Below are 72,089 nucleotides of genomic sequence, written 5' to 3' on the forward strand. Positions count from 1 at the left end.
CGTGTCCGGTTAGGTTAGGATTTGTTACCGCCCCGCTCTCAGAGTAATTTATTTCACCTTGTCCCTGTTAGGTTAGGACTTCTCCCTCCCACAGAGTAATTCCGCCAGGTAAAACTATCAAAGTGAAATTCCTAGTTTGCTCGCTTTATGCAGTCAATGCAGACCCAGCTCCCAGACCCAACTTTGAGAATAGATTAATGGCGATAATTTTTTTGACGCGCAATAATATTCTCGCGTTAACGCAGCACGTTAACGCCGATAACGGCCCAGCATTAATTTTTTTACAATGGGTTGAATCTAGAGTTGCAACAAGCTCCATCCTATTCATCATTTTTGGTTTGTGATCTGCTTGTCTTAAATGACGTTAAACTCACCAACATTGCAGCTGCAGTCCAAGCTTGAATTATCCTCTTTCAATCTGCCGAGCTTGTTTTTCATAAAAATCCCCCGTAGACATGTTATGAGCTACTTTCTGCCCAAAATATTCCAAGAGTGACATTCCGAGCCAGCCATTTTGTATTTTTGCAACGTGCCGTAAAACAAGATGTGAGGGGGAGCGCTTGTTTAATAGAATCTTACCTGCGCAGGTAAGACACCCAAAGAAGAGGCCGACGCAGTGCGACGCCCCATCACGCACAGCCTTCTATTAAACAAGCGCTCCCCCTCACATCTTGTTTTACGGCACGTTGCAAAAATACAAAATGGCTGGCTCGGAATGTCACTCTTGGAATATTTTGGACAGAAAGTAGCTCATAACATGTCTACGGGGGATTTTTATGAAAAACAGGCTCGGCAGATTGAAAGAGGATAATTCAAGCTTGGACTGCAGCTGCAATGTTGGTGAGTTTAATGTCATTTAAGACAAGCAGATCACAAACCAAAAATTATGAATAGGAAGTGGATGGAGCTTGTTGCAACTCTAGATTCAACCCATTGTAAAAAAAATCTAGAGTTGCAAATTGCGGCTACCCGAGCCTGAGGACTTGGACCGGGGGAGGAGAGTCTGAGTCATGACGAGAATAATAATGTTACGACTGAGGCTGAAGTGATTGAAAAAGAAGCAGGTAGGCGGCCTAATGTTAGTGAAGTTGTCGCTGATCATAATTATGTAGAAGCTGTTGTGTGTGCATACGCAGTGCAATGTATGTTGGTGTGTGTGTTACAGTGTTTGTTTTTGGCTGCTGCTGTGCCATGCTCTGCCTCTTTGTCTGCGTGCGAAAGAGTAACTATCAGTTTGCATTATGTATAGGCTATTTGATGATTATGCGTAAAGCCATGCTCAGTGGGAGTATGGTGCTCCATGGCTGACTGGATGAAGTCAGCAGGCAGTTGTTGTTGTTGTTGACCGTTGTTTTGTTCCCTCTGTGGAGTAGGCTATGAAGCTGTAGTATTAATGAGTACAAGTAGATGATTTAATTGATTATAGATAAGTGAGCACTATGATATTAAAATGGTCTGAGCTGTGATTGTGCCGTACTGCGCAAAATGGAGCCGACTGGCGGCCACTGGCCTATAAATTCATATCATGCCTGTTGAAATATAAACATCTAAAATGGTAATAATTAGCAAAGGTTATTATTAACTGTCACGGGGCAACCCGTGCCCTATATACAAACACACATGAAACTGTTTCCTATAACATGCAAGGACTATTGTTTTAACCTTTATTGAAATTGTAATCACTGATTGGTTAGTTGTCTCTCCTGCACTGCTGGTGGCATTTCCCTTGATGAGGAAGGGGCCAAGTGCTATGCAGGAGAGGGGTGTTTCTCTTGATGCTTTGAGTATTTGTCATTGAGTGTTCATTCTGTTTTATACTTGTTTACTTGTAACACATTATTTAGAATGTTTAGGTTACTTGTATTCAAGGTGTTCTGTGTCCTGTGGTAGGATCCACTCCTATTTAAGGGAGGCTGCAGGGACAGAGAAGTTAGTTGGATGTGAGCATTGACACTGATAACATCCCTGAGGGAGAGCTACAGGGCCCTGTGTGATCAGGGTACAGCTTGAAGAGAGCTCTCATCCTGTTTGGGTTTTGTTAAGGAGTGTTGCCTAAGTATTTATTTATCTTTTTGTCCTTTATTTCGTTGCCAGTATTACAGTTTGCTATTGATAATTATTGCACTGAACAATTTTGTACGACTGGACTTTTGGTGGAGGAGTTTGGGGAGAATAAACGCCCTTAACTACCATTCCTGACTGTTCTTGGAGCCTTGGCCGTTCGGGCAACTTTACATTAACGAAAAACATCTAATACTATTTTAAATTGGTCTAGTAAGTTAGTATCTAATCAGAAGCAGCAACCATGCAGAGCCTACCAATCAGATTAAATAGGCTAACTAAGCCTAAAACGTTTGACAAGCAATATTCAAAATACAACTAACTAACACTGATATGTTTAATTTTATATACATTTAGAACACTATTTGCACTTTTATTTAAACCGTAAAACTATATGTCCAAACGTAATGGGAAATGTCAACATTTTTGCTTTTTGAATTTGATATAATGACGTCATAGGGCCGGTGACCATCACATATTATGCCAGGGCCGATTTTCTTAGCCAGTCCGTGCCTGTTTCGAACCAAGCTTGCCTGATGGGCTTAAGTTTGTTCCATTATGCACGAGTGCAGGTATGTCTCTCGCCTTCTACTTAAAAAAAATTATCCCACGATCTTGCAACCCATTTTTTTTTCACCCAGTGTCAATTATCTAATGTAATCCTGGGCGCTACACTTCCTCTGCCAACCTGGGGGGGGGCAGCCGACTGACCTCATGCTTCCTTATATGCATGAGGAGTCCAAGCTGCTTCTTTTCACCTGACAGGGGGGGAGTTTCCCCGGACGGACTTAGTGCGTGGAAGGAACACGTTATTCTGACCAGTTCCTTTCCCCTCCATCAGGCGCCCCGGCTGGCCAGGGGGAGGTATAGTTTAGAGACCAGGATTAATGCATGTTTTTTGTGAGGGTACCTTACCTAGGGGACACGGGGAGAACAAGCAAACTCCACACAGAAAGGCCCTTTCGCCGACCCCGCCTCGGGTATGGGCACTGGGGCCGTGTTCTCTCCTCCGTATCATCAGTGTCCCCCTGTCTCTCGCCTTCTTTCACGAAGGACGATAGCACAGAACTGTCAAAACTCGGGCTTGACCCCTAATTAATTATAGGCCAATGCAAATAGCTCCTCTGTAGCCCACAATAAGTGTAGTTTATAACCAGGAAGACGTCCTGAGGGCGAGAAGTGACCACGGTCACGTGCACGCTACTGCACGCACCCGCCTGGGTGACGGCAGACTGCTGGGCGAGCACTGATGCTTTGGCATGGGTGGTCAGATCAACATATGGAATGAATTCTGTAGTGGCCATAATAGCGTGTCTTGAGTGTGCAGGGTTTGATGAGGTCAGATCAACATATGGAATGTCAGAACAGGTCAGAAACATATATGGAGATCTAAGGGTGGCAGTGGGGGCAGTGTCTTGAGTGTACAGGGTTTGATGAGGCCTGGCCATATATGGAGCGTGTCTTGAGTGAACAGGGTATGATGAGGTCAGATCAACATATGGAATGTCAGAACAGGTCAGCTCCATATATGGAGATATATTGGTGGCAGCAGGGGGCAATGTCTTGAGTGTACAGGGTTTCATGAGGGCCCAGGTAGGGCCGGGCCTTAATTTTCGGGCCTGTTGAGAACTTTTGGGTGGGCCCGTCTAGAGTTTGAATGGACTGGTATCAGTCAAAAGGGAGACATCGAGGAGGAAGGACTAGGACTTTTTAGTTAAAACGAGCAACTTATCGATCAGGCTTATCGAGCCGGATTCTTATCAAGCCTACTATCGAGCATTTTATTTTGTGGAAAGACGGGAGACAATAAATTGAACATTCTGAACAGAACCAGTATCCTTTACTATAGGGCCTCTAAAGAGATCATTTATTTATAGATCATTGTCACTTTGGAATAACCTGCCTCGAAACATCTGTTGCATTTACAGTAAATTAACATCTAAAATTCCATTTGATACAGTGAAGTGTGTGTTTTGTTTTTTCCGCTCTCACTTGTAATTTTAGCAATTTCTATTTGCTTTTATTCGAACTAATGTGTGTTGAATACTGACTTTTTAACAATTGTAATTGTATGTGTACTGGAATGTTTATTCTTATGTGGACCCCAGGAAGACTAGCTGGTTGCTAAGCTAATGGGGATCCTTAATAAAAAATCAAATCAAATTCAGTATAGGCTTACTTTTCTAACAGATGGAAGGCAATTGACCTTTTTACCATTAAAATAACTAGAATTCGACCGGCCGCGGTCTTACTATAGCGCCACGTCACGCCATCCAGATGACCACTGTACTGTACTGTACTGTACTGTACTGTACTGTACTGTACTGTACTGTACTGTACTGTACTGTACTGTACTGTACTGTACTGTACTGTACTGTACTGTCGGCGTTGACCACCGTATGTCGGGGTTGTCCACCGGGCACCGGCCAATAAGAGACCACCATTCTTGATGACGTAAGGTACGTTTGGTGATTGGCTGGTAGGTATGTACAGTATGTACAGTAGGTATGTGGGTCGGGGTAAGAATGGTGGTCCCTTATTGGCTGTTGATGGTGACATAACTAAGGTACGTTTTAAGGTTGGTATAAGGTCAATAACGGGTGTAAAGGATTTAGAACAGCAGTTGTAATAGACATTAGTTAGTAGCAGTATTTGCGCGCTCTGCTTGCGCACAAGTAGTCATGTACAGTACAGTATGGCCTACTTGTGTGCAAGCCGCAAGTTGGCACCTCGACAGAGTGCATTTCTAGTTGTACTCTGTCCTCTACACTGAGCCATCCCAGCCTGGCAAAATGTGCAGGGTTTAAAGGAGTTGTATATGTAAGGCCAAGCAATAGCCTGACCAGTTTGTTTTGTACTCTGGAGCCTTGTTTGGCCTTTGTGGTGCTATACCATGAGGTGCATCCATATTCGAAGTGACATTGGATTAGTTCTCCTGCTAGAGTCCTCAGTGTATTCTTACTGACCAGTGAGGAGATCCTGTACAACAATCTTGTTCTTTGTTTGACTTTTTTGATTACTTTAAGATTCGTCTCTAAAATGCAACCCAGGTAGATACTATATCCTCTTTTCTTGTGATCAGATCACATTGTCACTGACTTTTAGTGTGAAGCCTTTGGCTTTGCAGAGGTTTGTTTTTGACCCAAAGAGAAGTTCAGAGCTGAGGGCCTTTTCAACCTGCAATTTGTCCTTGTCCAAGACCAGCAGAGCCAAGTCATTCACGAACAAAAACAAATTGCAATCACAAGTTGATGTCATGTCGTTTACATGTTAGAAACAAACAGTGAAACTGCCTCCCCCTGGCCAGACGGGGCGCCTGATAGAGGGGAAAGGAACTGGTTGGAATAACGTCAGGATCACATTAGATGATTGACACAGGGGTGAAAAATGGGTTACAAAATCGTGGGATAAAATAAATAAATATATATATATATAAAAAAGAAACAGACAGTGAATGTAAAAGGTTTGACGTGGTCGCTCAAATAGAGAAGGCATGTGTCAGTGGAATGGGATGTTCTGAAGCCAGATTGGATTTTTTTTCCCCAGCAAGATACAACCTGTTCAACTGGTTCAGAGAACCTTTCGTTTCTAGTTAATTAATTTACTCAGCAGATTGCTTTCTAATTAGAACATGTTTTAATCATGAAAGTTGTATTTATCAGTACTACTCATCAGTTTGTTCGGAACTTGCTTGTATCGCATTACCAAGCAGATATACTATCATTTAGCATTTTATCTTAATTGCTTTTGTGACTTCTTGTTCCAGTATTTGTATAAAATACAGTGTAATAAACAATTATTTAATCTCCCCCAGAGTAGAGTTTTTCACAATGCCTGTACATCTGTGTGACAATAAACACCTTGAACCTATTGAACCTTGAGCGGATCGATTAATTTAAAATAATTATAGCAAGACCAGATTTTTAGAAAATCATGTAATCATTTATTGTTTGAGTGATGGTAAAGATTTAGATCGATCACTGCATCATGTTGTCCATGATGCGCCTCATGCTCATGAACCTCATGCCGCTCATTCCCATCTGACTGAAGTTCCTGTACTCGCCGGGCCTCATGTAATGGTGCCTGCCTCTGTAGTGGGGCTGCTCGTACATCAGCCAGTGGCCGTCCATCACGTTGCAGGACTGGCAGTTGCTCATCTGGTAACGGTCCATGATGGAGTCACAGTCATCACTCAGCTCGTGGTTCATTCCACCGAAGTTCTCCCTCTCGTAGATCTTCATCCTGAACTGGCCCCTGTGCTGTTTGAAGACAACGGAAACAGACATGAATACCCTAACGACAAATTATCTCACTGCAATGTTATTTTTCTTTGCACCTTGTATCTTGTAATTATGATAGCAGCTGTTTTATACATACCATGGGGATCATACGGCAGGACCTGATGCCACCATTCCATCCCCACATGCTCATGTAGTCGGCATAATCTCCCCTCCTCATGAAGTACTGGTTTCCCATGTAGTTGGGGCGGTCGTAGGCCATGAAGGAGCCGCTCTCCACCCTGCAGGAGTGGCACCTGCTCAGGTAGGAGGAGAAGTCGGAGCAGTCGCTCATGCACTCATAGGAACGACCCTGGAAGTTCCTGTCCTCGTAGAAGATGACCTGAAAATATATATTAGGTAATGTCAAATAGATCAAATCAAAATATACAGTATATTCATGACTTGTTAAGCACTAATCAATCAATGTTAATCTTTTATGTTCCGTATTTATTTCCTCCTGACCTGTACTACATCATTTTTCTTACCTTTCCCATGTTGATGGTTGTGGTGTTTTCTCAGAGCTCTCAGAGAACTGTTGGTGAACTGATGCTCTACCTGCTTTAGCCCTTTACTTTTATACCTGACCAGGCCCAAAGACCGTGTGCCCCCCTATTGTTTAAATTCCTGACCCAGCAACATGCTACATACTGTATAGAAGCGTATAGACTGTTTAGGTGCTTGCTCACTATATACTGTATATCTAACACAGTCAAATTCCCTCAAAGACTTTCTGGATAGAATGTTTCACTGACAAGAATAGAATTGAGAGAAAGCTCATTTTGCTGAAAATGTTGTATTTTATTTGTAGTTCTTATTATATTGATATTATATTTATCTTTTGGATTAGTACACATATAGATTATCTCTGTGTGCATGTGAGTATGCGTGAATAATTGTTTTTATTTTATTATTGTTGTTTTTAATCCCACCCAAATCTATCCATTCAATTGCCATAGTTAGTCAAAGCCACAGGCTCTTGTGAGGGGCTATAAAAGTAGATATTAAAATGTATGGGAGGGGTTAATGGGTTAAATATAATAGATATCTCCAATTGTAATTTTAAGAGCTAGAAATTATACTTTTGGCAGTGAGTTTTGTGGACATACTTGTAAAAAGTATTGGATTTATTATAAAAAGAACATCATCATATCATCATTTATTTATTTAAAATCTTTGAAAACACATTTTTCAATGGTGCTATACAACACAAGCAATGTAGTCAGAAAAAGGTGTGTGTGTGTGTGTGTGTGTGTGTGTGTGTGTGTGTGTGTGTGTGTGTGTGTGTGTGTGTGTGTGTGTGAGAGAGAGAGAACATAGCAGCACAAATTTAAATAATATGACATGGAACTAATTAAACGATAATCATATACAAAACATCACATCAATGAAACAAAAAGAAAATGCAGAATTAGCCATTAATGAATGGAACTGGAATTAACGTGGACAATTCATAAAGAGTCTGAAGCATGATCCAAACACGTGGAGCATATAGTAGCAAAAGGCAGATCATGGCTTATGCAGAAACACATTCCTTGAACATTCAGGGTGAGCCGTGCTTGGGAGTGGGTACAGTATACCAACATTTCAACAAAGCATGACTGACAGAGACTTTATGGCTCTATAAATGTATTAAAACAAATCCTGATCCCTCCTGACTGCTAGACCAGGTAGGTACAGTAGGCCAGTTCTTTGTACAGTATACAGTGGTGTGCATAGGTTAGCTTACAGAACGGCCTGTTATAGCGCCACCATGAGGCAGAATTTCATCTTTTTTACCTATAACTGCACCGATCTGCGTGAAATGTTGCATGCACACTCCCTAGAGGCCAATGACAAACCTTTGACCTGAATTGTTAACATTTAAAGCGCTACCAGGAGCCCGACTTTTGTGAAACACATTTTTTGATATTAGGCTACTTGTTACACAGTATTGCTATAGTCATGTGCTCAAAACGAATCTGTCCGATATTTGATACTCAAATCATGAACGCAGCGTGCAATTTACGTGAAATCATTCACGCACTTTCTTACTAGGCTGAGGAATATATCCCACCCTTTTCAAGTTGGCCTTTTATAGCGCCACCAACAGATGGATTTTTACAAAACACATTTTTGGAACAAAATGCCTCAAATCATCCAATTGCCATCAAAGGCCTAAGAAGTAATGGCACACTTTTCACATTGCCCTATTATAGCGCCACCAGGAGGCCACAACCAGAAATGGCCTTTTGGAGACCTGTGCCCCGAGGCTTTTTCGTTTTTTTTGTCAGGTGAAACCTGACTGATGAGAGCCCTTGAAATGTAGACCACATCGTCATCAGCTAGTGTTACTGACGTGGTGACGAGATTGGCTGCTTCTATAGCCAATGGGACGGCAAGCAACGGCAAAGCTACGTCTGGGCAATGGGAAGGGGAGCCTTGATTATAGACCAGACCTAACCTCGCCTCACCAGGCTTTCCACCTCGGAGGAAAGCCTGGTCTCCAAAAGTGGTTCCAAAAGTGCCGTGTGAAGCGGTCTGGAAAGGATGATATCGTTACGTCATGTTGTAGTATTGTTTTGTAGTCATCATCAGGCAGGAACAATCAAACGGAACTTCCTTTTCCCTCAAACCGGAAGAATAACCATAAAAGCTTTCGTAGCCTGTAGCTTTTATTGAGAAAAATCGGTTTGAGGGAAAAGGAAGTTCCAGAAGATTGATGACTACAAAACAATACAACAACATGACGTAGCGTTATCATCTGCTCAAGACCGGCTCATGAACCCCAAATGGAATGGTGTCCAGGCTAGACCAGACCGCAAAAGAACAAGGAGCACTTAGAGGCAGGCTTGCGGCCGTCTGGAGTGACAGGCTGCCAGCCAGGCAAGCAGTCAGGCAAGCAGTCAGGCAGGCAGTCAGGCAGGCAGGCACCGCTGTTAAGAACACAAGTGATGCGTTTTTAACATAATAGAGTTGTTACTTTGTATTTTAACGCGAGGCCCTCGTATGAATGACATTACACAAGCGATCCGTAACATATCAGAGTGGACTAAAGGCCTATTCATAGTCTGGATTTTCGGTGGTGAGGTGACCACTGCTCCGGTGGTGAGCTGACCACCGGAGCTGAAATAACGTTGAGCGGTGGTGAGTAAAAACAGAGAGAAGGGCTGGAGCAGTGGCGGTGGTTTGCTCTTCACCGCGGCTCGTGACGTCATGTTATAGTTCGGTGGTCACCTAACCACCGAAAATCCAGACTATGTATGAGCCTTGAGTAGAGTTGTTCCGGCATTAACGCGAATGGAAACGCCAAAATGATTTCTTGATTTCCTCGTAGGAGAAGCATTGGAACTTGGAAGTGACATTACACATCTCGTTCGTATTTTGCCTTAGCACGTTCATTAATTAGAAAGGTTGTTTTATTCTTTATTCTATTTGTGAGGTTGTAACACACAAACATGCACGTTACACAACGGAGACAAGAACACAACAGAGACAGCGCTTCTTTTTTTTCCTTAGTCAGACTAATATCATAATTAGTCTGATTAAGGAAAAATAGAAGCACTAAGAAACTGATAATCGCAGCCCTACGTGTCAGTGTGTGCATAGCTGTGTCCATGCTCCATTATCTCAATGCTGTTCTCTCAGCATCCCTATTCTCCCCAGGGCCTTGTCCACACTGGGGATCAGCTTGTCATGAAACTCCCACAGCCTGGTGTCGATTCGCATGTGCTCTTTGGACACGCACACCTGACTGTAACTGGGTGGTATGGTGTGTGTGATCAAGCAACCCCGGACGTGCACAACCAAACCCATGTCTGGAGGGACCTTGAATGTCTCTCCGAAGTTCTTCAGCACTCCGTGCACGGATGTCTGCTGCACCATTCTTGGCCGAACTATCATCTTGTTTGCCTTATCATCTCTGTCCCTTTCATATAATCTATAGATGTGCTCCAGAATATTTATTCCTGGCACCCCTTCCCACTGGGGCAGGTGGAACTTTGCGCCGGGGTCCACGTGGTCAGTTGGAAATAAGTGCATCTGAAAGAGGAACACCCCCGCGTTCGGGTTCTGCTGCTGGAGCTGGCTCACCAGAGAGATTAGGCTGTTTTGACCGTACGGCACAATTATCTCATCTATGTCGTGCAACAGGACATAGCGCGAGCGGTCCATGTATCTGTAGATACATTCGTTGAGTGTGGTCAGCTGGCCATAGTAGTGCAGGTCCCCCGGTCCATGCCCGCGATACTGCCATCCCCTCGACGGTGTGAGGTGCTTGTCCACGGGCCAGGGAACCACCTCTACGAAGCCCTCCTGGCTGTAACTGCGCAGCAAGCGGTCGAGGTCTGGACCGCAGCTGGTGTTGTAGACCACCACCCTGTTCACGCCCAGCAGCCGGTACATCTCCAGGGCCTGTGTGAACTGAAGGACGTTGTTGTAGTCCCCGTACAAGGTGGAGATGCACACGGTGAGGTCGAACTGGGGCTCTATCGCCTCTGTCCCGCCGCTCTCCAGGTTACCTACAGTGGCGGAGAGGATCAAAGTATACATTTACTTGGGTTTTTGGACTTTCGCTCCATTACATTTCAAAGATTAATAGTATGTAATATTATATAGTATACATTTAACTCCACCACATTTGGATTAGAAAAGGTGCATGCTTAAAGGAGCATTCAGTCATTTGGGTGATTTGAAAAAAAAAAAACCTGGTCCGCCCCGGTAACAAGATGTGCACATGCACGCACTACAGTGGGGAGACACGCGACAGGCCAACAGCACACACACCAAGGCCCGCCCCCGCTCGATCATGATTGGCCAACAACACATTCTCTGCCATGCTAGCGCCTGAGTGGGAAGGACCAGCAAAAAATAGGACAGAGACTTATCTGATTGTGATGGGAAAGCCCACCTGATGAGCAGGATTATGTGTATTTATTTTAATATCATCATTTAAAAGTACATGGTGTATTATTTAATGATGATATTAAAATAAATCATGTTTAACTTGTGTGGCAGTTGCTACATAGACCCCCCCCCTCCAGCCAGCGGCATCTAGGGTTTGGTACAAACACATAGCATTTAATAAATTAATATTTACCACCAACACATAATCCTGCTCATCAGGTGGGCTTTCCCATCACAATCAGATAAGTCTCTGTCCTATTTTTTGCTGGTCCTTCCCACTCAGGCGCTAGCATGGCAGATAATGTGTTGTTGGCCTGGTGAGAGAGGACGCGACCTGACCCGACTAGGTCTCCCTGCTGAAAGTGGCCTACTTTCCTGCGGGCATTCTGGCCTAGCTTGTCTAGCCTGGTGCACCCCCACTCTCCCCCTGACCTCCTCCGACCACTTCTTCTTCCTCTTCGTTTGGAGTATGCCTATATACCTTACATTGGATTACGTGCGCTTCTGGGATGGATTAAGTTTCTTTTATCAGAATTACTTTGCTTTGGAGGGAGTTTACGTTCGGGAAGGAACTCTGGGGGCAACAGACTTTGTTTGGAAACAACCACGGAACTATAAGAAACAATAAGCACGGGCGTGCGTGAGACACGGACACTCGTTTTCATTCATTCACTCATTCATTGCATTCACCTCTGTTTGTATAACTGTTGATTCCTTGTTTTGATTTGAGATAAACGGTTAACGTGAGCTTTGCTTCTGACTGTATTTACTGCTTGCTTATTTAGGTTATTGTCATTGCATTCCACTTTATCAGTTGTATCCTATAGGAGATCATTCACAACCTGTGATTTAAATAATTCGTAGAAGTGATAGAGATATCTGACCGTTACACCCTGAACTGCAGAGAATGATTGAAGCATCAGAAGCCTGGTGGCCATCTCTGGTATTGCAGGACTTCCACAAAACTCTTAATATCTCTGAATCTACATTGCTCTGCATGGTTTTGATCAGAACGGCAATGTCTATAATTTCTGACTTCATCATACTGTACATCTCGTTTTGAATATAAACGCTTCTAAAGAGATATCAGATGAGGTAGCGTGAGGTAGTAATGGAACATTATAACTCCCGGTTTTGGGAGGAAATGGAAGGCGGGGCTTTTCAGAGTAAAATATGCCCATCTGCTTGGCACTCTAGTGCCTTTTAGTCTGACAAACTCTGGCAACATCATGAGTGTTAAATCATACTTTAAGTTGAGCAACACCTTACCTACAGGGAGAAAGATCTGCCACTGCAGCGCTTCCATTCTATCCGAATGAGTCGACAGGGTGACATGGGTCACTGCGCATCCCGCAGGGATCCAACACATGACTTCCATAGTCTCAAAAGGAAAACCGAAAGCATCCATGTGTACAAAGCTAGCTGGAGTGCTGGGGATGGAAAGGGTACCGCTACAGCAGAAAACGCAGTGAAGGTTCATCATGGAATCGCTCCTGAATATACCAATGATGCGCACATCCCAACCTTTCACCCTGCGGTCCATGTAGGCAGAAACCAGCAGGTGCTTGGTGTTATTCAGAGGGGTGATGCTCTGGTTAGAGGTAAGGCACATGGTTTGGATGAGGATCACATGTGGGATCTTTGGATTCAGATTCAGGACGAGTATGTACATGAAGAGGCCGGCAATAAACAAGAGGAGGATGAACGACAGTTTTCGTTTATCCATTATTTAGTAGAAATCAATCAATCAATCCAAACTCAAGACTTGTATGTTTACAGTTGTTAAAGATGAAAGGCTTTGCAGTTCTGACACGTTTAAAGAGGTCTCCTCAGTGCCGTCCTCTTCTGAATAATACAGTATTTTTTTCGGTGTTGTGCTTGTGCTTGTCTGTCTGTCCACGGTTAATCTTCCAAACCGTAGGACCGGTCAGAAGATATGTTGACCTACCTCAAACTTGTCCTGGTTGTGAGATTTCTGAAATTGGAAAATATCAAACTCACTGTCAGTGGATCTGTTGAGAACTTGTATAAACATTTAGGTTGCTTTGAGGACGAATAGGACATAAATGTCTGTCCAAAACTCACACAAATTGGTAGGCCTATACAGTATTTATATCTGGAGTCATGGTATGGTTTGGGCCTTACATTGTGACATGCCCTTAAAACCACACCAAAGGTTGGGTCTGGACAAAAGTTTTTATTTTAAGATCAACCACACCAATACAACTCTTCCTTGCAACTCAATGAGTTGCATTGGTGTGGTTTATCCCAACCCGACCCTTTGGTGTGGTTTGGTTTTAAATGTTTTGTTGCAAGGCTTACAGTAGGAGATGCGACTTGTTGCAAGGATAAGTTGCAACTAATCACAACTCCTTGCAATAACAGTTTTATCATTGGCGCGGTTTGGGCGTAAGGACCAAACCACACAAATGATTCGCCATGCAACTCCTTGGAACCAAACGGTTGAGAGTAGTTGCATGAAACCATTATCCCCAATGGCAGTTGCAAGGAGTTACATTGGTGTGGCATATGTCCTTAAAACGGTTTTGTTCCAAGGAGTTGCATTGGTGCGGTTTGGGCCTAGTAGTGGCATCAATTGATCCAATTGCATCAATGTGCAGACTTTCTCTTCCAGATGGACGTCTAATACAGTGGGATGGCAGCAAATGTGGGATGGCAGCAAATCACATGGCAGTGTGAACTGTCAGCGTGAACTAGGTCATCTAGATGCAGACAAAACCCAGTTCTAGATGGGGAGTCCTCTTTGCGTCACGCCATAAAAAAAAAAGACAACTCCATACTTTTGAAGTATCTGATCTGTTCAGGACACGGCCGTCGATGATGAATGAAGCAGTCGGACAGGTCGCAAAGTTAAAATAACAAGAGTCCATTTATTTGATATAAGAGATTAACAAGATGTTCAAAAACAAAAAGGAGAAGGGTAGGAAAGCTGGGTAGGACTGAGTACTAAGGACCGAGGAAAGTACTGAAGAACTCTGCCTGAGTCTCACACATTATATACTGTTTGTATCCAGGCCTTGTCCAATGGAGTGCCTGGATCTTAAACTCCATATATGTGAAATGCATGACATAAATACATGTAAGAATAGATCATATGGGTGTGTGTGTGTGTGTGCCAAGATCTCAAACTCCGTATATGCACCTGATATTTGCGTCATTAGCTGGTATGCGTGTCACCCTGGGAAATCTTATTTTTAGCATTGTTTATAGAATAACTCAAATCACAGCTTTGCTGTGATGCGATGGATTATGGGCGGGTGTTAACAGATTAATAGAGGATACGTGTGTGTGTGTGGGTGTGTGTGTGTGTGTGTGTGTGTGTGTGTGTGTGTGTGTATGTGTGTGTGTGTGTGTGTGTGTGTGTGGGGTGTGTGGGTTTGTGGGTGTGTGTGTGTGTGTGTATCAAAAGACTACGTCCTATTACACTGTTTTGGAAGCAAAGATACTGAGACATTTAACAAGGTGTTGCATTTTCCCCATGTTTCTGTTGTGAGTGCTGGCCTGGCCTGCCTGTGAGTCTGTCTGTCTTTCCGTGTGTGTGTGTGTGTGTGTGTGTGTGTGTGTGTGTGTGTGTGTGTGTGTGTGTGTGTGTGTGTGTTCGTGTGTGTGGGGTGTGTGGGTGTGTGTGTGTGTGGGGTGTGTGGGTGTGTGTGTGTGTGTGTGTGTGTGTGTGTGTGTGTGTGTGTGGGGGGGGTGTGTGTGTGTATATGCGGGTGCACTTCAATGCTCTTTTCGAGAATAAATAATAGGTTTCAATCAATGAGTAAATTGTACACAAAAATGCTTACCTTACTTAGTAGAGAACAGGATAATATGAGCCAGCGGGTAAGTTGAAATATCCCCTATAAAACTATAAAACTGTGTCATGCACTTGCGTGGGTCTTTCAGTACCTTCATAGAGGGTAGGTTTGTTTCCCTGCCCAAGGTTGTGTGTGCCCAAGGTTGGCTGGCCGTATGTCAGTTGATAGATACTATCAATGATAAGGGCTATCATTGTAATTTGAAGTTTGATATCGAATTGATTTGGACTGTGGAGTTAATAATTACCCATGACCTACCAGGCTAGTGCTGGAGACATCACGCAACTGTACAAAAGTAGGCTATTGACATTAAAATCTACAAGTAACATGTAACTAATGGATAAACAACTGAGATTGTGCTTAAAAAAAGTGCTTAAACAAAACAAATAATTAGCATACAAAAATAGAAATATAATTATATATAATTGAATCTGATGAATATGCTTTCTGTTAATTAAAGAGTTGTAGAGATGGGGAGACATTGTTACCCTACTATAGCTGAGTAGCCTACATTTAATATTAAAACTGTGTAGAGAAAAGTCCTTATATGCACACATGGGGACAGGCAACCAGTGTGAATAATGAGAGAAAAGAGGTCCCACACACAGTCTTCACTGATATATGAGTTACAACGTTTCGGTCTCGCAACCAGGTATCTGGTTACAACAGCAACGGTTAATCGTTTTTTGTTGCTGTGTAACAACATATCTATTTATAGATGAACTCACTGAGGTGAAGACCAATAGAGGAAGTATGAGTAACTCAATATTTACTAAGGCCTACTGATGGATAAATTTAAATAGGATCCATCTTTAATAATGATAGCTCTGAAAGGACTGTATAATTTGTAAAGACATACTGTAAATTCTATAACTTCAAATAACCCAGCAGGGAGCAATTAAATACCGTGCTGTATTTACCTTAAAAATGAGTGAGTAGCCCTTTAAATGACCATCACTGTACCAAAAAGAGAAACATACCTTAAAAAATGATTTGGAGGCAGGATGAAATAAGTTTCGGAGAGAGCTTAAGGTTTAACAATTATTTTAGTCGGTATAAAGTCAATTTACATAGAGAATGTGCTACATGGTTCAGAATATATTTACATCAATATAATTTAGAATAATCAATTGTTGATTCCAAAAAGAACCCGAAGCTGAACTGAACTGAACTCCCCTTCACAGTATTTGTTCCAGGCTAAATACTGCAGATCCCGTCAGATTTGTTGATATAATGTTCATTGGCTGGAGATGTTTCATGTCCGCAATGTCAGATGACAAAACCAGTGTTGGCTGTCCCTCATTAGTCCAACGCCTAGATGATGAGGATGGCGTAGCGACGCAGAGTTCATCTTCCTTGGTTCAGTCATTGATGCCCATTGAGGCCTGGAGAGCGGCAGCGCCTAGGCAGGCGTTGCGAGGCAACCTGTAGATAACTTCTTTCCCTGTACCAAGTTACTAGGCCAACTGGCCAAGGTCAGACTCCCAAGGTCAAACTAGACTGATAACACAGCAGCTGCATGTTGAATTAAAAACAGCGCCTACACGCCCTACAGTATTGAAAGTTTGTATAGCTGGAGGCAGACCCCATGGAGACTGAATAAGGAACATGGTGACTGAATAAGGAGTCAACAAGATATTAAATGGGACAGATGAAAGCATATTTTGACCATAAACATGGATGACATGACATTATGATGATAAGGAGAACAACAGGCAGTAGGTTAAGAGTAAAATGATGAATAAGGTGACAATATCAATGACCCGGCCTGGCTCATAGTTCAGGAGAAGGAGAATATGACCACTGGACATTAGTTTGTATACAAATAAGACCCTTTTTATCTATCACCTACTATCTATTATCTTAAGTACAATAAGGTTTTGTTGTGCGATAACAGCTGAAAATTACATGTTTGTGCATTAGTGCTGCTGGGGTTGTGCAATAACAAGAAGTCATGTGTGTTTTTGTTTTATCTTGTACAGTATGTTGTTTTGTGATATGATGCACTGATTGGTTGGCACTTTTAATTTCGTTGTACACGTTGCAATGACAAATAAAGATCTATCTATCACACCTTCACAACAGATTGATGTATAGCTGATGCATGAGACTTGTTTACTGATGCAAGCTCGCAATGCATTCCCAATGGGAGTCACATGGTTTGACGCAACATTTTTGTTGTATGAGGGGGAGTGCACTGGACAGACTCACAATTCAATTCATACACAGTATACAATACAATATCTCTGTATTCCAATATTCCAGTAATCATTGCCGCCATAGTGTGTTTATTTCAGTAGCAGGGGCCTCCCAGTCTCTCCACCTCCACCAGGGCTGGTTCTAAGGGGACAGGGGTGTACTGTGCAGACCCCACCCAAATGTGCGTGACGGTGTGTCCTGCCCAGTGCCCATCCAATCAAAGGTTATGGAGAATATTTATTTGTAGCCAATATAAAACATACCACAAAATATCAGTACCATTTATCAGTTCTGATTGGGTGGACAGAATTTTTAGAGAAATTGAACCCATCTGAACACGGTTTGCCATAAGTGCTGTTAACCGACAGGAAGTGGCGTGCACATAAGACACTAGGTGGTGCTAGAGCACCTGCCCTTTTGCCCCCTGGACAGCAATGTGCCCTTTTGAATGTTTGTTTTTTGTTAATTTTATTTTTGTTTTGTATAGTGTACAGTATGTGGCCCATGGTGACATTGATCAATTCTGGATTAAAAGCTTCCAATATATTACTTATCTATAAATCTCACACACTATTAAGGCAACGGTGGTTCCACACGCTGCACAAGGTGCCCTTTTTTTCTTCACTTGAGCACCTGCCCCTCTAAATGTCTGTGCACGCCACTGCCAACAGGGTGTGGATGGAAATTGGGTTACTGTTGGTCAAAGAAAGAGAAGATAGATAGATAATCTGAGATGATAGCATAGTTTTCTATGCATTTCAGGGGATTATTACGCTATGCGGTGCGTGCGGGATGCCCCCCCATATATTCGTCCTGCCCACCCTATAGTGGGCCAGGCTACAGCCGGCCCTGCTGGGTGGTGTGTGATAATCCGGTTGAATTATTACTTTGGTACAGCGACTGTGGCGGCGGGCCCAGGAGAGCAATAACGCGACACGAGACAGTATCACGCTAAAGGTTCACAAAGTTTATTACACAAATAGAAACATATATAGTGCTGGATCATCACGTGACAATAAGATATTTATTAACAGTGTCACGTTATCAGTCTGTTGTATACTTTTATTATGTAGTCTTGTCCTAGTGTTTCCTGTTTTCCCTAGTTACTAGTTGTCTTGTCTCACCTCCCTGTGATTACTAGTTTTCTCCACCTGTGTCCTGTTAGTCTCCCAGCCAATCCCAGTGTTGATTGTTGTTCTGTTGCACCTGTGTCTAGTCTTTATAAACCTCCCTGTGTTCAGTGTTCCCTTGTCAGATTATAAATCATTGTTACTGTGTTTGTCCTGCTACACTTTACTGTGAGTTTATGTTAATAAATATATTGGACTGCATCCTGCTTGGTTCTGCTTCTGGGTCCCCACCTGACACACCGTGACAAACAGTTTGCAGAATTACTGTACATTTCCAGCACAAACTCAATACAGAGACTTAACTGTGAGTGGACGACCCAATTAAGCATTACACTTGTTTACAAGAGGGTCCACCATGTTCAATTCATCAAAACAATTAGACGTACAAATAGTCACTTCTATAGTCAAAGAACAGAACAGGAATTCATCATAAAGGAAGCGAAAAGAAACATATACAGTGAGGGGAAAAAGGGGGAGATTCAGATTTTACGGGGCCAGTTTCGAATTGCAGCCGTCTGTAGGTGCCCTTTGAGAGCGGTTTTGAAGGAGTCAATGGTCACATGTCTTAATGACTGTTGGTAGGGCGTTCCACATTTTGGTGGCATAGGAGCGAAAATAATTTAGTCCCTTGTTTGTGCCGAATCTGGGTTGTACATGGTTTGTTGCACTCCCTTGTGGGTGTGGACTTTGTTAACATTGAGGAAATATTTAGACAGGTACATGGGTATCTTGGTGGTGTATTGAATCTTGTGGACCAGACCCATTTTGCAAGATGCTGTACTCTGTCGTCGACCCTAAGCCATTCCAGCCTGTCAAAGTGGGCAGGGGTGAGGTGGGTTCGGGGGGTGAGGCCAAGTAGGAGCCTGACCAGTTTGTTTTGGGAGGTCTGGAGCCTTGTTTTAAGGGCCTTTGAGGTGCTGTGGTACCAAGAGGTGCATGCATAGTCAAAGACACCTTGTACGAGGGCTCCTGTTAAGGTCTTCAAGGTGTTTTGTTGACCAGTGAGGAGATCCTGTAAAGGAATCTTGTTCTTTGATTGACTTTTTTGATTACATTGGTGGCCAAAGACAAAGTAAACTAATGCAGCAAGGCTGACCTTGCTGCCGCTGCATGTCTCGTAGGCTATCTATAAAGTATGCTACAGTACAGGCAGGGGCGGCCTTAGGAATCTGGAGGCCCGTTTCAAGACCAAATATGAGGCCCCCATATACCTATGACATCATTATTTTGTTGATACAGCTGTATATTGATACGAATAGTTTGACTGTTCAATATCACACACAGCCATTACTCTCGACAAACACCTTTCCTCATCCTGTCGTCCCTTCACAATTAAAGTGTCTCCCCTTTACCTCCCAATGCTGCACATTTTACCATGTTATTTACATAAAATAGGTGTAACTTTACTAACATTAACATTGTGGGAGAGAGCAAGGCAGTGAGTGAGCGAGAGAGAGAGGGCCAAGAGTGGCGGGGGTTGACTGAGGGGACTTCAGTGCACTGTAAACCCTTGCTTCGTGTCCCAGGTTAGCTTGGTGTGGAATGTGCTAATTTGTCCCCTATATTCAAAGTCTGATTTCCATTGATTGTTGGCTGTGTTTAGCATGTATATGGCTGTGGAGTTTTGGTACAAAATCAAAACAACTTGTCTAATATTTTGGCATGTTTAAACCTCCAGGAAAATCCGTGTTGAGGTTCTTGATCCACTGTTTTTCATTAAAACGTCTTTGTCCTACTGTCCAGTTGGGATTGTGTTGAAGTCCAGGTATACTTTTAGAGCTTCAATGCCATGTGCCATGTAATGTTGAACAATCCTTTTAGTTGTCTTTTTTGCATTGTTAATATTGTATTTGTGTTGTCTCAGCCTTGCAGCTATTGTTTTACTTGTTTCTCCGACATATTGTAAGCCACATTTTTCACATGTGATTAAATAAACAGTTGCTGGTGCCGGCTGTTATCTGTTGTTTAATCTCCAACGTGCGTTTTGTAGTTCTATTTTTAATTTTGTTTGGGTTTGAAGTATTCTGGTCTCTGGCGTGCTGGTGTGTTGATTCCTTTTAGCTTGCTGTGTACCAGATAAAATGGTAAATGGTGCATTTATATAGCGCCTTTATCCAAAGCTCTTTACATAGATTGTGCATTACACTCACCCATTCACGCACACATTCATACACCGATTGCAGCGGAAGCCATGCAAGGTACCAACCAGCACATCGGGAGCAATTTGGGGTTCATTTGTCTTTGCCCAAGGACACTTCGACATGTAGACAGGAGGAGCCGGGATTCGAACCGCCGACCCATGGATCATTGGTCTGCTCTACCTCTTGAGCCACAGTCGCCCTTAAGAGTTTTGTTTTTTCTGTAGGCCGAGTTTCGCGATTATTATTTTTTTGGCAGAAGGAGAAGGAAAAAATAAAAATAAATAAAAAAAGATCATAGAAATAAATATACAATAAAGAGAGTTCCACCGTTTTCAGTTTGGAACATACAGACACAGGTAAATGCTGAATGACAACAGCGTCCTTCTGGTATAAGTTGTGCAGAAGGTGTGTCCAGCCAGGCGTTTGTCTCTGTGTCAAACACTCTGATGCTGTTGTAGACCCCCTGGTACCCCCTCATGCCCTCGAATACAAACATCTTGGTACCAATGATGGTGGCAGAGTGAGCTGATGAATCAGGAGGTGGAGTTCCTCTGGTGTTAATTAAAGTCCAGACCATTGTGCTGGTGTCCAACTTGTACATGTCATTAGTCAATCTAGTCAGCTTGTTGCGTCCTCCATGGATAAATATGACCTTCTCCAACACACAGGATGAGTACCCCCACCTCCCCTCTGGAACAGTCCCAGAAACCCTGGGTTGGAACCATCTGTGGGAGTCAACATCAAATGCATAAAGCACATTGCAGTAAGGCTCCCATCCCCAGATGCAGACTGTATCTTCAACCAACACAGCTGTGTGGCCCCAGCGCATGGATAGAACCTCAAGGTGACCGTCCCCTCTTCCAGGTTCCACTGGAGGTAACTTCTTCCAGCATAAAGACACTGTGTTGAAGACATGGACATCCATCTGTTCCATGTTGTTGAAGCAGCCTCCAAAGTAATACAGTTTGTTCCTCACTGCTACAGCAGCATGAGCGGATCGCTTTGGTCCTCCTGCTTTGGAAACGGTACAAGACAACACCACTCTGTCTGTCTGTCTGTCTGTCTGTCTGTCTGTCTGTCTGTCTGTCTGTCTGTCTGTCTGTCTGTCTGTCTGTGTCTCTCTCTCTCTCTCTCTCCCTCTCTAATATAGTTTAATTATATAGATATTCCACTGTTACGTTCTTAGCTTAATGTAAGTCACTCTGGATTAAGAGCGTCTGCTAAATGCCTAAATTGTAAATTGCTACAGCGTTCCCTAACACTTAGCTGTGTTGTATTTTGAGGCTGTGTGTGTGTGTGTGTGTGTGTGTGTGTGTGTGTGTGTGTGTGTGTGTGTGTGTGTGTGTGTGTGTGTGCGTGCGTGCGCACGTGCGCGGAATGTGCTCAAGCTGACTGGCTGAGCATGGAATGTGATGTATGGTGATAACAGTGCCGCTCACGTCACGTGGGTGTGATATTTTTCTCCATATCGCTGTGTGAGAGACAGTCCACTGAGCAACTCAAAGTGAGGCTGAATGACAAGCATTTTGCATTCTGGCTCTTTGAGGGGAGCTAGCGCCCCCTATGGCCAGCTTGGTGTGTTTGTGTGTTCTCAGGGGCGGCGTTATGAATCTGAAGTACACTGTATCTCAAGTTCAAGTACACAGACTTAGATGTACATGGGCAACTCCTATAACAGTCATCAATCTTCTGGAACTTCCTTTTCCCTCAAACCGATTTTTCTCAATAAAAGCTACAGTCTACGAGAGCTTTTATTGTTATTCTTCCGGTTTGAGGGAAAAGGAAGTTCCGTTTGATGGTTCTTGCCTGATGACTACAAAACAATACTACAACATACAACCAAACCGCTTCACACGGCACTTTTGGAACAGAGACCAGGCTTTCCTCCGAGGTGGAAAGCGTGGTGAGGCGAGGTTACATCTCACTATAGCCATGGCCTCAGCCCTGAATCGCTAGCCACGCCCATTAAAAAAAAAAGTGAAATGAAATGACAATTCAGGCTGAGCGTCAGGCTAATCTTACTACCCATCGACAACTACATGCAGGGAGCTAACTCTGCCTCCGCAGATTTGCAGGCCACAACGTGTCGCTGATGCAACGCGGTGTAGGCTTGTAGACCAGCGGTGTTCCTTGCGCGTTAATATAAATACGATACGAAACAGCCGAACTAAAAGTAGCCTACTCTTCAGCCTTCCTAGAAATGTACTGGCCGAGTAAGAGTACAAATACTTGTCTTGGAAATGTACTCTAGTAAGAGTAATAAATCAAAGAAATATAATACTATTATTTCTTCCTATTCCCCCTCTAACCACCCCCCCCTCTCCCCCGACATGGTCGAGGCAGATGGCCGCCCACCCTAGAGTCGGGTTCTGCCTGACGTTTCTTCCTAAAGGGGAGTTCTTCGTTACCATTGTCGCAATATTGCTTGCTCTGGGTCACGGGTGGATCTTTGTTGGTTGTTGGTTGTAAAGTGTCTTGAGACAACTTGTTGTGATTTGACACAATAAAATTGAATTGAATTGAATACTCAAGTAATTAAGTACAAATCCTCAGAATCTGTAGCTTACTTAAGTAGCCTACACTACTACAGGTTAGTTGCCATACTACTATTTGGCCAGGAGATGGGGTCGTTGCCCAGTGCCAGTCGTATTTGGAATAGGTCACCAAATAGCTAGCGGATGTTGACTTGGGCTTGAACCGGAAGTGAAAGTCGTCCATTTCACAGTAGTGTATCTGAGAATTTCTATACTAGCGATCCATTTTATTATCATAACTAAGTCAATCTAAGGTGTAATCAAGCACCGAATATCTATTATGAGCCATAATGCATATAGATACGGCTCGTGAGCGTGCGCGGGCGTGCACACGGGAGTTTTGGCCGTTTTTACGTGGGAATTGCTCGGCGCTAGCTAAAAATGTTGCAAAATGCTAACGTGATGCTAATAAAACGGCCATTAACGTGGATTAAACAAAACTTGACTTTACGGCTCTGGCACCGGGGGCAAAGTAAGGACAATCTCGTCTTAACGCCTATGGCACCTAAACTGTTTTAAGTAGGCCTACATTTACTCTGTTACTGTCCACGGTCCACCTCTGATAATCGTTATTGCTGTCAGAGGAAACCACCTAACTATTATTATTTTTTCATTAATTAATGCTATTGAATACCCTTTACATCTGTGTGTTGATTAAAAAATGAGGGGCGGAGTGAGGGGCGCTCTTATCGTACATATTGCATCATCTCATACTGCAGGCCAAAAATAAGGTTTTCTTAATTTCCTGAAAAAAATAATATATATTTTTTCATTTCCTGAACATTTTGTAGTTAGGTCTCTCCGATAGCTCTCTCTCCGATAGCAGAGATAAACACATTTCTACCACCCCACCCTGTAATTGTGGAAATGATGCAGTCGAAACACTTGGCCAGTCAGTTTTGCAGTGCAGACCCACAGCCACACACACGCAAACGCATCTGGATTTAATGGCCACCACAATACATTTCCAATGGGAGTCACATTGACCAAACATTTGCGTTTGACTGGCAGAACACAGCCAACAAACAGAAATGTTTGGTCAAACCATGTGACTTCCATTGGGAAAGCATTGAGGCGGCCATCAAACACAGACAGAACACAGAACATGCGTTTGATTTGTGTGTAATGTGGCCTATGTGTGTAATGTGGCCTTTGTGTGTATGGGGCCTTATAGCGCCACCAGAGAACAGATTTTTGCAAAACAGATTTTTGATATTACTCCTACAGATTTTGTGACACACACACACACACACACACACACACACACACACACACACACACACACACACACACACACACACACACACACACACACACACACACACACACACACACACACACACACACACACACACACACACGTACAGTACAGGACGAGGAGTACAGTATGAGTAGTATAAGCTACAGTACAGTACAGTACGAGCAGTACAGTACGAGTAGTACAGTACAGTATACTAGTAATACAGTACAGTACAGAGTACAGTACCCGTGCAGTACAGTACGAGTACAGTACAGTATGAGTACAGTACGAGTAAAGTACAGTACCAGTACAGTGCGGGTACAGTATTAGTACAGTACAAGTACAGTACAGTACAGTATGAGTACAGTACAGTATGAGTACAGTACAGTGTACCGTACAGATTACAGTTTTGACGCTGATCAGTGCAGCTGTTTTCAAGATTAGCCATACATAGTCAAACACCAACACACAAACAAGGGCGATAACATAATCTCTGCCTCCTGGACTTCCGGCCTGGCAGAGATGACTAATGAGAGGTTGTATTAGTATACAGTATACATAGGTATATAAACTATATTCTTACAGTAGTACACAACCAGATTTTTGAGTGGTGCAACCACTCCAAGGAACAGCTTTGTCCGTGTCCGCCTATGTGTTCACCTATGTGTTCACCTGTGACTATGAGCATCATATAATGAGTACCAGTAGGGGCGCTGTTTGCCAGAAACAGAGAGAGAGAGACAGTGCTGCAGTTGCCTGCTAATGAGAGAGTGAGAGAGAGAGAGAGAGAGAGAGAGGAGGAGGGAGGGGGGAGAGAGGGGAGTTGCACCACTCGGTTCACACGGGTGTGATTTTTTTTATTGATGACTCAGAGTCCCATCCAATATGAAGAAATTCCAACTTTATTTTCTAATATTTAACAATTAGTTCCCAAACACCTTGGAAAAGACATCTACCACATGTCCATGATGCGCTTCATGCTCATGAACTTCATGTTCTGGCCCTGCCCCTGGCTCATTCCCATCTGACTGAAGTTCCTGTACTCGCCAGGCCTCATGTACCAGTGCCTGCCTCTGTACTGGGGCTGCTCGTACATCAGCCAGTGGCCGTCCATCACGTTGCAGGACTGGCAGTTGTTCATCTGGAAACGGTCCATGATGTTGTCACAGTCATCCATCATCTCGTGCATCTGTCCGCCAAAGTTCTCCCTCTCGTAGATCCTCATCCTGTAGTTTCCCCTGTACTGTAGTAGAAACCGTGATTTAAATCAAATGGAACAATTCAGGCCACTTTCTGATGAACCACAGAAACATAACAATGTCATGAAAATAATGTGTATCCTACCATAGGGATCATACGGCAGGACCTAATGTTGTCTCTCCATCCAAACATGCTCATGTAGTCAGAGTACTCTCCCCTCCTCATGAAGTGCTGGTTTCCCATGTAGTTGGTGCGGTCGTAGGCCATGAAGCAGCCGCTCTCCACCCTGCAGGAGTGGCACCTGCTCAGGTAGGAGGACATGTCGGCGAAGTCGTTCATGCACTCATAGGAACGACCCTGGAAGTTCCTGTCCTCGTAGAAGATGATCTGGAAACACAAAATGGTAAAGATTTCATGAGCTCTGAGATGCTATAGATTAGAAGCACAATATTTACTCTGTTGTATTGCTATTGTCATGAAACTAAATGCCAGTCACATTAACACATTCTAACGTTGATATTGGATACATTTAGCTGGAAGTCAGGAACTTTTACAATGTGTTTTGAAAGTGCTTTGTAGCCTACCTTTCCCTGCATGATGGCTGTTTGTTGCTCAGGACTCAGTTGTCACTGCTCTGGTTTGCTGTTCGTTTTAACCCTTCATTTTATACTAGCCCAAAGCCAAAGAGTAGTAGGGGCCTCTATTGTGCAAAGCTCCTGACCCAGCACATGACATACATACCTACCGAGCACTATAGATGTGTGCTACAGATTCAGATACATATTGTTTCCTAAAATAAAGAGGTAAACAAAAGAAGCTTCCACACATCCTCTGTATTGTATAGGCATTTCATGGGATATTTCACTGTATTTCCGTGCAAAACCGTGATGATAGATTATTTGACTGAACACCTGTTTGCGTGGGAATAATTTACTATACTGTACAGTTTTAGTCCTTTAAACATTAGTGTATTGTTAGCTAATAAAAATGTGTTTAGATCTTATCAATATTTCTGCTGAAGAATATCTTCCATGAACATATTCCCTCCTGCTTTGCCAGGATTAAAGAAAAGTTGTGATTTGTTTTAATCGGATCTGGGAGGTCACAACATACCTGCATACCTATATGCCTTTCTAACACATATCCCATAAGTATACCATGAATATATCCCCACATATATGGATCAGATAATCCTGGCACAGACAGTAGCTTAATATTTATCCTCACATTTTAAGCATGAGCTTGTATAGAACAGATTCAATTATTGGCATAACCTAAGTTACAGTAACAGTATATCCCATATTTGAATGAAAGATGACACAATGAGCCAAAGTTATCTGGCTAACTAACAGTACTAGTAAAAGTAGCCTATATCAGGTTAAGACAGGAGACAAATATGTTGAAGCCAAACGCTTATTCGGTCTTGTCCTGATGTCCTTCTCGGTCAGAACCCGTTGACGTGCCATGTTATAATTATGTTCTTGGACTCCTCCCTCCATAATCAACTCTTGTAGTGCTTGTATGTTTTTAGTTTTTGTTTCATTAGAACATGTTTGATCAGTCTTGATGGGAAGAAATAAGCTTTTAACGTAATGCTACAATCCCTTGAAAAGTATGCCTAGCAAGGGATTGAATACATTGTCAACACAGCACTAGTCCTCTGGCAAATGAGTTACAAATCAGCACACGTTTCTAACACAGCTTGAATAATAAACATCATACGCCCAATGCTTGTTCTAATACCCTGATGTCAGCAGCTGCCCATGCTGTAAATTGTGCAGTGAACTACAATAAGAAATATAGTTCACTGCAGATGAAACTATCCAGAATTACATGTTGACATATAGGATTTAAAAGGAACAGAACACCTCTCTCATCCAGCATGGTGTCCAGCTAATGAAAACATAAAAACTGAAAATGTCTTTGCAGTCGTTTATTGTTATTTGTCAGTTAAATTTGCATCACCGAGCCAACTGTCTAAAGACAAATGTGTGCTTGAGCAGCGAAGAATCGTCTATGCCTGAAGCCTAATTAAAATAAAATAAAAAAACTCATAGATGGGGTTTTTTTCGTTGAATGTCATAGTTCTTCGGCAAAGAATGAATTGGTCTTAACAGGATTCCATGATGCGTTTGAAGGAACCAATGCGCATGGGACTCATTCCCATGTCTCTCGTGCTCCTGTACTCTCCAGGCCTCAGATAGGCCATCCTGCCTCTGAAGTGGGCCTGTTCGTACACCAGCCAGTGGCCTTCTGTCACGTTGCAGGACTGGCAGTCGGACATACGATAGCGATCCTGAATGGAATCACAGTCTTCCTGCAGCTCATGCATCTGACCGGAGAAGCTCTCCCTTTCGTAGATCTTCATGCGGAAGTTTCCCCTGTGCTGTATTTGAAAATAAATTAAATAAGTAATAATAATAATAAAACGTAATAGAAAATAATAATAGTAGTAGTAATAATAATAATAATAAATAGAAAGGAACAATAATATTAAAGGGTAGGCTAAATGCAATATATGTACAATAATGTCACAGTAATTGTATTGGTATTAAAAAAGCAATTCTTTTTTTTTTTACCTAAATTTTTATCCCACGATTTTGTAACCCAGTTTTTCTTTTCACCCAGTGCCAATTATCTAATGTAATCCTGGGCACTACACTTCCTCTGCCAACCTGGGGGGGCAGCGGACTGACCTCATGCCTCCTTCTATGCATGAGGAGTCCAAGCTGCTTCTTTTCACCTGACAGAGGGGAATTTCCCCAGCCGGACGTAGCGCGTGGAAGGGACACGTTATTCCGACCAGTTCCTTTCCTCTCCATCAGGCGCCCCGGCTGGCCAGGGGGAGGTAGTTTTAGAGACCAGGATTACAGCATGTTTTTGTGAGGGTATCTACCCTAGGGGACACGGGGAGAACATGCAAACTCCACACAGAAAGGCCCTATCGCCAACCCCCGCCTCGGGTATGGGCACTGATGACGCGGAGGAGGAAACACGCCGCCAGTGCCCACAGCGTCCCCAGCGGGAATCGAACCCAGGACCTTCTAGCTGTGAGGCGACAGCACTACCAACTGTGCCACCGTGCCCCTTAAAAAAGCAATTATTGATGAAACACAAGCAACTCAGACAATGCAGCTCCCTCTATCAGCATGGTACTATACAGATCAAGAAACTGCATTGCCGTTTGTGTGCATTCATCATTTGTTGGAAGCTTAAAATCTTAAAAACTGTTTGGTAATTAAAGCTTCACTTGACATAGTAACTAAAATAATTTGTAAAAATGTAATGCGATGTTACTTATATTAGCACATGCATTAGAGTAATGAATTACCCCCAACACTGAATACAAGTTTAACGTGCACAAGTTAAACTCTCATACCACGGGGATCATACGGCAGGATCGGATGCAGTCGCTCATGGTCATTCCCATCAGGCGCTGGTTGTCGGGGTACTCTCCCCTCTTCGCCAGTATCTGCTGGCCCATGAAGTTGGGCCGTTCGTAGACCATGAAGCAGCCGCTCTCCACCCTGCAGGAGTTGCAGCGACTCAGGTAGGAAGTCAGCTCAGCACAGTCGCTGCTGGTCTCATAGGAGCGACCCTGGAAGTTCTTGTCCTCGTAGAAGATGATCTGGGGGGAAAAAAACAATACACCATGAGATTATGTGCAACAAATGAGCTGCATTTTCAGATTTCTTTTAGAAGTTTTAATAATAATAAAAACAACAAAATCTGTTACCTTGCCCATTTTGATATTGTTTGATGTTATTCCTGTCCCTGACGGCACTGGTACTCTGGTGCGCACCCATCCTTTCACTTTTATACGGAACTTGATAGGTATAAGCCATTGTTTTTGAATGACTTACTCAGCAGCATAGCATACAGCACTAAACGGGTCTCTAAATGGTTACTATTCCAGGCTATTCGTATGCACCTGGAGCAGTGCCAGCTGCAAAATCAGTAGGTGGATGACAGCATGCAAAAGTATCAACTGGGCCTTTTTTTGTTTGGTTTTTTACAGTCAGTTAGGTGACGGTCCATGGAGGTAGACACGTCAATATTATACAATTTGTACATACTGCAGTTAATCACATAACTGGCACACAAAAAAGTATCTTAAGCATTCCCAGCAAGCACGTTCAGGACCTGGACGAATTAGGGATGTCTCGATTGGGGCCAGATCAAGTCAAACCAAGACTAGTCACATCTGGCCCAGAATATCACCTGATTTCAACCAACATAACTTTTAGCCACTAAGATGGACGTCCCTGGATGAATCAGAGAGAGTCTGATCGAGGCCAGATCAACTTAATTCACATCACTAGTCAGATCTGGCCCAGAATAAGCTATATTATTTTAACTGGTGAAGACGTCCTGGAAATTACGTAAAGATCATCCCCATATGGTCTGTGATCTGGCCTTGTCCTGAACGTCACCGGAGTCACTGGAGGACGTCATCATAACGTTATCATCACATAATTTGACTTGCTGGGTTATTTTTATATGGCGAGAGTTCAGTGGGTCATAAAAAAATGACTAGAGGGTTTTAATTTCCTGGGCACCAATAAGTGTACAATTTCAAATTAATTTTGTCTTGTGTGTAGAAATCACAGAAGTGATCTATAAATCTAAGACAAGGCATACGTGTGTGCGTGCGTGCGTGCGTGTGAGCCTTTTGTGGCAGTTCTGGTCAACCGTGTATCCAACCAAGTCAAGGCTGGGGGGTGCAGTACTTAGTTTAGACAGTTTTTGGTTTAGACTAGTCATTTGTTAGACCGGTCATTAGTCCTACAACTACAACCTATCGCACTGCAGTCTGCGTGGTAATGTGGAACGCGTGTGCGGAATTTGAAGTCAGTGGGCCAACGCAGGGGCGCAACAAGGTGGGGGACGGGGTGTTTCAACCCCTGGCTGGGGGGTCCCTCCCTGGCTCCAAAGTTATCTTAGGAGTAATACTTTTGAAAACCTGCATTCATAAACTTGATATATTTTGAAGGGTGTATTTGGACCACCCCTGTGTAAATCCCAAAATGGTTTGGCCCATCTACCGTGTTCGGAAGTTTGGGAGTTGTTACACCGCCATCAGTGACCCAATGTGCTTTGCACTCTGTGGTGATTGCGTAAATGATTCTAATAATACAGGAACAGGATTCAATAGGTCACCACTTTTGGTGTCACGCACCACTTTTGGTAACACGTGTATTGACTAGATCGATAGGAGATGAATGGATATACTTTATCCTCTACTCTAGTACAGTGGTTCCCAAACCTTTTCGTGTCAAGGACCCCCAAATGGACACGTATTAGCCCGCGGACCCCCCCCCCCCCCCCCCCCCCCATTTGAAGAGAAGAGAAGGACCCCCATAAGAGAAGATTTATACAGCTCTAGCACTAGCAGTGATTCTCAACCCGTTTAATTTCAAGGACCCCAGTTTGACAAGCAGGCTACGGACGGACCCTATTTTAATGCCATTATAGCTGTGGGACTCCAATTGATAATATAAAATCAATGTTAATTTAAAAAACTGAGAGCGTCCACATGACATGCCACAAGGGTCCATTTGGTTCCAAACTATCATGTAGCTGTACCCCCTGGAACTCGCTCAAGGACCTCTGGGGGTCCCCGGACCCCACTTTGGGAATTATATTATTATATTACACCATTTTGGGATTTATGGGGAAAGGAGGAGATTGACGCAGCTAATGAAAGCTTCACAACTCACCCGGTAAGGTTTTCCTCTCAAGTTGCATGGGTTTTGCAGCCCAACACTAACTACATATTTAAAACATGCGAACCCTCTCCTCTCCTGAAAACTGCCCAGGTGTTGTACATTTTATATAGAATAGGCTAACTTACAGATGGTCAGTGAGTTTTGACCTGTTCGAGGCGCTGCTGATAATGTGGTTAAACTTTTACGTTTTGAGACACATGGGAGGAGGAGGAATCACAGCCAGGTAATTCATAATAATAATAATAACTATGCCAAAACGCAGTTTTGTATGTGCATTGAGTCACTGGAACAACCTCTCTGTAGTCCGACCCCAAACCCTAACCATAACCCCACGTTTTTGTGGTTAAACCACCCCATCCCCCCCTCCCCTAGGGTGGTGGGGGGGACGGGGGGGACGGATCTTGAACTATATCCCCCCCTAGCGTTCGGTCAGTGTTGCGCCACTGGGCCAACGTCAAACGGTTATCGAGTTACGTGGATTACAGACTGCCATGGAAGGGCCTTTCTCGGCCCCACCTCTCTCCCTTTGTTTATATTGTGTTTTAGGATCCAAGATGGCCGCAGCACCAGGAGGGGGTGGGGGCGGAGGTGAGTGGGTGGGGTCGACATATGCCCTTACTGGGCTGCATTCACAAATTCAAGACACCTGTCTTGCGTTTGTCTTGTGTCTGTGTTTGTTGTGTTTTGGAACGTTGTGGTTCAAATGTTATTCCTAGGAATTTCTGTTAGGTAGGAACCTATTTTGGAGGAAAACAGTTGAAGGACACTCAGACAAACAGAAAACAGGAAGTTGCATTCACTTCAGCACATTGTGGCATTTTGCTATGTTCTGTTCTCAATCCAGTCCCATCTGTCATGTTTTGCCCTCAAAAAGGCATCATCTGTAAGTGATACTTATTGTTTTGTATGTTATTAACCTTGTGACAGGATATTATTTCTTATTTACTAGCCTACATTTGAAATGTGCATTGAGTGTTTATTTGCTCTGTCATTACTGGCTACCTCTGATGCCTACTCTGATATTTCCTCATTTTAGTATTGTGTTGTTTTATGTTTCTTTGGTATATAAAAATATACTTATTATGAGAGCCCTGTTGGTATAAAATATACTTATTAAGAGAGCCCTGTTGGGATATTTTGTGTTTACATTAATATACATGTACACACATTTGCTGTATGTTATTCTTGCTTGATTATACTGTAAGAATGACACTTGTTTTGTATTTCTGTTTTATTTAAAGTTTTACACTTTTCTACATAAATAATTATCAAAAGGATTCAACACTGTCTCTACCTGTACTTATGTGGACAAGAGTTTAGCTGGCTGTTTAGCCAAGCTCAAAGTGCATGCTTGGTGAGGACAGCACAGTGTTTAATGGCCACTCCAATGCATATTGATTCAACGTTTCGATCACTGGGATCTTCTTCAGGAAATTATTTCCTGAACCTCTGCATTCAGTGTTCTGGTGAAACTCCTTGCTGTCAGGTGAAAAATAGTGGCTGGGGACTCGTATCATACTGTGTAGACTATAGTTGATTTAGTTTTTTCTTCACATTTTTATCCCACGATTTTGCAACCCATTTTTTCACCCAGTGTCAATTATCTAATGTAATCCTGGGCGCTACACTTCCTCTGCCAACCATGGGGGTTGGCAGAGGACCTCATGCTTCCTTCTGTGCATGAGGAGTCCAAGCTGCTTCTTTTCACCTGACGGGGGAGAGTTTCCCCGGCCGGACGTAGCACGTGGAAGGAACATGTTATTCCGACCAGTTCCTTTCCCTTCCATCAGGCGTCCCAGCTGGCCAGGGGGAGGTAGTTTAAAGATCAGGATTACTGCATGTTTTTGTGAGGGTACCTACCCTAGGGGACACGGGGAGAACATGCAAACTCCACCTCGGGTTTTGGCACTGATGACACAGAGGAGAGAACACGCCCCCCAGTGCCCACAGCGTCCCCAGCGGGAATCGAACCCAGGACCTTCTAGCTGTGAGGCGACAGCACTATACCGACTGTGCCGCCATGCCCCAGTTGATTACTTTTGATGCAGAAATGGCCTTTTTCCTTTCTTTCTGAGGTGTTAAAAAGGTCTTAAAAGTCCTTAAATTGTCACTCCACTGTCATCTGGGAATCCCCCCAAAAATCTTGTGGGACCCTGGGGTCAGAAGGTCCATAATGTCAGCCAGTTGCATAGGCGCCAGAGGGGGGGATCATTGTCCCCGCACTATTGGGAGTTGACTGGTGTATTTATTTAATTTTCCTGCGACCCCGTAACACCGTACCGTATAACCATTTTGTTGCACAATCCTCATTTTATTTGCTACAAGCTGCCTCTCGCTGCAACGACCATTCTGCAGTTAGTTGCTCTCTCAAGGTGTTAGCTTGTCTGACTGATGACGATTGTTGTGTATTAAATACACAACAATCATCGCTCAATGTTTGTATGCTGGCTGTAGTAGGTGTGAAAACAGCAGCATTTACATTGGCAGCCAAATCCAGCCTGAATCAGATCTGAGCCACATCCAGATTAGAATCTGATTTGTTTAAATGAGTCATGTCACCAATCAGATTTCAATCTCGATGTGACACAGATCTGATTCAGGCTAGATTTGTCTGCCAGTGTAAATGGGGCCTTATAGAAATGATCTGCTGTGACTGGCTGACCGGGGATCAGATCAGATTACTGGGGGAACAATGTTTCTCCGTCAGTTAAAGTGAATGCCGAGACAGCATGCATGCACGCACAAAACACATCGAACCTCCATGGACTCAATGGTGTGACTGCGTGATCATTGATTACTTTATTAATTGAGGTGAAAACATGCGATTTAATGTAATTCCATTTATGTTCTGACATTCCATATGTTAATCTGACCTCATCAAACCCTGTACACTCAAGACATGCTCCATATATGGCCAGTACAGAATTCATTCCATGTGTTGATCTGACCCCCCATGTAAAAGCGCCAGTGCTCGCCCAGCAGTCTGCCATCAACGAGGCGGATGATAGTATACGATTGCAGCGACAGCAATATGAGGAGGATCAGATTGGTTCTGCATGATGAGTTCATGAATTAGAATATGCCTCAGAAGAGCTGGAATTTATCAAATGTGTAGAGGGTTGTTGGGCATGGTGCTGGGGTGGGAGTCTGCTAGACTGCTAGAGCACCCATAGTGGAGGAGCTTAGGGAGAGATAAGGGTGACTTTGCGCTAATTTGTCTAAAAGCGCCAGTTTTTGCACATAATGTAGCCCAGGGCATGCTCTAATGATTTAGCTAGGGCGCCCGAACCGGCGACTTTCAGGGTCGTAGTTTTGCACGAAAAACACTCCTTGGGCTAAATTTGGCCACTTGGCCTAAATGTAACCAAATGGCTGACCTCATCACATTTGTGATGATGGAAATGGCCGTTTCGCGGCTCAGGTGCCCTAGCTAAATTATTAAGAGCATGCCCTGGGGTACCCTGGTGAAACCACTCCACCTGCTGGACAACATTTCCATGCAGCCAGAAGGGAGAGTCTGGGCTCTCTCGGGCAGAGACGATGTACTCCGAACCAGTTTCGTTCGGAGTGATATGCGGCCGCTAGAGGCGGGATCAACGTGAGACTGATGACAAATTGAAGCGCTGCCACAGCGCAAATGTGAACACAACATAACAAGACTACAACTCAAAATGATTATGGAGCTATCAGATTTTTGTCCCGCTGTTTCCGGTTCATCGTTTCTGCCTGAGAGAGCCCAGATGCAGGCAGGAGGGAACTGAAATCAATACTGCCGCAATCAGGTTAGCCCTGGGCTGCATCTGTGGCAAAATGTGTTGCCTTTAGATGAATTAGCGCTAAATATCCCTAAGCTCCTCCACCGTCCACCACAGAAGGAAATCGGAAGAAGTGCGCCTCAGATCTCGTCAGAATCTGCCAGTGAAAAAATATATCCACGCGGTGATATTATTGTCTGGCCACGCAAGGCTAGTTCACAATTACACCAGTCATCATTATCATTGAGGTGTTCAGATCCTCAGAGTTGTTAGGAAAGTACAGTTGAGGGTCAGCCAAATTAATATAAAGGGAGAAGCTTAGCAGCCCAGAGAGCCTGTTCATGCCATTTTAAAGTTACTTCAGTTATAGGCCTTACTATGATTTTTAGATAGAATAGAATACCGACTCCCCACTCCCATGGGGTGTTTTTTGTCACGTTATAATATAATTATGTATATGGTATATATGCACATATTAGCGTCATGTCCAGGGGGTGTACTTGTACATCAAGCTGCCTCACGCTACAGAAACAGGAGATAGGCTCCTGCCCTATGGGCCTCATGGCTCAAGCAAGGCTACTTACTTATATACAGTATGCACATAGGTGAAATTCACCCATCCTAACAACTAGGAGCAGTGAGTAGCCACTCCGGCGCTCGGGAGCAATTCGGGGTTAAAGGTCTTGCTCAGGGACACACATCGACACATTACTGACCCATGGCCTGGAATCGTACCTGGCTCCCCAGTCCTTTTCATTCTTTGGCTAGCAGAAGAATATTTTATCTGATATACCGTATTCATTATTATATAAAGTATGCATCTGACATATATACAATAGTCTGTAGATGTCAGATGTTAAGCTGAGTTAGAACAATATGTATCAATTCATATCTACATTTGTATACTGTAGAACCTGCACACCAATAGGAAAACACTTCTTTTTATTAATACAACACTAGACAATGTTGCGGTCCAAGGTGTCATCAAAATTATGTCAAAATAGTTTTAATCTTCAGGTAAAAAATGTAAAAGAAATCTAATCTTATATCCTTATAGATTGTTTATTGATTTAAAAATAAAGACATCGCAAAACAAGAGGGGCTGCAGTATATTTAAACACTTTATTTCATTTCTATTTTCAGCCTTCAACAGGAATCCGCAATGCGCCTGACGGAGCTGAATTTGATTCCGCTGTAGCCCATCTCCTTGAAGTTCCTGTACTCTCCGGGCCTCATGTAGTGCATCCGGCCTCTGTAGTGGGGCTGCTCGTACATCAGCCAGTGGCCGTCCATCACGTTGCAGGACTGGCAGTCGTTCATGCGGAAACGCTCCAGGAAGGAGTCGCAGTCTTCCATCAGGTCGTGGCTCTGACCTTGGAAGTTCTCCCTCTCATAGACCTTCATAGTGAATGATCCTCTGTGCTGTTGAAGAATATTCAAAAGGGTCAAAAACATGCATTTATATGCACTGCACTATTTTAGGCTTATATTGTTGATTCTGACAAGGTAAGATGCGGACAGCATAGAGATATACATTAATAGCATACATTATTTAGAAATACTATAATCACATCTTATACTTTAATGTCGATCTGCCATTTGGATAAACGAATGTCTCATCCAGAGACAAAGTATAAACATAAAAACTCATGTCTAATCCAGAGTAAAGGTACTTGGGGCCTTGCAAACCTGAGGAATCAAACGGCAGGAGCGGATGGAGTCACTCATGCCAAAACGATTGTAGTCAGAGTACTCTCCCCTCCTCAGGAAGAACTGGTTTCCCGTGAAGTTGGTGCGGTCGTAGACCATGAAGCAGCCGATCTCCACCCTACAAGAGTTGCACTTGCTCAGGTAGGAGGTCATGTCAGAGCAGTCGCTCAGGCACTCATAGGAGCGGCCCTGGAAGTTCTTGTCCTCGTAGAAGATGATCTGTGAAAGAGAGCATTTTCAGCCGACACTGGTAGTATATTCCAGTGGATGTGATGTCCCTGAATTGAAGGGCATCTCTATAAGCTGACACACCTGGCTTTTTCCCCACCCTCAGTGATCCCTGTCAATAAGTACCCCCCCACGCCCCTCCTATCTTTGTTATAGGCTACTGTATGTAATTCCCAAATGCTTGAAGTTTTCGAGTCCTAGCTATACCTGATTTAGAAACTGCTTTGTCCATTGGTATAATCTGTACATACCTTGCCCATGTTTGACGGTCTGAGTTTCTGGGATTCTGTCCAACAACCAGTGGCTGCCAGAGGGCTTTTATACTGTACGTTATACAGTACGCACCGTAGCGGGGTTTTGTTATTTAAGCCATTTTGTGCGGGAACCCCTTTTGGTGTTTTGAACATTATGTTATAATTTAGCTATTGAAAAATAGCAGATCTACAAGCTCGCAGCGCGCCACCGAGTGGCACGCTACGAGCTTCTAGGTCTGCTATTTTTTTTTTAAACCGTGAAAATGTGGCGCAAATTCTGACAGAAAACTGTCAGGATTTAGAAGACATTTTTATAAATTTCGACGTCAGGCCTAAATGGGTTAAATTATGTGGAAGCTGATGAATAAGCAGGTCTGCGATCACTGTTACTGTAATTTCATCCATGCCGTCACGATGCAGAATAAAGGGAAGGAACTAAATTGGTCTGGAGAAATTGTTTAGATGAAAAATACGGAACTGCAGAGAGTAGCTTGAATTCCCTTTTTAGTATTTGTGGTATGAGTAGTATGCTGTGTTATACATAATTACTACTTACATCAACAATGGACCTTTTCTGCCTGCTAGGTAAACAGTTATTTTCAAAATATTTTCAATTCCATCTCAAAGCCAAGATGGCACACAATCAAGGTCTGTTGAAAAGGTGTTTATTTCATACTTTTGACAGTGACAGATAGGCTATACTGACCACAAATTGTACAGGAAATAATTGACAAACATTCTGGTGGCACATCATAACGTCACATTTATAGCTGAATTTCAATGTTTGCCCCCCAGATGGTCATGGATCCCTTTGTTAAAAACATAGCCTATTTAAAGTACAACATACAATATGATCAGACTACTGTAGCACTGCTTTTCCCATGTCACTTTAAAGCCCAATCTGAAAGTGAAAATGGATTTACTCTCTGCCCCACAATTGGTTTTGTAGATATTTATGTTTCCTCATAACACCATTTTGCTAGTGATGTTACTGAATGTCTGCGCCAATATGCCATGTTAAGACCAGCGGATACATTGGCTTATTACTTCAACTGGCTGTTAGACATGCTTAGCTTAATTTTGAGAAAACAAGTTTTGTCAAATCAAGGACACACAACTGTTTACCACATGATAGATCTTAAGATGTGTTGAGAGTCAATAATATTACCTTGGATTGCAAATGATTGCTCTTTAACGCCAACACATATGAGGCTTTCTGTTGATGGAACCATTCTGCATCCTGCACAACTTGGTCATTCTTACTGTTTGTGTGTGTGTGTGTGTGTGTGTGTGTGTGTGTGTGTGTGTGTGTGTGTGCGCTGTGTGTGTGTGTGTGTGTGTGTGTGTGCGCGCGCGCACGCGCTTGCCAGGTAGCAAGTTATGGCTAAAAATGTTCAGTGGTTGCTGGGATAATTGCAAGGCACAACTTGAGACAAGACTTATTTTAAAAAGGCAGAAATGACCAATTACAGACAATGTGCTCCATGACAAAGAAGTAGTAAACCGCCAAAGCCAACACATAAAACACAAAATGAAAATGCGTCAGAATATCGCTGCATTGATGATCCGTACAAACGGTCAGGGTGCCTGTTCTGGGGGGGATAGCGTGTTCTTCCACATGCCCCCCTAGTGAAGCTCTTAACTGTCAGGTGAAAAGAAGCTGGTGGCTTGACGGCTCGGGTATCGGAGGAGACTCGTGGCCATCTTCACCCTCCCAATGATCTACTGCGGGGATTAGCGGGGATGGACCACTCAGAGAAGCAGGGGAACTGGGAATTGGCGTGTTACCAAATTGGTATATGGTTTATTTTACTATCTGAACGTTTAAAAAATATAAGGGAGTGCATGGGCAAGACAAATGAATGTGAATTGTTATTAGAAAGCTGCCATTCTATGTACATATATCTGAATAAGAATGATGTATTATGTGATTAGAATGACACTTTACTGAGATGCCTAACTTCTAATAAAAATATTTATGACAAGACAAAAGAAAAGAATATTGTTGTTTCTGTAGCCTGAGATAAACCAAGACAATTCCACAAAGGGTTCTATGATATGGGAGAACTGAATATAAATAAAACATTTAGTCTTTGTAACTTGCACATCTCAATTCAGCCAATTCTTTGATACGAGGCCATTACAGTATATGACAAAGGGAAATCAAACTTGACCAAACCATTTTGCTGATATGCAAATGAAGCTAATTTAGATGACAACAGCTTTCCCTTGTCGGCACATTCTGAATTTCGATATAAACCACAACACAGCTGCAGCTGTTTGGGAGGTGAGCAACGACATCGAAAATGGGGAAGGTAAGGAGCCTTAGGCAGTATTTGCCTCGAAGTGTTCCCAGTCGATTTGTATCATTTTTGACAGTTGGTTTTCTCTTACATTTTCTGTGTTTTCTTTTTTGTATTGCATCATTGTAATGGAATATACACACGGGGTTAGATATGTTAAAAGTAAAAATAGATGGCGGACATTTTCTTAACCACATACGTTCTATTCTTCTTTGTAAGGCAAATAGTGAACATACTGTAGCCAATCAACAAGCTCATGGCACGTGAGTTATGTTATTCTTTTTAATTTAAAATGCATTTTTAAATGTTGACAAATTTGTTCAAAAGTATCGACGCCAAGGTTAATTAATGTGGTTAACAAACATGTTTTATTAAATTGTGATACATAAATATCAAGCATATTGTATTAGACATTGTAACTTTCCCAAACGGAAAGGCATGTACTGTATTTCATTCAGTCTGACCAGAAGCAGGGATAAAACATATCCCCCCCCCAGTGATTAATCTTTATATATATTTTTAAGAACAGGAGGGTGGGCATCAAAGGCAGAAGAATGGATCGCCCCCCGCCAGCCTGGGGATATACTGAGCAACACACTCAAGTCATTACTGTATACGAGGCAATAAAGCATGTCTTATATATAGCTTCCTAGGATTTAATTCTATTGTCCCCCCCTTTACAGATTGAATTGTTTGAGGATAAGAACTTCCAAGGTCGGCACCATGAGCTCAGTAGCGACTGCCCTGACCTGCAGTCATACATCAGTCGCTGCAATTCCGTCAGGGTGGAGAGTGGCTGTTGGGTTCTGTACGACCGCCCAAACTACACCGGCGTCCAGTACATCCTGACCCCCGGGAAATACACCGATCACCAAGAGTGGATGGGCTTTAGTGACTCTATCAAATCATGTCGCTTTATAAAAAATGTAAGCCCTGTTAACAGTCGCAGTGACTGATCTTTACCACATAGTGAAGGAAATCAGCCAAGGAAAGTTTGATAGTTATGTGTATATAGTGGGCTGGTTTGAAATAATATAAACATATTATTTTTCTTGCACAGTAATCTATTTTTACACTCTTTTCAGAGTTAAATTAACACTGGGGATTTTTACCTATGCAGGTCTTTGGGGAGTTTGAAATTACAGTGTGTTCAAGTGAAATAATCTGATATTTCAGCATGTTTGAAGGGTCTTTGATCAAATTTGATGCAGAAGTGTGCCCAGCTGCCAATGGGTTACCACTGGGTGCACCAACCAGGCAGTAATTTGTTCCAAATCCAACGGACAATAAAGAGAATCAAGAGGCTCAGGCTTTGGCAGCAACTGGCCTCTTCATGCATGCATGCATGCATTAGTGAAGGAAACGAGGAAGATGTCAAAGAAAAGACCACAATTCTTATGCAAATGTGAAGTAATTTGGAACACATTTACATACTGTTACACTGACATCATTTTTTATCCATGCCATTGATCTCTATCATTTCTGTATTTTTTAAAGGTCTATGGAAACACCTGGAAGATGAGATTCTATGACCGGCAAGAGTTCCGGGGCCAAATGGCAGAGAGCGCTGAGGATTGTCCGTCCGTTCACAAGGCCTTTAAGTTCAGCGAGTTCCATTCTTGTGCAGTGTTGGACGGCGCGTGGGCCCTCTACGAGCAGGCCAACTACCGTGGCCGCCAGTACTTCCTGGAGCGCGGCGAGTACCGGAACTACACGGACTGGGGCGCCACCTCCCCCGCCGTGGCCTCCTTCCGCCGGATCACAGAGTTCTGAGATCTTCTCTGGGTCCCTCAGAGGTTGCACCAACTTCTGGAGCCCTTCAAAACCTCTTCCCCTTCTTCACCATCTGACCTTCTGCCCTGTTTTCCCCAATACTCACCTTTGTGAGCGTTAAAGTGTCAAATGAATGAAATAAATTCCTGTCTGCACAAAAGCTATCATAATCTATATGGATTCTTGTTACAAGGTGCACATGCTTTTAATCAAACATTAATTAATAATGTCAAAGAGAACATAAAAATCACACTTGTGTGAAGTGAAGGGGCGCTCTTATCATCATACATCATCATACATCATCGCATTGTGGCCAATCACAATTGGCGTCCACACTTTTCTGTCATTCCATCCAATCACAATTGGTGTCTTAAATTTTCTATGGGATGATCAGCCAATCAAATCATCACTAAACATAGTGGCAAGGTACAGTATGTGCATGAGATTAAACATAAGGGGCAAAAAGAAACACCATTGTACGTAAATGGATTACAGTTGTGTTACTGTATTATTCCCCACTGGAAAAACATAACTCTGTCACAATAGCTTTTGTAATGTGTTTATATAGTAGGGCTATGTGGATTCAACAATTACTGATCACAACAATTACAGTAGCAAGGTCTCTGAGCTGAGCTCTCCAATGGCAGTACTTTACAGCCCTCAGACCCCTGCATGTGTCTTTATGTATATGCTCTGTTGGCTCTCACAGGAAACGACCTGCTGTATAGTTCAAATGTGTCAATATCTTGGCCTACACACAGGAAATCCTGTGGCCATGGGGGTGCAGGGCCAGAGATTGTGTTTTCCCCCTTTGTGTGTGTGTGTGTGTGTGTGTGTGTGTGTGTGTGTGTGTGTGTGTGTACATGTGTGTAGGCCAAGATATTGACACATTTGAATTCTAATTATACAACAGGTCTTTTCGAGGAATCGGCTTTCTAGCCGTGCTTAAACCACGATATCTACACCTAATCAAAACAAAAATAATCACCTGCTCTGTTCCCCCAGAGCGCAGCAGACTCGGTGGCTAGGCTAGCTAGTTAATTCTTGGGACATTTGTGGTCGTAGTGGCTATATCTGTCATTAAAAAATATATGATTTATTTGAGCAAATATCTTAGTTTTAATTGCAATATTACATTAGAGGTTGTTCTTTATGGTCATTAATGCACCCTACCAGTAAGACACCCTGACCCGAGGGCGAGAAGTGACCTCAACCTAAAGGGCGAGCTCGCCCTGAAACAACAGGTCTGGGAATGCCCATATATGGACATTTAACCAATTCTGACCTGAGATCAGATTCATACGAGGTTTCCGCCGGACACACACTGGTCTGATGAACCCATTCTGACCTGAGATCAGATTCTAAAAATGTCAGTCGCTCTTCGATTTTTCAAAAATAGCAGACCTACAAGCTCGTATCGCGCCACTCGGTGGCGCGCTATGAGCTTGTAGATCTTCTATTTTTAAATAGCTAAATCATAACATGATGCTGACACCAAAATGGGTGCCCGGTCAGAATGGGCACTAGGCCACTAGCCCCTCCTATGTCCAGCTTTTAGTGTATGTGCAAAAACAAACTTTGTCCTACACAAACATTAAATGCCTTGGACAATGAATGGACAATTCTGAGTGTTTGTGTAAATACAAACATTGCGTAACACAAACATTGAAGACGAAAGAGAGGTCAGGTATGAGGTCAGATGTAGAGTTGCTGTCAGTGTCCGGCTCCATATATGCAGATCTAGGTGATGATCCAGTCTTCGCCATGTATGGCTATTGGCTATAGGTTTGATGAGGTCAGTGTTGTGATCTACATACATGGAGCGTGTCACAAGGTGTGACGGACTGACGGCCATATATGGAGCGTGTCACAGGGCACGGCAGACAGACGGACTGTTTTGCAGATTTTCATATGGACCTATACGGTCGCAATTACAATCTTGCTGAACAAACATTTGGGGCGGCCATTGCTGAATGGATGGAGAGCCGGCCTGGGAAACCAAACATCCCAGGTTTGATTCCAGGCTTCAGCAAAGTGTCCCTGTTTTTTTATTATTATTATTTATTAATCTGTCATCTCAGACGAGCTCTCCAATGGCGTTTCTTGTCACCTCCATCCTCCATACATATCTGACTAGCTCACCAGTACTTTACAGCCCTCAGACCCCCGCATGTTTCTTTATGTATGTTCTGTTGGCTCTCACAGCAGCACCAGTTTTCTGCCTGGGTGCTCTCTGTGGCCATGGGCCATGCAGGGCCAGAGATTGTGTTTTGCCCCTGTTGTGTATATGCGCACGCGTGTGTCTGTGTGTGTGCGTGCGTCTAGCTAGGCCAAGAAATTGACACATTCGAACTCTAACTATACCCTATTACAACCTGAACCTAGCTGAACAAATATTTGTGACGCTGAATGGACGCTGAATGGATGGAGAGCTGTACTGGGAAACCAAACATTCCAGGCTTCAGCAATGTGTCAAAGTGTCCCTGTGCAAGATGTTCAACTCACAACTGCCCCCGTAGTGCCCCTGTTCCTGTTACCTACGATGGGTTAAATACAGATACGGTACACCTCATTTCACTGTATGCAAATACTTGTGGTGGCAAGATATATAGATTGCCAGATTTTCGCCAAATTCTGCCACTTTCTACTGTATGTGAATTGTGAAAGGCTCTGGTTGATTGGGGGTCTCATATATTTTCATGTATATTCAGGTCCTGAAAATGTAATCCAGTCTACTTTTATTGTGTCATCATGGGCACATCATCATCTTATGATAATACGGTTAAACGCCGTCCTGGACAACATTCTGTGGACGTATTTTCAACCATAGATATTTAAAAAAAAATAGATGCCTCATTGGCCGCTGCAGTTCAGAAGCTTCTGTTATACTTGGAATCTCAGGAAAGCTTGCCTCCATGTTGCCTTCAAGAGAGACACGCACGCCCCAGAGCCGAAGGAGCCGTCTACCTTTTTATGTCTATGTTTTCAGCTTCATCTGCTACAGAAGTAAAACAATATATATCTAGCGATTTAAATAAACAATTCAACTTTTCACCCGCTATGCGGGAACTGAGAAGCACTTTTTTTGCATCTTCCAATGATCAATGGATATATTATCATCATTTTACGTTAGGTGAATGGTTAGTCCGGAATTCGCCTTTAAGGTCACAGCAGACCATGCATGGATGTTTTTACGACAGGCCTAAAAAACTTTTTTATTGAGGAAGGGTTTTTCATGTTAAATTGTGTGTAGTTATTGTCTCTAGCTGCCAGGCCAAACAGCATGGCCGACTCGGCCGAGACACCCTGTCCGTCCTTCTTTTCTCTGTCTATTTTCTGGCACCATCATTGGGCTGCTGGCAGCGAAACTGTGCACACACACTCCCTGGATGCCAGAGCAGAACCTCTGCCCCAAATTCTTCACATGGGCCGGTTATAGCTCCACCAGGAGGCAGATTTTTTGTCCAAACATCAGGCAAATCGGTACACACACGCAACTTTGCAGGAGGGCAACACAGTGAAATGGCATTTGACATTTTTTAAATCAGCCTCATGGTGGCGCTATTACAGGCCAATTCGTGTTTTCACCTATAACTGATTGTATGCACACTGCCAAGGAAAAACCTGCCACCAGAAGGCTGACTTATGTAAAACATTTTTGAGTGGTGCAACCACTCCTATATAGGCTATAGACAGCTATGTGTGTCCCTGGCTGGCTGGCTGGGTCTGTCCCTGCATGGCTGGCTGTGTCTGTCCGAGCACGAAAATAGCGTTTGTTTGGTTTTCACAACCAAGTGTCACTGTTCCGCAGCCCAACACACACACACACACACACACACACACACACACACACACACACACACACACACACACACACACGATGATTTCGGTTGTGACAGTATTGTGACAGTACAGTATACAGTACCGGGACCCCCACACGGTAACTCTGTCATTTCTCGACCGTTTCGGACGTGGGGTGGCTTGCCGGAACCGGGCCGGCACCTTGGGCGCGTTCCTGTGGGTCTGGAACTTCCGGGACCCCCCATGGACCCCCACATGGAGTTGCACCACTCACTTCACACGGGTGTGATTATTTTATATATACAATATACCAGTAAGACGCCCTGAGGGCGTGCATGCATCCGCCTGAGTGACGGCAGACTGCTGGGTGAGCGCTGGCGCTTTGGCATGGGGGCTCAGATCAACATATGGAATGAATTATGTACTGGCCATATATGGAGTGTGTCTTGAGTGTACAGGGTTTGATGAGGTCGGATCAACATATGGAATGTCAGAACAGGTCAGCTCCATATATGGAGATCTAAGGGTGGCAGCGGGGGCAGTGTCTTGAGTGTACAGGGTTTGATGAGGTCGGATCAACATATGGAATGTCAGAACAGGTCAGCTCCATATATGGAGATCTAAGGGTGGTAGCGGGGGCAGTTTCTTGAGTGTACAGGGTTTGATGAGGGCCCAGGTAGGGCAGGGCCTTAAGTTCTGGGCCTGTTGAGAACTCTAGTTTTCGCCGGCTGAGGGACGAGGCCGCACTAATAACTTTCGGAGCTTAGCTTATGCCTCAAAATGCCTTAAAAAATGTCATAATTGTACACTTAACACTTCTGCCTAGGAGGGTACAGAGAGGCGGGGGTCAGAATCCCTCCAACCTAAATTATGCTTATGTAGCTGCTGACCCAGGGACAGCCGGTCATCCTGTCCTGTCTTGTTTATCTTCTCTAGAGATCCTTTGTGTTGAAAGACCCCTGGGTTTTTTATTGGGGGGGGGGGGGGGGGGGGGGGGGGGGACTACATGATAGCTCTGTCCACACACACACGAAGCAAAGCAAAGTTACTATATTTACCCAGGGTAACTGGACTAAGCTCAAGAAATTGTTTACAGCCAGGCCATGCTCATAGAACATTTCATGGTAGGGGTTCAATGCCTTGCTCAAGGGCACTTCAGCGGTGGTAATTTTAACGTGCCGGTCCGGGGATATGAACTAGCGACCTTCCGATATCAAGACCGCTCCGCAAACCGTCCGGCCAATGCTGCACACACACACACACACACACACACACACACACACACACACACACACACACACACACACACACACACACACACACACATTTTAAACCTTTAACATATGAACCATGAATTGTTCACATTTTAGTTAGTCTTTTAAATTCTTAAAGTCAATCATTTCTAACAGTCTTATTTCGTGAAGTTATACTTTTAGACTTTTCAAACTTTTAGACTTTTCAAAACACGAAAGTAATACTGCAATGTGGTCCTTCACCAATCCAAACTGTAGCAGTTAAACTAAACACATTAGCCCATTAAAGAAGGTTTAAACACATTTAGCAGTATTGCAAATATGACTGAATAAGACAGGACAATATCACCGACCATTGGCGTCTTTGGACTTGGAACATGCCTCGAGTAGATCTTGCTTCTTGTCTCTGGTGTATTGTTTGTTTGAATGCTCCCTCCAGCCTTTTCAGGTGTTCCAGCTCAGCCAAACGAGCAGCCATCTTGCTGGTGCACTCTGGGAGATGTAGTTACCAGAGTGTGATGTTGGAAGATGCCTAGCAAACTCTCCACTTCTGAGTTTCGACCAAACACACATCATCATCATCATCATCATCATCATCATCGTACTAACCTGTAACAGTGTTTCTTTCACATTAAATGTTTCTTAAATCACAATCATATTTAAATCAGACATAGCCCTAAATGTCATGAATGCAGCCTGCATTGTGCAATCAACAAAAACACACTGTGATCTGCCAAACTTAACTACATATGTCGGTTACTAACGTATATATTGTTTCCGATTTTAAGACGACCCCCATTTTTGGGGGAAATAACATTGAATGTCAAATAGTCTATAGTCCCCGATTATAATACGACCCTGTTTTTTTAGGATATTTCCATTGAAAAGAAAAACCCAGTGACTGATGGTGAAATAATGAGTATGCCATATGTTAAACCTGTGACATTAATTTGGACAGGCTTAGGTTAATTATACTTTGAAGTGTGGTTGGAGACAGAGTGGAGCTTGACAGTGTGAATGCAATTGTCCACTCCACCAGATGTAAAAGCTTGCAGAACAAAACTGTGTGGCCAGAAGCCAACCTCCCTGTATATGTCTGCAGGGAAAACAATTTCGTTACACAGTACTTTAGTAGTAAGTAAAAGTATTTACTTTACTTGCCGAACCTCTGACTATACTGCAATTCAGGATTATCTGGGGGCCCACTTGCAATACAGCCAACAGTGGTGTGGTCCCCAGCCCACAGGTTGAGAACCAATGTTATAGAGCTGGTACAGCTGGTTTGTGTTTTTAAAATGTTTCAACAATATTCCAATTATTGTTTTTCATTTTGAAGATGTTTTGAAAATAGCAGATCTACAAGATCACAAGTTACAAGTAATAATCAATCAATTTAATTTCTCTTTCACGATTTTACTCACCATCACATACAAAGCCCTCAACAATAAGCTACCTCTCTGAACTCATCGAACACCATGTCCCCACCCGTTCCCTCAGGTCAAGCACTGCCAACCAACTGCAACCCCACAAGCGAACCTGGGATGACAGGGCCTTCGCAGTGGCCGCCCCCTCACTGTGGAACTCACTCCCAGCTCACGTCAGAGCTGCCCCACCTTCAAAACTTTCAAGCACACTCAAAACCCACCTTTTCAGACTTACTTTCCATACATAATTCCCCACCCCCCCACTTTTTGTTTGTCTATACCTTAGTGTCTAGTTTTTAACCTTTTTTTCATCTAGTTAATTTTGTTCTGTAAAGCGACTTTGGGTAACTTGAAAAGTGCTATATAAATTGTATGTAGCCTATGTATTATTATTATTATTATTACACAATTTTGGTTTACTCCGGAACTCTTCTCTTCTTCTGCTTATCAAAAAGCATCTAATTTAGTGTTACAATATTAATGTTTTCTACTCTGAGGAACACATCTTCAACTCCACATTCACAGAACTATAATTAACACTATAACAATAATATTTAACAATAATGATTACGTATGTTCTCTATCCAATGTCCATTCTGTTGTTTGCTCAGTTAAATACCTTCTTTGTAAGTCTATTATCATTCATGCCGACTAATCTATTCCACAACCAGGCGGTGCAGACCTTCCATCGGACCTCACAAGGTTCCCATCACATATCTGCTGAGACTCCTGCCATTGATGCATAATGTATGTACAGGAAATATCGGAGGGCTGGGTCATGCACAGCTACACTGACTGCACCATAATCAAGAACTGGGCAAACACAAGCCCGATAAAGTGTTGTATAGGTGAGAAATCCAACCTATTGTTTATATGTTTGTGTACATGCCACATCTAGATAGACAGCTTGTAAGTGTATGGCCATTTGCCAACCTTTGTACCCAACCTGTGCATGTATACTGTATGTACTCTTGAGTACTCAGTCTGTGCTGTGCAACCAACCCTGGTGTAGCAACAGCGTAGTCCAGGCCCCGGCCGTGCATGGTGCAGAGGACAGATACATGACAGGGTGATCAACACACAACCCAGCTAAACCTGTTGGACAAAGAGGTGCATGCTGATGATTCAGTGCAGATTTACCAGAAAGAGCCTGGAGCAATGTGGAGCATACCAGGCATTCCCATTACTGCTGATGCGAGCAGAGGCACAGCGCATGGCAGAAACAAAAGGACTTTGACAACACAAAGGAGCACCTGCCAGCATGTTCTCCCCAGCTGGAGTTGTTGACCTCAGTGTCCCCCTTGTTTACTGGACTCCCCCCCCCCCCCCCCCCCCCACACACACAGACACACACACACACACACCCCTACCCCATGTGAGTGAGCATGATGTGAGTTTGAGCCAAAGAGCGCACTCTTGTGGATGTAGTTTAGTAGTGCAAGGGTAGTGTTTGTGTGATTATGTGGGATTGCGTCCAGGTGTGCATACACTGCATGTTCTATGACTGAGTTTTCTTTTTTTTTCTCTTCTTCTTTTAGTCAGGCCAAAGTCAAAGGAGCAGGTCTCATTGATGCAGACATGGTCCTTGTCTCTCCTACTTAGAAATCTTCTAACTTATTATAACTGGCAAAGTCTGCTTGATTTTATTCCTAGATTTATGATGATACTGTAGCTGCCTAACAGAGAATAGTGTGTGTGGGGCTATGCATTTTAACGAATTTGATATAGACACCACTATAGTGGTGGTGGAGCTTGTGTCTATACTACTGGTAGGTCATGGGAGACTGCAAGTTCTAAAAATGTCTCTTCTAAGAACCCTAATGATTCTATGAGACTGGTGTTTCCCCTCTCTCTCTCTCTCTCTCTCTCTCTCTCTCTCTCTCTACTACTACGCTAATCCTTGAGCACAAACTCACAAAAAATAGCATTCCTTCCTGGACCTGAGAATTGCCTTGTATGGCAACAATAGATGGATAGGGGGGTGAGTTATGAAAGGAGAGATAGACATTAACATAAACAGTGGCAGATTTAGGGATCTGGAGAACGCCTAAGGCAAACCTTAGACTGAGGCCCCTTAAAAATTTAGAATTAATTAACAGTTTATTTATACTTAAAAGGCCCTGTTGAGGCCCCACCCAGCTAACATGTCCACCTCGGCCCAATTGGGTTTTGACATGGGCTATGGGCTTGGGTTCCAAGTGGGCCGTGCACCCAGTATTCACAAAGGGCCCACCCGTGTTAGCCCATATGGGCTTATGTGGGTTTCTAACTGGGTCTTAGGTGGTATCCAAATGGGCCATTTTATTTCAGAACCATGTGTGCCAACTGTGTTTGCCTATATGGGTTTGAACTGGGATCTGATTGGGCCTTAAGTGGGTACCAGCTGGGCAAATTATCAGGCCACACTTGTGTCCGCCCTCATTGTCTTCCGTCCTGTTTCTGTTGTCACCTGCTGTCGATTGTTCATTCCTACGGATAGGATGCAGTGCGCCACATTGGCGGTGTTTCCAGTTTTCTGTAGTAGTTTCTTCAAGTGTTCAAACTTTATGACTGGATAGCACTCGATCTGTAGAGTCCTACATTACTATCTCGTACGATCAAGGGTTAGGGTTAGGGAACTGTAGCATGCCGTTTTTCATCATTTTTGAGGACGAAAATCACTCCGACACCATGGACTATAGCCCATGGTCTGGAAGTGATTTTGTCTTTTTTTCAAATCCTCGTTTTTCATCGTTTTTGACCATGGATTATAGCCGGGTTAGGGTTAGGGTTAGGTTCCACGGGCTAATAAAGTGTAAATGTGGGGGTCCTTGACAAGAAAAGGTTTGGGAACCACTGTTGTAGAGGGACTATAGAATAGATAGATGTTGATAGTATTAAGTTAGTTACTTTGACAGTGTACAAATGGAACCAGTTTTCAGCAGGTCAAATGAGGTATAGAAAACCGTATGACTCCCAGGCTGATCTCACTGGGGGAAAACTGTATGAGTTTTTGTTTAAGAACTAACAATACATTGAAAAATATATTCTGGATGTGACACTTACAAGCCGAAATAGCTCAGTTGGTAGAGCATTAGACTGAATATCCAAAGGTCCCTGGTTCAATCCAGGCTTTCGGCACTTGAAATGCTGTACAGAAAATCCTTTGACTATTAGGCTGATCTCACTGGGTGAAAAACGTTATGAGTTTTTTTGTTTAAGAAGTAACAAGTAACAGTCAATGTAAAAATAAATACTGGATGTGTTACTTGCAAGCCGTAATAGCTCAGTTGGGAGAGCGTTAGACTGAAGATCTAAACGTCCCTAGTTCAATCCTGGGTTTCGGCAGTTGAAATGAGTTACAGAAAACTGTATATAGTTTCGGAAGACTTACTATAATATGTTGTTTTTCATGATTTTGAAGGATAAAAAAAATACATACTATAGTTCATGGGTTTGGAAGACATACATGTGTACTTCATGATTTGGAGGATTACAAAATATCAGCCAAAATCCAACTCCAAACTCTAACTCACAGGCAAAGGAAGACTGTTGTTGCAGATAGCAATAGGTAACTGAGTTAGGGTGCTGTCGTGGTTTTTGACGTGCCAATCATTCTGATTGACAGATTCCTTGGCCAATCAGATCGGTCTGCCTTTCAGCCAATCCTAGGGCTCCTTACATTGTCTCCTCCAATCAAATGGTCGCAGACCCGGACCACTTCCTTGTTTATAACTGGATGAAATACTCTGACCTGTTTTAGATTTATAGTGATTCTTCAACTTCATTTTCTTCCTTTTCACAGTTTTTGACGTTTTATTAATATAATTGATCATTCTAGATCACTGCTAGATCTGTAACAATCTTCTCTTATGGGGTTAGGGTTAGGGTTAGGGTTAGGGTTAGGGTTAGGGTTAGGTTCAGGTTCAGGTTCCACAGGTTAATAAAGTGTAAATGTGGGGGTCCTTGACAAGAAAAGGTTTGGGAACCACTGTTGTAGAGGGACTATAGAATAGATAGATGTTGATAGTATTAAGTTAGTTACTTTGACAGTGTACAAATGGAACCGGTTTTCAGCAGGTCAAATGAGGTACAGAAAACCGTATGACTCGCAGGCTGATCTCACTGGGGGAAAACTGTATGAGTTTTTGTTTAAGAACTAACAATACATTGAAAAATATATTCTGGATGTGACACTTACAAGCCGAAATAGCTCAGTTGGTAGAGCATTAGACTGAATATCCAAAGGTCCCTGGTTCAATCCAGGCTTTCGGCACTTGAAATGCTGTACAGAAAATCCTTTGACTATTAGGCTGATCTCACTGGGTGAAAAATTTTATGAGTTTTTTTGTTTAAGAAGTAACAAGTAACAGTCAATGTAAAAATAAATACTGGATGTGTTACTTGCAAGCCGTAATAGCTCAGTTGGGAGAGCGTTAGACTGAAGATCTAAACGTCCCTAGTTCAATCCTGGGTTTCGGCAGTTGAAATGAGTTACAGAAAACTGTATATAGTTTCGGAAGACTTACTATAATATGTTGTTTTTCATGATTTTGAAGGATAAAAAAAATACATACTATAGTTCATGGGTTTGGAAGACATACATGTGTACTTCATGATTTGGAGGATTACAAAATATCAGCCAAAATCCAACTCCAAACTCTAACTCACAGGCAAAGGAAGACTGTTGTTGCAGATAGCAATAGGTAACTGAGTTAGGGTGCTGTCGTGGTTTTTGACGTGCCAATCATTCTGATTGACAGATTCCTTGGCCAATCAGATCGGTCTGCCTTTCAGCCAATCCTAGGGCTCCTTACATTGTCTCCTCCAATCAAATGGTCGCAGACCCGGACCACTTCCTTGTTTATAACTGGATGAAATACTCTGACCTGTTTTAGATTTATAGTGATTCTTCAACTTCATTTTCTTCCTTTTCACAGTTTTTGACGTTTTATTAATATAATTGATCATTCTAGATCACTGCTAGATCTGTAACAATCTTCTCTTATGGGGTTAGGGTTAGGGTTAGGGTTAGGGTTAGGGTTAGGGTTAGGGTTAGGTTCAGGTTCAGGTTCCACAGGTTAATAAAGTGTAAATGTGGGGGTCCTTGACAAGAAAAGGTTTGGGAACCACTGTTGTAGAGGGACTATAGAATAGATAGATGTTGATAGTATTAAGTTAGTTACTTTGACAGTGTACAAATGGAACCGGTTTTCAGCAGGTCAAATGAGGTACAGAAAACCGTATGACTCCCAGGCTGATCTCACTGGGGGAAAACTGTATGAGTTTTTGTTTAAGAACTAACAATACATTGAAAAATATATTCTGGATGTGACACTTACAAGCCGAAATAGCTCAGTTGGTAGAGCATTAGACTGAATATCCAAAGGTCCCTGGTTCAATCCAGGCTTTTGGCACTTGAAATGCTGTACAGAAAATCCTTTGACTATTAGGCTGATCTCACTGGGTGAAAAATGTTATGAGTTTTTTTGTTTAAGAAGTAACAAGTAACAGTCAATGTAAAAATAAATACTGGATGTGTTACTTGCAAGCCGTAATAGCTCAGTTGGGAGAGCGTTAGACTGAAGATCTAAACGTCCCTAGTTCAATCCTGGGTTTCGGCAGTTGAAATGAGTTACAGAAAACTGTATATAGTTTCGGAAGACTTACTATAATATGTTGTTTTTCATGATTTTGAAGGATAAAAAAAATACATACTATAGTTCATGGGTTTGGAAGACATACATGTGTACTTCATGATTTGGAGGATTACAAAATATCAGCCAAAATCCAACTCCAAACTCTAACTCACAGGCAAAGGAAGACTGTTGTTGCAGATAGCAATAGGTAACTGAGTTAGGGTGCTGTCGTGGTTTTTGACGTGCCAATCATTCTGATTGACAGATTCCTTGGCCAATCAGATCGGTCTGCCTTTCAGCCAATCCTAGGGCTCCTTACATTGTCTCCTCCAATCAAATGGTCGCAGACCCGGACCACTTCCTTGTTTATAACTGGATGAAATACTCTGACCTGTTTTAGATTTATAGTGATTCTTCAACTTCATTTTCTTCCTTTTCACAGTTTTTGACGTTTTATTAATATAATTGATCATTCTAGATCACTGCTAGATCTGTAACAATCTTCTCTTATGGGGTTAGGGTTAGGGTTAGGGTTAGGGTTAGGGTTAGGGTTAGGGTTAGGGTTAGGGTTAGGGTTAGGTTCAGGTTCAGGTTCCACAGGTTAATAAAGTGTAAATGTGGGGGTCCTTGACAAGAAAAGGTTTGGGAACCACTGTTGTAGAGGGACTATAGAATAGATAGATGTTGATAGTATTAAGTTAGTTACTTTGACAGTGTACAAATGGAACCGGTTTTCAGCAGGTCAAATGAGGTACAGAAAACCGTATGACTCCCAGGCTGATCTCACTGGGGGAAAACTGTATGAGTTTTTGTTTAAGAACTAACAATACATTGAAAAATATATTCTGGATGTGACACTTACAAGCCGAAATAGCTCAGTTGGTAGAGCATTAGACTGAATATCCAAAGGTCCCTGGTTCAATCCAGGCTTTCGGCACTTGAAATGCTGTACAGAAAATCCTTTGACTATTAGGCTGATCTCACTGGGTGAAAAATGTTATGAGTTTTTTTGTTTAAGAAGTAACAAGTAACAGTCAATGTAAAAATAAATACTGGATGTGTTACTTGCAAGCCGTAATAGCTCAGTTGGGAGAGCGTTAGACTGAAGATCTAAACGTCCCTAGTTCAATCCTGGGTTTCGGCAGTTGAAATGAGTTACAGAAAACTGTATATAGTTTCGGAAGACTTACTATAATATGTTGTTTTTCATGATTTTGAAGGATAAAAAAAATACATACTATAGTTCATGGGTTTGGAAGACATACATGTGTACTTCATGATTTGGAGGATTACAAAATATCAGCCAAAATCCAACTCCAAACTCTAACTCACAGGCAAAGGAAGACTGTTGTTGCAGATAGCAATAGGTAACTGAGTTAGGGTGCTGTCGTGGTTTTTGACGTGCCAATCATTCTGATTGACAGATTCCTTGGCCAATCAGATCGGTCTGCCTTTCAGCCAATCCTAGGGCTCCTTACATTGTCTCCTCCAATCAAATGGTCGCAGACCCGGACCACTTCCTTGTTTATAACTGGATGAAATACTCTGACCTGTTTTAGATTTATAGTGATTCTTCAACTTCATTTTCTTCCTTTTCACAGTTTTTGACGTTTTATTAATATAATTGATCATTCTAGATCACTGCTAGATCTGTAACAATCTTCTCTTATGGGGTTAGGGTTAGGGTTAGGGTTAGGGTTAGGTTCAGGTTCAGGTTCCACAGGTTAATAAAGTGTAAATGTGGGGGTCCTTGACAAGAAAAGGTTTGGGAACCACTGTTGTAGAGGGACTATAGAATAGATAGATGTTGATAGTATTAAGTTAGTTACTTTGACAGTGTACAAATGGAACCGGTTTTCAGCAGGTCAAATGAGGTACAGAAAACCGTATGACTCCCAGGCTGATCTCACTGGGGGAAAACTGTATGAGTTTTTGTTTAAGAACTAACAATACATTGAAAAATATATTCTGGATGTGACACTTACAAGCCGAAATAGCTCAGTTGGTAGAGCATTAGACTGAATATCCAAAGGTCCCTGGTTCAATCCAGGCTTTCGGCACTTGAAATGCTGTACAGAAAATCCTTTGACTATTAGGCTGATCTCACTGGGTGAAAAATGTTATGAGTTTTTTTGTTTAAGAAGTAACAAGTAACAGTCAATGTAAAAATAAATACTGGATGTGTTACTTGCAAGCCGTAATAGCTCAGTTGGGAGAGCGTTAGACTGAAGATCTAAACGTCCCTAGTTCAATCCTGGGTTTCGGCAGTTGAAATGAGTTACAGAAAACTGTATATAGTTTCGGAAGACTTACTATAATATGTTGTTTTTCATGATTTTGAAGGATAAAAAAAATACATACTATAGTTCATGGGTTTGGAAGACATACATGTGTACTTCATGATTTGGAGGATTACAAAATATCAGCCAAAATCCAACTCCAAACTCTAACTCACAGGCAAAGGAAGACTGTTGTTGCAGATAGCAATAGGTAACTGAGTTAGGGTGCTGTCGTGGTTTTTGACGTGCCAATCATTCTGATTGACAGATTCCTTGGCCAATCAGATCGGTCTGCCTTTCAGCCAATCCTAGGGCTCCTTACATTGTCTCCTCCAATCAAATGGTCGCAGACCCGGACCACTTCCTTGTTTATAACTGGATGAAATACTCTGACCTGTTTTAGATTTATAGTGATTCTTCAACTTCATTTTCTTCCTTTTCACAGTTTTTGACGTTTTATTAATATAATTGATCATTCTAGATCACTGCTAGATCTGTAACAATCTTCTCTTATGGGGTTAGGGTTAGGGTTAGGGTTAGGGTTAGGGTTAGGGTTAGGTTCAGGTTCAGGTTCCACAGGTTAATAAAGTGTAAATGTGGGGGTCCTTGACAAGAAAAGGTTTGGGAACCACTGTTGTAGAGGGACTATAGAATAGATAGATGTTGATAGTATTAAGTTAGTTACTTTGACAGTGTACAAATGGAACCGGTTTTCAGCAGGTCAAATGAGGTACAGAAAACCGTATGACTCCCAGGCTGATCTCACTGGGGGAAAACTGTATGAGTTTTTGTTTAAGAACTAACAATACATTGAAAAATATATTCTGGATGTGACACTTACAAGCCGAAATAGCTCAGTTGGTAGAGCATTAGACTGAATATCCAAAGGTCCCTGGTTCAATCCAGGCTTTCGGCACTTGAAATGCTGTACAGAAAATCCTTTGACTATTAGGCTGATCTCACTGGGTGAAAAATGTTATGAGTTTTTTTGTTTAAGAAGTAACAAGTAACAGTCAATGTAAAAATAAATACTGGATGTGTTACTTGCAAGCCGTAATAGCTCAGTTGGGAGAGCGTTAGACTGAAGATCTAAACGTCCCTAGTTCAATCCTGGGTTTCGGCAGTTGAAATGAGTTACAGAAAACTGTATATAGTTTCGGAAGACTTACTATAATATGTTGTTTTTCATGATTTTGAAGGATAAAAAAAATACATACTATAGTTCATGGGTTTGGAAGACATACATGTGTACTTCATGATTTGGAGGATTACAAAATATCAGCCAAAATCCAACTCCAAACTCTAACTCACAGGCAAAGGAAGACTGTTGTTGCAGATAGCAATAGGTAACTGAGTTAGGGTGCTGTCGTGGTTTTTGACGTGCCAATCATTCTGATTGACAGATTCCTTGGCCAATCAGATCGGTCTGCCTTTCAGCCAATCCTAGGGCTCCTTACATTGTCTCCTCCAATCAAATGGTCGCAGACCCGGACCACTTCCTTGTTTATAACTGGATGAAATACTCTGACCTGTTTTAGATTTATAGTGATTCTTCAACTTCATTTTCTTCCTTTTCACAGTTTTTGACGTTTTATTAATATAATTGATCATTCTAGATCACTGCTAGATCTGTAACAATCTTCTCTTATGGGGTTAGGGTTAGGGTTAGGGTTAGGGTTAGGGTTAGGGTTAGGGTTAGGGTTAGGTTCAGGTTCAGGTTCCACAGGTTAATAAAGTGTAAATGTGGGGGTCCTTGACAAGAAAAGGTTTGGGAACCACTGTTGTAGAGGGACTATAGAATAGATAGATGTTGATAGTATTAAGTTAGTTACTTTGACAGTGTACAAATGGAACCGGTTTTCAGCAGGTCAAATGAGGTACAGAAAACCGTATGACTCCCAGGCTGATCTCACTGGGGGAAAACTGTATGAGTTTTTGTTTAAGAACTAACAATACATTGAAAAATATATTCTGGATGTGACACTTACAAGCCGAAATAGCTCAGTTGGTAGAGCATTAGACTGAATATCCAAAGGTCCCTGGTTCAATCCAGGCTTTCGGCACTTGAAATGCTGTACAGAAAATCCTTTGACTATTAGGCTGATCTCACTGGGTGAAAAATGTTATGAGTTTTTTTGTTTAAGAAGTAACAAGTAACAGTCAATGTAAAAATAAATACTGGATGTGTTACTTGCAAGCCGTAATAGCTCAGTTGGGAGAGCGTTAGACTGAAGATCTAAACGTCCCTAGTTCAATCCTGGGTTTCGGCAGTTGAAATGAGTTACAGAAAACTGTATATAGTTTCGGAAGACTTACTATAATATGTTGTTTTTCATGATTTTGAAGGATAAAAAAAATACATACTATAGTTCATGGGTTTGGAAGACATACATGTGTACTTCATGATTTGGAGGATTACAAAATATCAGCCAAAATCCAACTCCAAACTCTAACTCACAGGCAAAGGAAGACTGTTGTTGCAGATAGCAATAGGTAACTGAGTTAGGGTGCTGTCGTGGTTTTTGACGTGCCAATCATTCTGATTGACAGATTCCTTGGCCAATCAGATCGGTCTGCCTTTCAGCCAATCCTAGGGCTCCTTACATTGTCTCCTCCAATCAAATGGTCGCAGACCCGGACCACTTCCTTGTTTATAACTGGCTGAAATACTCTGACCTGTTTTAGATTTATAGTGATTCTTCAACTTCATTTTCTTCCTTTTCACAGTTTTTGACGTTTTATTAATATAATTGATCATTCTAGATCACTGCTAGATCTGTAACAATCTTCTCTTATGGGGTTAGGGTTAGGGTTAGGGTTAGGGTTAGGTTCAGGTTCAGGTTCCACAGGTTAATAAAGTGTAAATGTGGGGGTCCTTGACAAGAAAAGGTTTGGGAACCACTGTTGTAGAGGGACTATAGAATAGATAGATGTTGATAGTATTAAGTTAGTTACTTTGACAGTGTACAAATGGAACCGGTTTTCAGCAGGTCAAATGAGGTACAGAAAACCGTATGACTCCCAGGCTGATCTCACTGGGGGAAAACTGTATGAGTTTTTGTTTAAGAACTAACAATACATTGAAAAATATATTCTGGATGTGACACTTACAAGCCGAAATAGCTCAGTTGGTAGAGCATTAGACTGAATATCCAAAGGTCCCTGGTTCAATCCAGGCTTTCGGCACTTGAAATGCTGTACAGAAAATCCTTTGACTATTAGGCTGATCTCACTGGGTGAAAAATGTTATGAGTTTTTTTGTTTAAGAAGTAACAAGTAACAGTCAATGTAAAAATAAATACTGGATGTGTTACTTGCAAGCCGTAATAGCTCAGTTGGGAGAGCGTTAGACTGAAGATCTAAACGTCCCTAGTTCAATCCTGGGTTTCGGCAGTTGAAATGAGTTACAGAAAACTGTATATAGTTTCGGAAGACTTACTATAATATGTTGTTTTTCATGATTTTGAAGGATAAAAAAAATACATACTATAGTTCATGGGTTTGGAAGACATACATGTGTACTTCATGATTTGGAGGATTACAAAATATCAGCCAAAATCCAACTCCAAACTCTAACTCACAGGCAAAGGAAGACTGTTGTTGCAGATAGCAATAGGTAACTGAGTTAGGGTGCTGTCGTGGTTTTTGACGTGCCAATCATTCTGATTGACAGATTCCTTGGCCAATCAGATCGGTCTGCCTTTCAGCCAATCCTAGGGCTCCTTACATTGTCTCCTCCAATCAAATGGTCGCAGACCCGGACCACTTCCTTGTTTATAACTGGCTGAAATACTCTGACCTGTTTTAGATTTATAGTGATTCTTCAACTTCATTTTCTTCCTTTTCACAGTTTTTGACGTTTTATTAATATAATTGATCATTCTAGATCACTGCTAGATCTGTAACAATCTTCTCTTATGGGGTTAGGGTTAGGGTTAGGGTTAGGGTTAGGTTCAGGTTCAGGTTCCACAGGTTAATAAAGTGTAAATGTGGGGGTCCTTGACAAGAAAAGGTTTGGGAACCACTGTTGTAGAGGGACTATAGAATAGATAGATGTTGATAGTATTAAGTTAGTTACTTTGACAGTGTACAAATGGAACCGGTTTTCAGCAGGTCAAATGAGGTACAGAAAACCGTATGACTCCCAGGCTGATCTCACTGGGGGAAAACTGTATGAGTTTTTGTTTAAGAACTAACAATACATTGAAAAATATATTCTGGATGTGACACTTACAAGCCGAAATAGCTCAGTTGGTAGAGCATTAGACTGAATATCCAAAGGTCCCTGGTTCAATCCAGGCTTTCGGCACTTGAAATGCTGTACAGAAAATCCTATGACTCTTAGGCTGATCTCACTGGGTGAAAAACTTTATGAGTTTTTTTGTTTAAGAAGTAACAAGTAACAGTCAATGTAAAAATAAATACTGGATGTGTTGCTTGAAAGCCGTAATAGCTCAGTTGGGAGAGCGTTAGACTGCAGATCTGAAGGTTCCTGGTTCAAACCTGAGATTCGGCAGTTGAAATGAGGTACAGACAACCGTATGACTCTCAAGCTGATCTCACTGTGGGATGAACTATATGAGTTTATGTTTAAGAACTAACAATACATTGAAAAATACATTCTGGATGTTTCACTTAAAAGCAAACAAACAAAAAAGTGAATTGTCTGGAGCCAGTGGCTCAGTGTGTTAGAACACTGTCCACATGTTTGGGAGATGGTGAGTTCAAACACCAAATAAGTCTTTATTTTCATGACCGATTTCAGAAGAAGAAAACAAACAAAAAAGCTGTGTGAATTGTCTGGAACCAGTGGCTCAGTGTGTTAGAAAGCTGCCACATGATTGGGAGATGGTGAGTCTGCAGTAGAAATGAGGTACAGACAACCGTATGACTCTCAAGCTGATCTCGCTGTGGGATGAACTTTATGAGTTTATGTTTAAGAAATAACAATACATTGAAAAATACATTCTGGATTTGTCACTTACAAGCAAACAAACAAAAAAGCACTTTGCTTTCCACACTTACATCAAATAGCACAAAAAAGCTTTGTAGTAGTATACAGCAATTAGCTCATTGTGATGAGAGGCTGTCCTTGGGAGCCACAGGTCCATGGTTCAAATCCCACATTAGTCATAACTGTGACACTTTGCTTTGCACACTGATTTCCAGAAGGACAACTTTAAAGCAGCCCAGAAATTCACCATGTTTGTGTGCCTCAGTGGCCCAACGGATAAGTCAGATGATATCCGTAGTATACCTATTAGAAGTGTGCCGGTTCAAACCCGACATACGACATGCTGTGTTCAAATCACCAACACCTAGAGTAGGCGTGTCCCAGCGGTCTTTCTTTACTGTGACACTTTGCTTTCCACACTTACATCAAATAGCACAAAAAAGCTGTGTAGTAGTATCCAGCAGTTAGCTCAGTGTGATGAGAGGCTGTCCTTAGGAGCCACAGGTCCAGTGTTCAAATCCCACATTAGTCATAACTGTGACACTTTGCTTTGCACACTGATTTCCAGAAGGACAACTTTAAAGCAGCCCAGAAATTCACCATGTTTGTGTGCCTCAGTGGCCCAACGGATAAGTCAGATGATATCCGTAGTATACCTAGTAGAAGTGTGCCGGTTCAAACCTGACATATGACATGCGGTGTTCAAATCACCAACACCTAGAGTAGGCGTGTCCCAGCGATCTTTCTTTACTGTGACACTTTGCTTTCCACACTTACATCAAATAGCACAAAAAAGCTTTGTAGTAGTAACAAGCAGTTAGCTCAGTGTGATGAGAGGCTGTCCTTGGGAGCCACATGTCCATGGTTCAAATCCCACATTAGTCATAACTGTGACACTTTGCTTTGCACACTGATTTCCAGAAGGACAACTTTAAAGCAGCCCAGAAATTCACCATGTTTGTGTGCCTCAGTGGCCCAACGGATAAGTCAGATGATATCCGTAGTATACCTAGTAGAAGTGTGCCGGTTCAAACCCGACATACGACATGCTGTGTTCAAATCACCAACACCTAGAGTAGGCGTGTCCCAGCGGTCTTTCTTTACTGTGACACTTTGCTTTCCACACTTACATCAAATAGCACAAAAAAGCTGTGTAGTAGTATCCAGCAGTTAGCTCAGTGTGATGAGAGGCTGTCCTTAGGAGCCACAGGTCCAGTGTTCAAATCCCACATTAGTCATAACTGTGACACTTTGCTTTGCACACTGATTTCCAGAAGGACAACTTTAAAGCAGCCCAGAAATTCACCATGTTTGTGTGCCTCAGTGGCCCAACGGATAAGTCAGATGATATCCGTAGTATACCTAGTAGAAGTGTGCCGGTTCAAACCTGACATATGACATGCGGTGTTCAAATCACCAACACCTAGAGTAGGCGTGTCCCAGCGATCTTTCTTTACTGTGACACTTTGCTTTCCACACTTACATCAAATAGCACAAAAAAGCTTTGTAGTAGTAACAAGCAGTTAGCTCAGTGTGATGAGAGGCTGTCCTTGGGAGCCACAGGTCCAGGGTTCAAATCCCACATTAGTCATAACTGTGACACTTTGCTTTGCACACTGATTTCCAGAAGGACAACTTTAAAGCAGCCCAGAAATTCACCATGTTTGTGTGCCTCAGTGGCCCAACGGATAAGTCAGATGATATCCGTAGTATACCTAATAGAAGTGTGCCGGTTCAAACCCGACATACGACATGCGGTTTTCAAATCACCAACACCTAGACTAGGCGTGTCCCAGCGGTCTTTCTTTACTGTGACACTTTGCTTTCCACACTTACATAAAATAGCACAAAAAAGCTGTGTCGTAGTATCCAGCAGTTAGCTCAGTGTGATGAGAGGCTGTCCTTGGGAGCCACAGGTCCAGGGTTCAAATCCCACATTAGTCATAACTGTGACACTTTGCTTTGCACACTGATTTCCAGAAGGACAACTTTAAAGCAGCCCAGAAATTCACCATGTTTGTGTGCCTCAGTGGCCCAACGGATAAGTCAGATGATATCCGTAGTATACCTAGTAGAAGTGTGCCGGTTCAAACCTGACATACGACATGCGGTGTTCAAATCACCAACACCTAGAGTAGGCGTGTCCCAGCTATCTTTCTTTACTGTGACACTTTGCTTTCCACACTTACATCAAATAGCACAAAAAAGCTGTGTAGTAGTATCCAGCAGTTAGCTCAGTGTGATGAGAGGCTGTCCTTGGGAGCCACAGGTCCAGGGTTCAAATCCCACATTAGTCACAACTGTGACACTTTGCTTTGCACACTGATTTCCAGAAGGACAACTTTAAAGCAGCCCAGAAATTCACCATATTTGTGTGCCTCAATGGCCCAACGGATAAGTCAGATGATATCCGTAGTATACCTAGTATAAGTATAAGTGTGCCGGTTCAAACCCGACATGCGGTGTTGGTTCAAATCACCAACACCTAGAGTAGGCGTGTCCCAGCAGATAAATCAGATAATATCCATAGGATCAAATCAGGTAGGAGTAGATTAGTGTGGTCAGGTAGGAGGAGATTAGTGTGGTCAGGTAGGATGTGAGTAGTGGCTCAGGTAGGAGGAAATTAGTGGTGTCTGGTAGGAGGAGAGTAGTGGGTCAGGTAGGAGGAGAGTAGCGGGGTCAGGTAGGAGGAGAGTAGTGGGTTCAGGTAGGAGGAGAGTAGGAGGAGTTCAGTCCGGGCTGTGTAGGAGGAGAGTAGGGTGGGCAGGCAGGGGGAGAGTAGGAAGGGGAGAGGCCAGGCAGGAGGAGAGTAGGAAGGGGAGGGGCCAGGCAGGGGGAGAGGTGTAGGGGGAGAGTAGGAAGGAGAGGGGCCTGGCAGGAGGAGAGTAGGAAAGTCGGAGTGGCCAGGCAGGAGGAGAGTAGGAAGGGGAGGGGCCAGGCAGGAGGAGAGTAGGAAGGGGAGGGGCCAGGCAGGAGGAGAGTAGGAAGGGGAGGGGCCTGGCAGGAGGAGAGTAGGAAGGAGGAGAGTAGGAAGGCGGAGGGGCCAGGCAGGAGGAGAGTAGGAAGGGGAGGGGCCAGGCAGGGGGAGAGTAGGAAGGGGAGGGGCCAGGCAGGAGGAGAGTAGGAAGGGGAGGGGCCAGGCAGGAGGAGATTAGGGAGGGGCCAGGCAGGAGGAGAGTAGGAAGGCGGAGGGGCCAGGCAGGAGGAGAGTAGGAAGGGGAGGGGCCTGGCAGGAGGAGAGTAGGAAGGGTAGGGGCAAGGCAGGAGGAGAGTAGGAAGGGGAGGGGCAGAGTAGGAAGGGGAAGGGCCAGGCAGGGGGAGAGTAGGAAGGGGAGGGGCCAGGCAGGAGGAGAGTAGGAAGGGGAGGGGCCAGGCAGGAGGAGAGTAGGAAGGGGAGGGGCCAGGCAGGAGGAGAGTAGGAAGGGGAGGGGCAGAGTAGGAAGGGGAGGGGCAGAGTAGGAAGGGGAGGGGCCAGGCAGGGGGAGAGGGCAGGGTTAGGGCTAACCCCTTCCTATTCTCCCCCTGCCTGGCCCCTCCCCTTCCTACTCTGCCCCTCCCCCTCCTACTCTCCCCCTGCCTGGCCCCTCCCCTTCCTACTCTCCCCCTGCCTGGCCCCTCCCCTTCCTACTCTGCCCCTCCTCCTGCATGGCCCCTCCCCTTCCTACTCTCCCCCTGCCTGGCCCCTCCCCTTCCTACTCTCCCCCTGCCTGGCCCCTCCCCTTCCTACTCTGCCCCTCCCCCTCCTACTCTCCTCCTGCCTGGCCCCTCCCCTTCCTACTCTTCTCCTCCTGCCTGGCCCCTCCCCTTCCTACTCTTCTCCTCCTGCCTGGCCCCTCCCCTTCCTACTCTCCTCCTGCCTGGCCCCTCCCCTTCCTACTCTCCTCCTGCCTGGCCCCTCCCCTTCCTACTCTCCTCCTGCCTGGCCCCTCCCCTTCCTACTCTCCGCCTGCCTGGCCCCTCCCCTTCCTACTCTCCTCCTGCCTGGCCCCTCCGCCTTCCTACTCTCCTCCTGCCAGGCCCCTCCCCTTCCTACTCTCCTCCTGCCTGGCCCCTCCCCTTCCTACTCTCCTCCTGCCTGGCCCCTCCCCATCCTACTCTCCTCCTGCCTGGCCACTCCGCCTTTCCTACTCTCCTCCTGCCAGGCCCCTCTCCTTCCTACTCTCCCCCTACACCTCTCCCCCTGCCTGGCCCCTCCACTTCCTACTCTCCTCCTGCCTGGCCTCTCCCCTTCCTACTCTCCCCCTGCCTGCCCACCCTACTCTCCTCCTACACAGCCCAGACTGAACTCCTCCTACTCTCCTCCTACTCTCCTCCTACTCTCCTCCTACTCTCCTCCTACCTGAACCCACTACTCTCCTCCTACCTGACCCCGCCACTCTCCTCCTACCTGACCCACTACTCTCCTCCTACCAGACACCACTAATTTCCTCCTACCTGAGCCACTACTCACATCCTACCTGACAGCACTAATCTCCTCCTACCTGACCACACTAATCTACTCCTACCTGATTTGATCCTATGGATATTATCTGATTTATCTGCTGGGACACGCCTACTCTAGGTGTTGGTGATTTGAACCAACACCGCATGTCGGGTTTGAACCGGCACACTTATACTTATACTAGGTATACTACGGATATCATCTGACTTATCCGTTGGGCCATTGAGGCACACAAATATGGTGAATTTCTGGGCTGCTTTAAAGTTGTCCTTCTGGAAATCAGTGTGCAAAGCAAAGTGTCACAGTTGTGACTAATGTGGGATTTGAACCCTGGACCTGTGGCTCCCAAGGACAGCCTCTCATCACACTGAGCTAACTGCTGGATACTACTACACAGCTTTTTTGTGCTATTTGATGTAAGTGTGGAAAGCAAAGTGTCACAGTAAAGAAAGATAGCTGGGACACGCCTACTCTAGGTGTTGGTGATTTGAACACCGCATGTCGTATGTCAGGTTTGAACCGGCACACTTCTACTAGGTATACTACGGATATCATCTGACTTATCCGTTGGGCCACTGAGGCACACAAACATGGTGAATTTCTGGGCTGCTTTAAAGTTGTCCTTCTGGAAATCAGTGTGCAAAGCAAAGTGTCACAGTTATGACTAATGTGGGATTTGAACCCTGGACCTGTGGCTCCCAAGGACAGCCTCTCATCACACTGAGCTAACTGCTGGATACTACGACACAGCTTTTTTGTGCTATTTTATGTAAGTGTGGAAAGCAAAGTGTCACAGTAAAGAAAGACCGCTGGGACACGCCTAGTCTAGGTGTTGGTGATTTGAAAACCGCATGTCGTATGTCGGGTTTGAACCGGCACACTTCTATTAGGTATACTACGGATATCATCTGACTTATCCGTTGGGCCACTGAGGCACACAAACATGGTGAATTTCTGGGCTGCTTTAAAGTTGTCCTTCTGGAAATCAGTGTGCAAAGCAAAGTGTCACAGTTATGACTAATGTGGGATTTGAACCCTGGACCTGTGGCTCCCAAGGACAGCCTCTCATCACACTGAGCTAACTGCTGGATACTACTACACAGCTTTTTTGTGCTATTTGATGTAAGTGTGGAAAGCAAAGTGTCACAGTAAAGAAAGACTGCTGGGACACACCTAGTCTAGGTGTTGGTGATTTGAACACCGCATGTCGTATGTCGGGTTTGAACCGGCACACTTCTACTAGGTATACCATGGATATCATCTGACTTATCCGTTGGGCCACTGAGGCACACAAACATGGTGAATTTCTGGGCTGCTTTAAAGTTGTCCTTCTGGAAATCAGTGTGCAAAGCAAAGTGTCACAGTTATGACTAATGTGGGATTTGAACCCTGGACCTGTGGCTCCCAAGGACAGCCTCTCATCACACTGAGCTAACTGCTGGATACTACTACACAGCTTTTTTGTGCTATTTTATGTAAGTGTGGAAAGCAAAGTGCTTTTTTGTTTCTTTGCTTGTGAGTGACAAATCCAGAATGTATTTTTCAATGTATTGTTAGTTCTTAAACATAAACTCATACAGTTCATCCCACAGTGAGATCAGCTTGAGGGTCATACGGTTGTCTGTACCTCATTTCAACTGCCTAATCTCAGGTTTGAACCAGGAACCTTCAGATCTACAGCCTAATGCTCTCCCAGCTGAGCTATTACGGATTGAAAGTAACACATCCAGTATTTATTTTTACATTGACTGGTACTTGTTACTTCTTAAACAAAAAAACTCATAAAGTTTTTCACCCAGTGAGATCAGCCGAAGAGTCATAGGATTTTCTGTACCTCATTTCAACTGACGAAAGCCTGGATTGAACCAGGGACCTTTAGATCTTCAGTCTAATGCTCTACCAACTGCGCTAATTTGGCTTGTAAGTGTCACATCCAGAATATATTTTTCAATTGATTGTTAGTTCTTAAACAAATAAACATACAGTTTTCCCCCATTGAGATCAGCCTGGGAGTCATACGATTTTCTGTACCTCATTTGACCTGCTGAAAACCGGTTCCATTTGTACACTGTCAAAGTAACTAACTTAATACTATCAACATCTATCTATTCTATAGTCCCTCTACAACAGTGGTTCCCAAACCTTTTCTTGTCAAGGACCCCCACATTTACACTTTATTAACCTGTGGAACCTGAACCTGAACCTAACGCTAACGCTAACGCTAACCCTAACCCTAACCCTAACCCTAACCCTAACCCCATAAGAGAAGATTGTTACAGATCTAGCAGTGATCTAGAATGATCAATTATATTAATAAAACGTCAACAACTGTGAAAATGAAGAAAATGCAGTTGAAGAATCACTATAAATCTAAAACAGGTCAGAGTATTTCATCCAGTTATAAACAAGGAAGTGGTCCGGGTCTGCGACCATTTGATTGGAGGAGACAATGTAAGGAGCCCTAGGATTGGCTGAAGGCAGACCGATCTGATTGGCCAAGGAATCTGTCAATCAGAATGATTGGCACGTCAAAAACCAGCACCTTCCTACTGAGTGTGTTGGGTTTGAACTAGCACAATTCTACAAGGTACTCTACAGATAACTTGTGATTTATCCGTTGGGCCACTGAGGCACAAAAACATGGTGAATTTCTGGGCTGCTTTAAAGTTGTCCTTCTGGAAATCAGTGTGCAAAGCAAAGTGTCACAGTTATGCCTAATGTGGGATTTGAACCCTGGACCTGTGGCTCCCAAGGACAGCCTCTCATCACACTGAGCTAACTGCTTGATACTATTACACAGCTTTTTTGTGCTATTTTATGTAAGTGTGGAAAGCAAAGTGCTTTTTTGTTTGTTTGCTTGTAAGTGACAAATCCAGAATGTATTTTTCAATGTATTGTTAGTTCTTAAACATAAACTCATACAGTTCATCCCACAGTGAGATCAGCGTGAGGGTCATACTGTTGTCTGTACCTCATTTCAACTCCCGAATCTCAGGTTTGAACCAGGAACCTTCAGATCTACAGCCTAACGCTCTCCCAGCTGAGCTATTACGGCTTGAAAGTAACACATCCAGTATTTATTTTTACATTGACTGGTACTTGTTACTTCTTAAACAAAAAAAACTCATAACGTTTTTCACCCAGTGAGATCAGCCGAAGAGTCATAGGATTTTCTGTACCTCATTTCAACTGACGAAAGCCTGGATTGAACCAGGGACCTTTAGATCTTCAGTCTAATGCTCTACCAACTGCGCTAATTTGGCTTGTAAGTGTCACATCCAGAATATATTTTTCAATTGATTGTTAGTTCTTAAACAAATAAACTCATACAGTTTTCCCCCAGTGAGATCAGCCTGGGAGTCATACAGCTTTCTGTACCTCATTTGACCTGCTGAAAACTGGTTCCATTTGTACACTGTCAAAGTAACTAACTTAATACTATCAACATCTATCTATTCTATAGTCCCTCTACAACAATGGTTCCCAAACCTTTTCTTGTCAAGGACCCCCACATTTACACTTTATTAACCTGTGGAACCTGAACCTGAACCTAACCCTAACCCTAACCCTAACCCTAACCCTAACCCTAACCCTAACCCTAACCCTAACCCCATAAGAGAAGATTGTTACAGATCTAGCAGTGATCTAGAATGATCAATTATATTAATAAAACGTCAAAAACTGTGAAAATGAAGAAAATGAAGTTGAAGAATCACTATAAATCTAAAACAGGTCAGAGTATTTCATCCAGTTATAAACAAGGAAGTGGTCCGGGTCTGCGACCATTTGATTGGAGGAGACAATGTAAGGAGCCCTAGGATTGGCTGGCAGACTGATCTGATTGGCCAAGGAATCTGTCAATCAGAATGATTGGCACGTCAAAAACCAGCACCTTCCTACTGAGTGTGTTGGGTTTGAACTAGCACAATTCTAAAAGGTACTCTACAGATAACTTGTGATTTATCCGCTGGGCCACTTAGCGGCACACAGCTCAGCTGGAATTTCCAGGCCACTTGATGTCAGTGTGGAAAGGAAAACTTCACAGTAAATAGTTGAGTGGGCCAGTGGGGTTTGAACCTTCAATCTCCAGACAATGACGACAGCACCCTAACTCAGTTACCTATTGATATCTGCACCAACAGTCTTCCTTTGCCTGTGAGTTAGAGTTTGGAGTTGGATTTTGGCTGATATTTTTTAATCCTCCAAATCATGAAGTACACATGTATGTCTTCCAAACCCATGAACTATAGTATGTATTTTTTTATCCTTCAAAATCATGAAAAACAACATATTATAGTAAGTCTTCCAAAACTATATACAGTTTTCTGTAACTAATTTCAACTGCCGAAACCCAGGATTGAACTAGGGACTTTTAGATCTTCAGTCTAACGCTCTCCCAACTGAGCTATTACGGCTTGCAAGTATCACATCCAGTATTTATTTTTACATTGACTGTTACTTGTTACTTCTTAAACAAAAAAACTCATAAAGTTTTTCACCCAGTGAGATCAGCCTAAGAGTCAAAGGATTTTCTGTACAGCATTTCAAGTGCCGAAAGCCTGGCCTGAACCAGGGACCTTTGGATATTCAGTCTAATGCTCTACCAACTGAGCTATTTCGGCTTGTAAGTGTCACATCCAGAATATATTTTTCAATGTATTGTTAGTTCTTAAACAAAAACTCATACAGTTCATCCCACAGTGAGATCAGCTTGAGAGTCATACGGTTGTCTGTACCTCATTTCAACTGCCGAATCTCAGGTTTGAACCAGGAACCTTCAGATCTACAGCCTAACGCTCTCCCAGCTGAGCTATTACGGCTTGCAAGTAACACATCCAGTATTTATTTTTACATTGACTGTTACTTGTTACTTCTTAAACAAAAAAACTCAAAGTTTTTCACCCAGTGAGATCAGCCTAAGAGTCAAAGGATTTTCTGTACAGCATTTCAAGTGCCGAAAGCCTGGATTGAACCAGGGACCTTTGGATATTCAGTCTAATGCTCTACCAACTGAGCTATTTCGGTTTGTAAGTGTCACATCCAGAATATATTTTTCAATGTATTGTTAGTTCTTAAACAAAAACTCATACAGTTTTCCCCCAGTGAGATCAGCCTGGGAGTCATACGGTTTTCTGTACCTCATTTGACCTGCTGAAAACCGGTTCCATTTGTACACTGTCAAAGTAACTAACTTAATACTATCAACATCTATCTATTCTATAGTCCCTCTACAACAATGGTTCCCAAACCTTTTCTTGTCAAGGACCCCCACATTTACACTTTATTAACCTGTGGAACCTGAACCTGAACCTGAACCTGAACCTGAACCTAACCCTAACCCTAACCCTAACCCTAACCCTAACCCCATAAGAGAAGATTGTTACAGATCTAGCAGTGATCTAGAATGATCAATTATATTAATAAAACGTCAAAAACTGTGAAAAGGAAGAAAATGAAGTTGAAGAATCACTATAAATCTAAAACAGGTCAGAGTATTTCATCCAGTTATAAACAAGGAAGTGGTCCGGGTCTGCGACCATTTGATTGGAGGAGACAATGTAAGGAGCCCTAGGATTGGCTGGCAGACTGATCTGATTGGCCAAGGAATCTGTCAATCAGAATGATTGGCACGTCAAAAACCAGCACCTTCCTACTGAGTGTGTTGGGTTTGAACTAGCATAATTCTACAAGGTACTCTACAGATAACTTGTGATTTATCCGCTGGGCCACTTAGCGGCACACAGTTCAGCTGGAATTTCCAGGCCACTTGATGACAGTGTGGAAAGGAAAACTTCACAGTAAATAGTTGAGTGGGCCAGTGGGGTTTGAACCTTCAATCTCCAGACAATGACGACAGCACCCTAACTCAGTTACCTATTGGTATCTGCAACAACAGTCTTCCTTTGCCTGTGAGTTAGAGTTTGGAGTTGGATTTTGGCTGATATTTTTTAATCCTCCAAATCATGAAGTACACATGTATGTCTTCCAAACCCATGAACTATAGTATGTATTTTTTTTATCCTTCAAAATCATGAAAAACAACAAATTATAGTAAGTCTTCCAAAACTATATACAGTTTTCTGTAACTAATTTCAACTGCCGAAACCCAGGATTGAACTAGGGACTTTTAGATCTTCAGTCTAACGCTCTCCCAACTGAGCTATTACGGCTTGCAAGTATCACATCCAGTATTTATTTTTACATTGACTGTTACTTGTTACTTCTTAAACAAAAAAACTCATAAAGTTTTTCACCCAGTGAGATCAGCCTAAGAGTCAAAGGATTTTCTGTACAGCATTTCAAGTGCCGAAAGCCTGGCCTGAACCAGGGACCTTTGGATATTCAGTCTAATGCTCTATACCAACTGAGCTATTTCGGCTTGTAAGTGTCACATCCAGAATATATTTTTCAATGTATTGTTAGTTCTTAAACAAAAACTCATACAGTTAATCCCACAGTGAGATCAGCTTGAGAGTCATACGGTTGTCTGTACCTCATTTCAACTGCCGAATCTCAGGTTTGAACCAGGAACCTTCAGATCTACAGCCTAACGCTCTCCCAGCTGAGCTATTACGGCTTGCAAGTAACACATCCAGTATTTATTTTTACATTGACTGTTACTTGTTACTTCTTAAACAAAAAAACTCAAAGTTTTTCACCCAGTGAGATCAGCCTAAGAGTCAAAGGATTTTCTGTACAGCATTTCAAGTGCAGAAAGCCTGGATTGAACCAGGGACCTTTGGATATTCAGTCTAATGCTCTACCAACTGAGCTATTTCAGTTTGTAAGTGTCACATCCAGAATATATTTTTCAATGTATTGTTAGTTCTTAAACAAAAACTCATACAGTTTTCCCCCAGTGAGATCAGCCTGGGAGTCATACGGTTTTATGTACCTCATTTGACCTGCTGAAAACCGGTTCCATTTGTACACTGTCAAAGTAACTAACTTAATACTATCAACATCTATCTATTCTATAGTCCCTCTACAACAATGGTTCCCAAACCTTTTCTTGTCAAGGACCCCCACATTTACACTTTATTAACCCGTGGAACCTGAACCTGAACCTGAACCTGAACC

General features: G+C 43.0%; 5 protein-coding genes across 5 annotated transcripts; 1 reads left to right on the plus strand and 4 right to left on the minus strand.

The window, feature by feature from the left end:
* Nucleotides 1-6,038: 6,038 nt before the first annotated feature.
* Nucleotides 6,039-6,684, minus strand: LOC310867024 (gamma-crystallin M2-like; the record flags this gene model as incomplete). The annotated part of the gene is made up of 2 exons (XM_083776817.1): nucleotides 6,439-6,684; nucleotides 6,039-6,320 (listed from the first exon to the last, which is right to left on the minus strand). Exons 1-2 carry the CDS (start codon nucleotides 6,631-6,633, stop codon nucleotides 6,039-6,041), a joined length of 477 nt encoding a protein of 158 aa, XP_083632943.1. The 5' UTR covers nucleotides 6,634-6,684.
* Nucleotides 6,685-9,947: 3,263 nt separating this feature from the next.
* LOC310867025 (glycosyltransferase family 92 protein F13G3.3-like) lies at nucleotides 9,948-12,948 on the minus strand (the record flags this gene model as incomplete). The annotated part of the gene is made up of 2 exons (XM_083776818.1): nucleotides 9,948-10,837; nucleotides 12,747-12,948. 2 exons carry the CDS (start codon nucleotides 12,946-12,948, stop codon nucleotides 9,948-9,950), a joined length of 1,092 nt encoding a protein of 363 aa, XP_083632944.1.
* A 12,291-nt stretch (nucleotides 12,949-25,239) lies between these two features.
* On the minus strand, nucleotides 25,240-25,874 carry LOC310867026 (gamma-crystallin M2-like; the record flags this gene model as incomplete). The annotated part of the gene is made up of 2 exons (XM_083776819.1): nucleotides 25,632-25,874; nucleotides 25,240-25,530 (listed from the first exon to the last, which is right to left on the minus strand). The coding sequence occupies exons 1-2, from the start codon at nucleotides 25,824-25,826 to the stop codon at nucleotides 25,240-25,242; spliced, it is 486 nt and encodes a 161-aa protein (XP_083632945.1). The 5' UTR covers nucleotides 25,827-25,874.
* A 1,723-nt stretch (nucleotides 25,875-27,597) lies between these two features.
* LOC310866645 (gamma-crystallin M3-like) lies at nucleotides 27,598-36,897 on the minus strand (the record flags this gene model as incomplete). Its single annotated transcript, XM_083776333.1, has 3 exons — nucleotides 36,661-36,897; nucleotides 28,867-29,115; nucleotides 27,598-27,873 (listed from the first exon to the last, which is right to left on the minus strand). Exons 1-3 carry the CDS (start codon nucleotides 36,832-36,834, stop codon nucleotides 27,598-27,600), a joined length of 699 nt encoding a protein of 232 aa, XP_083632459.1. The 5' UTR covers nucleotides 36,835-36,897.
* Nucleotides 36,898-39,469: 2,572 nt separating this feature from the next.
* LOC310867027 (gamma-crystallin M2-like) lies at nucleotides 39,470-41,239 on the plus strand (the record flags this gene model as incomplete). Its single annotated transcript, XM_083776820.1, has 3 exons — nucleotides 39,470-39,478; nucleotides 40,150-40,392; nucleotides 40,964-41,239. The coding sequence occupies 3 exons, from the start codon at nucleotides 39,470-39,472 to the stop codon at nucleotides 41,237-41,239; spliced, it is 528 nt and encodes a 175-aa protein (XP_083632946.1).
* Between the last annotated feature and the right edge of the window lie 30,850 nt (nucleotides 41,240-72,089).

This window comes from Protomyctophum parallelum, assembly GCF_964188405.1.
Source record: "Protomyctophum parallelum genome assembly, chromosome: 11".
Classification (NCBI taxonomy): domain Eukaryota; kingdom Metazoa; phylum Chordata; class Actinopteri; order Myctophiformes; family Myctophidae; genus Protomyctophum; species Protomyctophum parallelum.